This window comes from Crotalus tigris, unplaced genomic scaffold (genome assembly GCF_016545835.1).
Source record: "Crotalus tigris isolate CLP2741 ecotype Arizona unplaced genomic scaffold, ASM1654583v1 scf7180000018278.843604, whole genome shotgun sequence".
NCBI classification, from domain to species: domain Eukaryota; kingdom Metazoa; phylum Chordata; class Lepidosauria; order Squamata; family Viperidae; genus Crotalus; species Crotalus tigris.
In genome coordinates, this window is record NW_024096920.1 from 1 (window position 1) to 72089 (window position 72089).

At 44.1% G+C, this 72089-nt stretch overlaps 1 protein-coding gene across 1 annotated transcript; it reads right to left on the minus strand.

The window, feature by feature from the left end:
• Positions 1–13773: 13773 nt before the first annotated feature.
• Positions 13774–53126, minus strand: TMEM59L (transmembrane protein 59 like). The gene is made up of 10 exons (XM_039349454.1): positions 52655–53126; positions 42629–42734; positions 39529–39626; positions 30138–30284; positions 26445–26553; positions 23635–23758; positions 21656–21773; positions 19040–19174; positions 14219–14280; positions 13774–13928 (listed from the first exon to the last, which is right to left on the minus strand). The coding sequence occupies exons 1-10, from the start codon at positions 52850–52852 to the stop codon at positions 13877–13879; spliced, it is 1149 nt and encodes a 382-aa protein (XP_039205388.1). The 5' UTR covers positions 52853–53126; the 3' UTR covers positions 13774–13876.
• Between the last annotated feature and the right edge of the window lie 18963 nt (positions 53127–72089).

Here is a 72089-nt window from a genome sequence, read left to right on the forward strand (position 1 = left end):
ATAATAAAAATCAATTGGTTTGTTTGGAATCACATGCTAAAATGTTACATTCAGAGATAAGAAACAAGCTAGGCTGAAATTAGCAAATGAGAATGAAAGAAAATGTAGCTTATTCAACCCAGGTGGATCCTTGGACTGCAGTAGACAGATTCCACTGAGGCAACATCTGACTCTCAAAAACTTGCTGCATGGCCTGCAAAAGTGGGTATGTATCCACCTTCCTCCCAGTCAGCTGACTGTATTGCAAGACACAATTTTTGTTGGCAGGTTGTAAGAAGCCAGTTGTTCCCAGTATGTAAGACATTTGTGCATTCTCATTGCCATTTGCAAGAAATGCAAGGCAGACCTGTTGTGGTTTTCTTCTTTATTCCTGGCAAAGCAGCAGCCCTGGACGAACCAGATGTATTTGACAGAGCATATTACAATGCACAAAATAATTTTGCATAAAGCTGAGTATAATGCTGCTCATCTTATTCAGGCCCAAATAAGGACTTGGGTGTTGATTAGCACATATTTTTGCTTTGTAGAGGGTAACAATGAAGGCTTCCTTCATAGTGGTGGACATTTTTAAAAATAAATGATGATGAAAAATCCACTCTAAAGTGAAAAAATCCTTTGTAGCTTATCTGTTCCACAGAAGTACAAAAAAAAGATAGAACATAGAATTCTTCATGGAACTAGCAACATGAGGAAGGATACCTGAGCAGTTTTGAAATGATTAATCTGAGATTGTTGGAGTGGCAATAAAGCTTCTTGGAATGACAGTCAAGTGAGATAGACCCCAATTTTCTGGCAAGTCACACAATTTCCACAGAGCAGCAGACCCAATAAGATCCTTCAGAAAGCAAAATAAGTAGCAGGAGGACAAATGGAGGGATTTCCCTAAAAATACAAAGAAAGCCATTCAAGAAAGGAAGATGAAAGCAACCAGGCATACTTGGATGCATGTATTGTAAATATATATGAAACATTTGACAGTAGACTTTTAATCTTATTTTGGTTATATGGTTAATTCCTTAAAGTATCTTGAGCACAATGGAAATGGTCTGAGGGGCACCTTGAGAACAGCTGCTTCAGGTGGACTATGGAGTTCATTCTTTAACAGTACTCTAATTTTCTTCTATAAGTACACTACTACTGCTTTGGGAATATCTCTTCTTCTAATCACCTTCCTTTCAATTTACTGCAGATGTCTTAGAATGTCTATACTACACCACTAAGGCCCATGTACAATTATGCCATGTCAGATTAGCAGTGTTACAGAAATCCACGAGGAAAACATATGTCTGACCTTCCCCAGCTAGAAAGAAAGAAAGACCCTTAACTCCATTTGAAGTGATAGATTCTTTTACTAAGCACTGTGTAAGGACCCACCCCACTTTGCATCTTAAGAAGACAGAACTCTTGGAATAATTCTTCCAACAGGAATCCTTTATCAAGAGAAAATGGTTGCAGGCATGCTAGACAGGACTTGGGGTTCAAGCTCTTCCATTCAAGGTTTTAAGGGGTTCCCCAGTAGTCCCACCCAATCAACCCCCCTTCCTGTGATAGTTTCAAGTATCACAATTCCACCCCCTTTCTTCTTTCTTCCGTCTGAATGGAGACTTCAGGTAACTACATGAAAGGCAAATACCCTGCTTTGTTATGATAAGGTCCTCTAGTGCTAACGCTTTGATGTTACAATAAACACACATTCAGCAGTCAGCTCTTTGAAGTGTACTGAAGGAAGTGAGGGCCATAAAGCCCCTTTGTTCTCCCCCTTCTCTCCCTCTTATGGCAGAATCCAAAGAAGGCAGAAGTGGGAGTTTCTATATTTGATAATTAAAGATGAAATATGATTGGATTCTGACATCCGGCCCCTCTTAAAAATAAGAGAGATCCACCTGAAAGAAAACACAAGTATAAAATTTAGTTAGGCTTGTTAGGATACTCTGTGTGAAACTTCTTCAATAGCTTCGGGGCTCTGACATGAAGTTTATGGACCCACTCATTTTGTGAGGGAGGGAGGTGTTTCCAGGCAACTAGGTACTGAGTTGCTCCATGATATCTCCTAGAGTCAAGGACTTCCTTTATTTCGAAGTGTTGTTCACCCTCCACAATGATTGGAGGTGGTGGGGGGGGGATTTTTGGCCGTAGAGGTGACTGATGCTCTCTTTTCAGCAAGCTGCAATGAAAATGTGTATTGCCTGAGATTTTTGGGTAATTCTAATTCTACTGTTACTGGATTTATGATTCTTTTAATTGGAAAAGGTCCTATATATTTTGGTCCAAGTTTTTTACAGGGCTGTAGGGACTTTAGGTATTTTGTAGATAAGTACACCATGTCTCCTATAATGAATGGTGTAGGCTCAACCCTTTTTTTATCGGCTTGTGTTTTGTAAGCCTGCCTAGCTTCATCTAGTGCTTTTCTGACTATTGGCCAGGTGTTTTGTAATTTTTCCATCCATTCTTTCAGCGAGGGGATCGTTGGTTAGTTTGGGGTTAATTCTGGCATGGGGTTGAAACTTTGACCGGTGGCTATTTGAAAAGGAGTGTAACCTGTGCTGGAGTGGACTGCATTATTGTAGGCAACTTCTGCAAAAGGGAGTAAGTCCGCCCACTCGTTCTGCTGGAAACTAAGAAAACATCTTAAATATTGCTTAAGTACGGAGTTCATTTTTTCAGCCCCCCCATTTCCTGGAGGGTGGTGGCTAGATGTCAGTCCCTGAGTGGTTCCTAAGAGGGATAAAAATTCCTTCCAAAATGCAGACGTAAATTGCACCCCCCTGTCAGAGATGATGCGTTGGGGTGCCCCATGCAATCTGTACAAGTGTGGATGAAAGTTTGCTAAGGCTTTTGCAGTGGGAATCTTTGTCAAGGGATAAAGTGCACCTGTTTGGAAAACAAGTCCGTGACCGTCCAGACCACAGTATTCCCATTGCTTTCTGGCAATTCCACTATAAAATCCATGGATATTTCTCTCCAGGGGGCTGAGGGACTTGCCACTGTTTGCAATAGTCCTGGCACTTTCCCTTGCAACCTCTTTGCCGTGGCACATTTTGGACAACTGGCTATATAACTTTCAATGTCCTTTTTCATGGATGGCCACCAAAATTGCCGTTAAATTAAATGTAAAGTTTTTACAAATCCAAAATGCCCTGCTGATTTTGTGTCATGGCAAAGGTGCATGAAAGTTACTCTTTGAGTTGTTGGTATATATAACTTTTCCCCTACCCAAGGCAACCCGTCTCTAATTGTGCACACATTTTTGTTTTTCTGGAACCATTCATCTGTTTCCAAGCTTTTTCTGAATTCAATCCCAGTTTGGCTGTCCAGTTGTGGTTTTATTTTGGCTTGGGTTCTTGTGGTTACTGGTGCTGCCAGTTGTGACTCTGCAATTATTGGTCTAGAGTCTGTGGTTCGTGCGCTGTTATATTGGGGCATGCGAGATAGAGCATCTGCCAGGAAGTTCTTTCTTCCTGGTAAATGTTTGAGCTTAAATTGGACTTGGTGAAAATGCTGGGACCAGCGGGCTTGTTTGGGATTGAGTTTCCTGGAAGTTTTCAGGGCTTCTAAATTTGTGTGATCAGTCCATACCTGGAAGGGGATTTTGTTGCCTTCCAGGAACTGTCGCCACGTGAGTAATGCCCAACGTATCCCATAAGCCTCCTTCTCCCATACGGGCCAGCGCTGTTCTGTTTCCGTGAGTTTCTTAGATGTATATGCACAGGGTTGCAATACTGCATCATCATTTTCTTGTAATGGCACAGCCCCCACTGCCACATCACTTGCATCTGCCTGTATTATGAAGGGCTTGTCCATATCTGGGTGCCTTAGTACTGGTTCGGCAGAAAAAAGTCTCTTTAGTCTCTCAAACGCTGCTTGGCATTCCATTGTCCATGTTAGTGGCTGGCTAGGTTTTACTGAGGATGCTCCCTTCGTTTTTAGTAAGTTAGTGAGGGGCAAGGCTATCTGGGCAAATGAGGGGATGAATTGGCGTTAAAAGTTTGCAAAGCCCAGGAAACTTTGTAGTTGCTTTCTTGTGCGGGGTGGTGCCCAATTTAGTACTGCTTTGACCTTCTCTGGGTCCATTTCAATGCCCTGTGGGTATATGCGATAGCCTAGGTAGTCTATCCTTTCCTGGTGGAATTCGCATTTTGAGAGTTTGGCATATAGGTGAGCGGCTCGCAGCTTCTTTAAAACCGCTCTGACAAGTTTGACGTGTTCTTCTTTTGTTTCAGTAAAGATAAGAATGTCGTCCAAGTAAACAAGGACCCCCTTAAACAGGTGCTCCCTTAGAACGTCATTGCTTAATTGCATAAAGACTGCAGGGCCCCCTTGTAATCCAAATGGCAAGACTTTGAATTGATAGCACCCCATGGGGCAGTTAAATGCAGTCTTCCATTCGTCCCCTTCCTTGATTCTCACTCGATAGTAAGCTTCCCTTAGGTCTAGTTTAGAAAAATTTTTCCCTTTCGATAGGTGTGACAGCATGTCTTTCATGAGGGGCAGCGGGTATAGGTTGCTTTCACTGATTGTATTCAGGGCCCTATAATCCACGCATAAACGTAAAGAGCCATCATTCTTCTCTCTAAAAAGGACAGGGGCAGCCACTTTAGGCTTGGCTGGCTCAATGAAACCTCTCCCAGTTGTTTTTTATAAATCGTTCAATTTCCTCCTTCTCCTTTGGGTCATGGAGTATAATCTGGGATTGGGAGATTTTGCCCAGGCTTGCATTCCAATGGTACGTCTGTGGGTCGGTGGGGGGAGGAAGCTCATTCGCCCTCTCCTCACTGAAGACTTCAGCAAGGTCCCGATATTCCTCTGGTATTTCTGTTAATCTTTTTTCCTCTCCTATGGATGCTTTTTCTATTCTTGATTCTGGTAGCCTCCCTTGGGGTTTTAAGTCCATAGGGTCCCCCTTCGGGAATTTGATTTCTGTCGTCCTCCAATTTACCCAGGGGTTCCATTTTTTTCAACCATTCCATCCCTAGAATCATTGGGCATTCCATACCTGGGGTCACCACAAACGTTAAGTCCTCTTCATGGTTGCCCAGGGAGAGATGTATTGGCAAAGTGGCTAGGGTAGCTGGCACCCCCACTGCTATGGATCCATCTAGCTGGCCAAATGAGATTGGTTGTTCCAGTCTCCTGGATGGGATGCCCAGATTCCCCACTAGTGTTGGGCTAATGAGGCAGTGGGTACAGCCAGAGTCTATTAAGGCTTTCACCTTCACAGCTTCGGGCATGGGGGGGATTAATATAGTCACTGTTTTGAAGATGGGTGTGATGCATCCACTTACCAGGGGTTCGCCCTCCGAGCTGTCATCTGAGGCATCCACCGGCCCTGTGGTGTAGGCTGGAGTCCTTTCCCCTTGGTGAGCAGAGGGGGGGGTTTCTGCAATTTCCATCATTCTCATGGCCGTTTCTTTTGGCTTAGCTGAATACTTTCCGGGTTTGTTGATTTGGGATCTGTCTGGGTTGTGCTGGGGGGCCTTTGAGCGGCATTCTACAGCTCGATGCCCTTCTCGTCCGCACTTGAAACATCCCATTTGCTTCTTGGCTGTATCCGATGATTTCACCGGTTGGTGTGTCAGCTCAGGCGGGGGGCGGCTCCATTGTTTTCCTCGGCGGTGCCTATTCAATATGTCGATCTCTGCTTCCTCTGCCAAGACGTACCATTCCTCAAGTCGATGTGGGTCCCCTCGGGGCAGGCAAGCATCATATAGATCATAGTTTAGTCCGTCTTTGAAATGGCCAAGGAGGATGTCTTCTGGCCAATTCAGTTGCTGGCAATGGCCCGAATTCTTGTGTTATACTCAGCATGGGCGTTGCCCTGCCTTATCGTTGTTATTCTTCACGGATTTGCGATCAGCCGGGTGTCTTCAATCGGCTTCTCAAAGAGGACATGAAACGGTGAAGTTACTGAGTTCTGGGGATTGGAGTCATGCAAGTGCACTACCCAAATCCGCCAGCTGCGTCCATCCAGGGCAGATTGCACGATCCGGATGCGGGCTTTGTCGATGGGAATATCCTGCCCATATTTCCTCCATGTAGCTGAGGGACTTGGGTTAGGAAAAACCCCAAGCGTGTGGCTCCCTTTGAATTTCCCTTCCAACGGTGGACGTCGGAATGGATCGGTGCCTCTGTTGTGGTTGGTGGTCGTGTTCCGTCCAGGTTGCCATCTGTGGTCCAGTAGGGGGTGGGGGCTACTGGATCAGTAGCTGTCCCCGGGTTGCAGGTTCCACGTCCCCCTTGGTGTTTCTTCCTTTGCGGCTCCAGGAGCTGGGGCGGCCGTAGGGCTCAGTATTCTCCTCTCCTAGGAAGCTGAGAGTTCTCTTCATCAGGTCCATAGCTTTCTCTAGGATCCAGTCTGAGTACGGTGCCCAGCTTCCTCCCTCTTCACTTGCGTGCAGGGATTTCTCCATCTCCTGCTTCCATTCTGGTTGCTTGGGCCCCCGTCTCAGGGTCACCTTTCTTGATTCCTTTCTCCACTCACTTTCTTTCCAACGCCCATTGACCAGCGAGGCTTGTGATCCCGTGTCTCCACCACTTCTTCTCCGGAGGACTCTGACCTCTCAGATCCCAACATCTGGCAAGTTCAAACTGGGTCAGCGGCCCTCTCTTTCCGGGCGTTTTTCCCCCTCTCTTGCTCCATTGTCTGACATGGTAAATTTTTGCAAAATCCCCCGGCAAGGGTCTCCCTTCCAGGTGGATTAATTTTGCAAGTCCTGTCTAATGTAAGGACCCACCCCACTTTGCATCTTAAGAAGACAGAACTCTTGGAATAATTCTTCCAACAGGAATCCTTTATTAAGAAGAAGTGGTTGTAGGCGTGCTAGACAGGACTTGGGGTCCAAGCTCTCCCATTCAAGGTTTTAAGGGGTTCCCCAGCAGTCCCACCCAATCACCCCCCCTTCCAGTGATAGTTTCAGGCATCCCAGTTCCACCCCTTTGTTTCTTTCTTCCGTCTGGATGGAGACTTCAGATAAACTACATGAAAGGTAAATAGTTCTCTTTGTTATGGTAAGGTTCTTTGGTGCTAGTTACATTCAAAGTCTTTGAGGTTGCAATAAACACATTCAACTCCTTAGAAGTATACTGAAGGAAGTGAGGGCCATAAAGCCCCTTTGTTCTCCCCCTTCTCTCCCTCTTATGGCAGAATCCAGAGAAGGAAGAATTGGGGTTTTCTATATTTGATGATTAAAGATGAAATATAATTGGATTCTGACAGAAAGCCCCATCCAGAGGATGCAGGCAGCCCTCTCCGGTCCGCAGAAAAACCTCTCTCCACGTAACCAGTCCCTGATGCCCAAAAGGTTGGGGACCTCTGCTCTACAGCAGCTGTCCCCAACTTTACCAGCTTGGCGGCCCAGCCCGACATGGGGCCGTGTGAGTGGCAGGTGCCCACACGCACACAGCTACATTTGTGCGAGCACGACTCAAATGAGCGGCAGACACCTGTGCTTGCACATGAGGCTCCACTCGCGCGAGCGGCAGGCCCTTGCACTCGCACACAAAGGTCCATTCGCGTTTTTCTCTTGTAGCCCGGGGGTTGGGGACCCTTGTTCTACAGTTTGAACTATTTGCAGCTTGACTCCGCAGGCATTCCAAGATGCATCTATTGCTTCCGTAATCAAGAACCTGAATGCTCCTATCTACTAATGCCAGAGTCTTCAAACTTGGCCCTTTTATGACTTGTGGACTTCAACTCCCAGAATTCTCAGCCAGCCATCTAATATAAGCCACTGCAGTTCAATCATCCAACATTTTTGTCTTGATGGTGTTGGTCAAGTGGAGGATATTATTCAGACATTCTTCATTATGTCTTCCAGTGCTCCATGTACCATTAGATTAAAGCCGAATTATTGATGGTAGGTGAACTCAGGGACATGGACCCCCCCAACAGCTGGACTACCTCCTTGCAGATGCATTTCCAAGTGTTAGCCACCAAGTTGCTACTTTTGCTCTTCTGACATTTAAAGTTAGAAAGAAACGCTTCTTAGTTGTAGCTCTGGCTTTGTCTTATTTTAACCTTCATACATTTAATGCACTTTAATTATTTCACTTTAATATTCTGCTGTATTGTATTTTATGCTTTTCTGTAGCTTATAAACTCTGGTTACATCAATACATTTGCTAATCTGAAGTTACTTCCCTAGGTTAAGATCTTATTACACACTGGACTAAATTTATAGACCACCCAGAATCAGTTGAGCAGCCTATAAATTTAAGTCTACACTAAAGTGGTTTTTAATGTGTGTTCTGGAAATCCAATCCTTGCCTTAGTACGTTTTGTGAGCCAATACGTCACATGGATGCTTAATAGTCTTTATTTATTTTGAATAACCTGAACGGACTCCCATTTCAGCGGTGATGGGCACACCTGAAGAACCAGCCTGGAAGCAGATCAACTAGAGAAAATCTATCTCAGTGGTTGCTAAGAGTCGATGCTGACCTGATGGTGCAAAACCACTGTTTTGTTAGTCATCAGGACAGGGGCACATAACCACGTTTTCTTACATACATAGTAATTTCTTCTAGTTACTAGTGGCTTCTGTTGCAAGCACAAAATGCTTCTCCCCCCCCCCCAAAACACACCCTCCCTGTTTATTCATTATACACAAATATAGGATTGGATGCTCTGCTGGTCTCATCATGTGTAGGCGTCAAAGTGAATCTAAAAACAAGCAGTTGCATGAATTCCCATCTGACAGCAAACAAATGCCCAAAAGTGGGGGGGAGGGAGAGGGAGATTGCCTTTGTTTGCTTTGCTTTGTTTTGTTGTTCTTCATCCCTGATGGTGTTTGGATAACACAATTGCTGCTGTGTGGGTGCTCCTTTCTCTTCAGGGGTAGGCAACCTTGGCTCGTGGACTTCAACTTCCAGAATTCCTGAGCCAGCCATGCTGAGGGAAAAGAGAGGTTTCCAAGCTGAGCCATGCTGGCTCAGGAATTCTGGGAGTTGAAGTCCACGAGTCATAAAAGAGCCAAGGTTGCCTACCCCTGAAGAGAAAGGAGCACCCACACAGCAGCAACTGTTATCCAAACACCATCAGGGTGATTGCCCTTGGTGATTTTCCCATCCAACCAAAAAAAAAAAAATCCATGAGGGAAGTCAGATTTGCTTAATGACTACATGATTCACTTAGAAGCTGCAGCTATTTGCTTAACAACCATGGCAATTGTACTGGTGCTCCTGAACAAAAGGCAGGATGTCAATCAAAACAACTAGGGCAACAACTTCTTATGCAAATATTTGTCTTCTGGAAGAATTTACAGTGCCAGATTTAAGCTTGGAGAATGTATGCAGTAAATGAAGGAGAATATTTGTAGCTCGGGGTTGACATTGGTGCTCTCTGAGCTTGCTTGTTTTCTTGCAGACATTACCCTAACTAGGTAACATCATCAGTGCTAGTAAGGAGTACTGTTTGTAATCAGTTTATATCAGGGGTCTTCAAACTTGGCCCTTTTATGACTTGTGGACGGCAACTCCCAGAATTCCTCAGCCAGGCAAGTCATTAACGGGCCAAGTTTGAAGACCCCCGGTTTATATTCTGGTGTTTTGCTTGTCTGTGTGGGTGGGGGAGGTCTTAACAGTGTTTCTCAACCTTGACAATTTTAAGGCATGTGGACTTCAACTACCAGAATTCCACAGCCAGCAATGCCTTAAAATTGTCAAGGTTGAGAAACACTGTCTTAGAAGATTTTTCGATAGGGCTGTTTACTAATGGCTCTTTGGCAGTTTCTCTGTTGGGATATTGCTTACCACTTGATTGTTGGTCTGAAATTGACCTTGGAGTTAATCTATGCTGATCTGGGTGTTGATTACTGGTGGGGAGGTGCTTGGGTCTTTTCGTTCCGTTTTGGATTGTGTAATTGTCTCTTGCACAGTCTATAGATATTGTTAATGTCCATGTGTCTATTGATGGCTGATTTGTCAGAGTGCCAGGCTTCTAGAAATTCCGAGGCATTTTTTTCGATTTGGCCTGCTCTAGGATTGTCCCATTTTTCCAACTGAAACTATGGTTAAATCTGTCTATATGTTGTGAAAATAAAGAATTTTCATCAAGTCTTTTGACTGTCAGTTGCTGTTCATGGATGCGTCCTGCCAGATCTTCTGCCTGTTTGTCCTACACAGTGGTTATTGCAGTTTTTACGTTGTGTATTGTAGATGACTCCTGTTTTTTCTTCTGGGGTTGCTGGGTCTTTTGCTTTGCTTAGGATGTTTTGAAGGGCTTGAGTTGGCTTGTGTGCTACGCTGATTCCATGTGGTTGTAGCAGTCTAGTTGCGGCTTCTGAGTTATTCTTGACACATGGCAGTGTAATTCTTTTTAGGGTTTGCGTTGGTTGTGCTACATTAGATTGAGTAGTCAGGGACTTTTTGATGAAGTTGCGTGGGTATCCATTTTGTTGGAATGTGTTGTAGAGACACTCCAACTCCTTTTTCTGCTATTCTGGATTGCTGCAGTGTGTTTGTGCTTGTTTAAATAAAGTTCTTACACAGCTTCTCTTGTTGGAGGTTGGGTTATTGCTTTGGTAGTGGAGCACCTGGTTAGTATGGGTGGTTTTTCTGTAGACTTGCGTTTCTAGTTTGCCATTGTTGTCTCTGCTGATCAAGATGTCTAGGAAGGGTGGCGAGTTCTTGTTTTTTTCTTCTCTAATAAACTGGATTCCTTTAAAAATGTTGTTGATGGTTCTGTGGGTGTTCTCTAACTCAGGGTTCCCCATCCTGTGGGCCGCGGCCCGGTAGTGAGCCAAGGCCTGCTGGCCACCGGGCTGCGGGGCAGGTTGGCCAGTGTGCACGCATGTGTGTGCACACCTCACTTGCGCTAGCACTGTGGCTGCAGGGCGCAAAAATGGGATGCCGCTGCACCGGCATCTGCAAGTCAGAGGCAAAGCATCTCTATAATATTTCATATTCATAATCTTTGATGCATTTTAAAAAAATTATCCATAGTACATTCCCTTTCTAGGTCTGAAAGAATTGTCTGGAGCTTTCATTCAGCTAGGCCAGCGATTTCCAACCTCTGCCACTTTAAGATATATGAACTTCAACTCCCAGAATTCCTCATGCTAGCTGGGGAATGCTGGGAGTTGAAGTCCACCCATCTTAAAGTAGCCAAGGGGTTTATTTTCTCTCCTGCAATATTTAGAAATTTTCCCTATCACAAAGAGAAACCAGCTTTGCCCAACATTCTCTCATTCTACTCTTCTGATTTCATTTTCATTCAGGTTTGTTTTATTTTCAAATAAAGTCTTTGTAGAGAGCAGCTTTTATCTGAGAAGAGATACTCTATCCCGGCCTCTTTATAACAGTGATCAGGGATCAGTCCATCAGCTTTCAGCTGCTGCAAAACAGCGAGACAGCTGTCACTTCACATGCACACAGAGGAAAGAACAGATTTTAAAAATGGGTGGTATAATCAGAAATCAGGGCCTCCACAGAGTTCACTAAAACATAGCAAAACTTGTTATGTGTTCCCAGCTCCTGGAAAATAGTTTCTTTTTTGTTTTCAAGAGTCCAGGGTTTTCCACAACATAATTTGATGTTGAACCTTATAACTGCTGCAAGATTATTGGTGGGGCAATATTGGAAGAAAAACTTATTGCCTACTTTGGAAGAATGGATACTTAAAGTGTCTAATTTAGCAGAAATGGCAAAAATCTCCGCCTATTTCAAGGATCATTCACAAGAAAGATATATTATGGTTTGGAGAAGATGAATTGATTATATTGAGAAGAAGTATGAAACTGAAAAGTATTACCTTGCTTTTGAATAGATTTTAGATAATTATTAACAGTATTAATTGTATTATTATTTTTGTCTTAATTTGTTAATATTTGTTTTGAGAAGGAGTTAAAGCAGTGGTTCTCAACCTTTTTAATGCTGCGACCCCCCCCAACCGGTCATAAGTCGAGGACTACTCAACCGGTCGTAAGTCGAGGACTACTCAACTGGTGCAGCACCGTTTGCAGAATGGGACTTTTGGCGGGCTCAGCAGGGCAGAGACAGCCTGGACAATTCCTATTGGCTTTTGAAAGCCAATAGAATTAGACTCTATTCAAGAGAGTCTATTCTATTGGCTTTCAAAAGCCAATAGAATAAAAGGGAGTAGCACAGCTAAGGAAAAGGGGAAAAAAATGGCGGACTGCGTTGTTTGGCGACCCCCGTGAAATGGTCGTTCGACCCCAAATGGGGTCCCGACCCACAGGTTGAGAACCACTGAGTTAAAGTGTATTATGGTTTTGATTGCTGGTTTAGTTGGTTTATGTTAGCTAGATGATGTTTGTTTATTTGTTACCCTGTAATCAGCTCTGGGAAGTGGGGGAGGGGGAGAGGGGATGGGTGGGTTTATATTGTAATTTGTAAAACTTTTAATTAAAAAAAAAGAGTCCAGGGTTTTCCTTCCTCCTTTCTCCCACATAAAGGATCAGATGAAAGAATATATGAAAGAATATACAGATGAGGCCCTGGAGATCAGAAGAAGGATCATATGTGGAGATAAGACCCAGATGTGGGTGTAATGAACATGAGAGTAAGGAATATGAATTCTGAAAGAAAGATTTACAATTAAACAACTTTTAATTCTTTCTGCTTACTGGGGGATTTGCAATACAAGCTTGCTAACATTTGCCAATACTTGATAGCATTGTGGGGGGGGGGGCTGCAGTGGGAATAGAGGGGCTGCAGGGGCAATGAAGTGAGGCAGACTCACCTGTCAGAAACCGCTTAGCCAGGATGCTGGGTACATGAATCGCTCACTTAAAAGAAAACCCAAAACCACATAGCTAGAACATGAAACTAGAAACTTTGCAAGATACCTGTGACCTGAGGTGGGCAACAGATGGTGTGACATTTAGCTCTTTTGCATAGAAGGCGAGAAAGCTTTTAGGGCAGGGGTCTTCATACTTGGCCCTTTTATGACTTGTGGACTTCAATTCCCAGTCACATGATCACACTTCTGGCACTTAGCAACCAGCTCACATTTATGACCAAGTTGCAGCATCCTACTATTATGCGATCACTATATGTTGCCTTTTTTTTTGCCGATTTCTGTCAAAAAATGCAACTGGGAAGCTGGATTCACTTAATGACCATGTGATTTACTTAACAACCACAGTGATGTGCACAATGACTGCAGTGAAAATTGTCCCAAAATCAGGTCTAACTTGACTAATCACTGCAACAACTTCCAATGGACATTCCAGTCCCAATTGTCAACATAAGTCGGGGACTGCCGGTACATTACATGGCTTTAAATGAGAACAAAATAAATTCAAACAAAACAAGTATCTATATTTATAAAACAATAAAAGTGAGTTAAAAATAAATATCAAGGATTATCAGCCTTCAAGACTCAGTGTTACCACTGGAGGAAGCAGCCTCCAAATATTTGGAATAATTCCATGTACAGGGAAGGGTATTCATAATTTCCCACTTGTGAATACTGTCTCCTAGAGGCTATAGATCAGCTGGGCTACAGATGATGTAAATATAATCAAGATATAAATCGGGCTGCTATGAGAAAAATGCTGAACTAAGATGGCCCTTGGATTGATCCCTCAAGGCTAAACTTGTTCTCCAGAAAGCCTTTAGATGAGCCCTTCCCCATTACAATGTCATGGAATTTTTAATGAGATAATCCAAGGTTTTGCCACCCACACAGCCAGACCTTAAGAATATGCACCTCTAATTAAGAAGAGGCATTATCACTTTTCCTTCACAGAAAACAGGATACTTTTTCTAACACTGTACATTGCATAAATGAATCCGCTAGACAAAAGAAGCATATCTCGTTCTTCCACTTCACTTTATTTGTGTGCAAACATAGGTAAACTTATCCAAATATGTGCAGAATGCATCAGCTACAATGGACCTCACACAATCTTTTCAGTTAGATTTCTTTCATCAGGTGAGAGTCCTGAAACATTTCTGTAAAGGTGTATCTGTAATAAATGTAAAGTTATTCAGACCTGAATCTCCAAATTTCTTTCTTGCAATGAGCACACAGCATGGGTTGTTGATTGAAAGTCTTCAAAAGAAAAAAAAACGTTCAAACTAAAAAAATAGTAAAAATGACAGCTCCTTTTCACAGCTTAGATTTTATTGTATCTTTTCTTTAAAATTTAAATTAATAAACTAAATAAACAACTTCTCCGGAGTTCCGGGACAGACAGAAGGGGTTATTTAAAGATACAGATATAGTTAGCAGATACAAGTTTTCAACAAATCTCACCTCAGTTCAACCAAGGCCTTATGCCTTTGTAACTCTCCCCCAAGAGGAAAGAAAAGCAGAGTCTAGGAAGAAGGGGAGCAAAAGACAATTTTAGGGAATTAAAACAAGCCAGGCAGAACAAAGGTACCATGAAGATAGCTTATTTTTTTCACGCAAATAGTCAGGTGCAGAAATTTTGATGAAAGGTTAATGAACTTCAGAGAGATACAAAATATATATAAACCTTCCTAATACTCTTCCCATATGAAGAATGCCAGAATATATTTAAGAGTTAAGTGTTTCAAAAATCTAAAAAGTTACTGTGCAAAGCAAGCTCCTTTTAGCCAAACTAAAGGCTCTGGATTGGCTTCGCCCAGACTTCAACCTGGTGCCTTCCAGCTATGTTGCTGACTTCCCATTCTGGGAATTAACAGCCCTAATATATCTAGAGGGCACCATGTTGGGGACTGCTCTTGCCTCATACATTTTAAGCAGTATTTTCAACTCAGAATATGCAGCAAACGTCTCCGAAGAAGCGGTTTAAAAAAAGGTCAAGATGGCGACCACAGCATCATGATCAAAGATCCACTCCTTTTTGTGTGTGTGTGGCTTTGCGTGGTCACAGACATCACCTTTTTTCACATACGCACACGCAGACACGCACCCTGATACGTGGGGTAGGGGGTTAGAGAGCCAAAAGTGGGGTGAGGAGATAAGTTAAATCTATGTACAGAGAATCCTTAGGCTGAATGTACAAGCAAGCGAAAAAAATTACACCAGTTTACAAGGGAAGAAACTTTTGCACTTGTGATAACTGCTCTACATGGTGAGGTTCCAGAGGGGAGAAAGCGGAAGGATGGGCATGGCTCACAAACACATACTGGGTTCGCGAAACTGCCCTGCATTCATCAAGGGCATAATAATAATGATAATAATTAACAGAAACAACAACAGTAACAACTACAACAACATGTCCCTGTTAAGACTCAGAGAAGTTTCTGAGTAAAATCAGGGCAGATGATAAGTTGAGAATTGTTTTGGAGCAAACTTCGCTTTGCTTCAGTGATCCTGAGGAAGGAAGCCCTGTACCCCTTTGCTCTTTAATTTGTTTTCTTGTCTTGGTGTTTCCCAATGATGTGGGATTTTTAAGTTAAAAAAAAAGACAGTACAACTTTGAAGGAAAGCCTCAGACTTTGAGCCTCAATGTTTAGACACCGTGCACCCAGGCTGCTTCCCCTTAGCATACTTACCGTGATTACTGAGTTTGCCCATTGTTCTGGACTTGTAGAATAAAACCATCAAGAGATCTGGCTTTGATCTAGTGGTGAAGGCACCAGACTAGAAACCAGGAGATTGTGAGTTCTAGTCCCATTTTAGGCACAAAAGCCGGCTGGGTGACTTTGGGCCAATCACTAGGAGATGGTGAGTTCTAGTCCCCCCTTAGGCATGAAAAACAGCTGAGTTACTTTGGGCCAATCACCAGGAGGCTGTGAGTTCTAATCCCACCTTAAGCATGAAAACTGGTTGGGTGACTTTGGGCCAGGCGCCCTCTCTCAGCCCAACCTACTTCACAGGTTTGTTGTTGTGGGAAAAATAGGAGGAGCAACAGAGTATTAGGTGTGTTTGTCACCTTGAATTATATTATAAAAATAATAGAGGGATTAAAGAAAACTCTAACTCCCCCCCCCAACTAAACCACAGAGAACTGAACCAAGGCTAACACTAATCAAGCTAAGCATGTTGTGTGAATGAAGCTGACAGTTCTTTATCTTATCTGGGGGGCAGGAACACTGGCATTGCAGTGCCAAGAAAGGAATATCCAGCCCCAGAGGTCAGGTCCTTGCTGCAGGCCTACGCATGCTATAGGCCAGTTCTAGCTTGTGATCCAAATTCACAGAGCCAAAGGGCCTCCTGTCACAAGAGAAAAAGAAAACAGGGAGAGCCAACAGAGAACAGCTTCTGGAATTCTTTCCAAGCAGTAGCCATAAGTGCCTAGTGTCTTGTGGGTACTAAAATAATGCAGTGTTTCTGCTCTTTGTTCCCATTGCACCCATTTGTGTCTGAGCAAACTGGAAAACACAGGGCAAGTCATATAAAACCCATTCTGGGTCACATGACCAAGAGGGGAGGAGCTCAGAATGGAGGATGTGGCAGCTATTTTGGGAGTCATGTGACCAAGAGGGAGAAGGCTCAAAATGGAGGATGTCAGAGCTCCATTTTGGGTGATGAAAGTTAGCCCAGAAGGAAATATTAAAAAGGGCAGAAAAATATATTTTTCCTCAAAAGGACTTTTTAAAACCAAATTTGGCCCCAAATCTATCTCTCTGCCCCAAGCAAGACTTTAGCCCTGTACAAATGCAGATGTAAAACCATCAGAAAGTTGAAGCCAGAGCAATCAAGAAGACAAAAGAGAAGATCTGCAATACCCAAACTCTAGGAGTCAGCCCCATCACCTGGGAAGCAGGATATGATAACAGAATTAAACCACAGATATTAAGGCCTAGACAAACACTCAGAAACAGTCTCAAGGTTCATGCCACAGGAACAGGAAACTATTCCAAACAAAAGGCTAGGGGGTGGGTATAAAACCTACTGCCCATGTGCTCAATCTCTCTCTGTGCTCTCTGCTCCTTCTTTCTTCTCTGCACTTTCCTGAAGAACCATCTTTCTGCAATAAACTGTAACCCTCTTCCCAAAGCAGTCGCCATGTTTGTTTATTTATTCCCGGTTTGGATGAACCAGGATGAAGACTTTACTTCTAACATGGGTCACATGACCAGGAGGGAGGGCGCTTACAAAAGATGACCTAATATTCCATTCTGGATCATGTGACCAAGAGGGTGGAGGCTAAAAGGAAGGACAGCTCCATTCTGAGTCACATGACCAGGAGGGAGGGAGCTTAGAATGGAGGACCTAACAGTCCGTTCTGGATCGTGTGGCCAAGAAGGAGGAGGATTAAAATGAAGGCAGCTCCATTCTGGGTCATGTGATCAGGAGGGAAGGATCTTAGAATTGAGGACATGGCAGCATCCTGCGCCCACGCCTGACTGTCTCTCTCTTAGGTGAAATTGGGGGGGAGGAGTTTCCCATAGTTCCTATAGCTCCCATCTAAGTGCAACCCATTTTCACACTCAATCATCTGGCTTGTCCCCCTATATCCAATATGGTCAGTATTTCCTGGCGGCCAAAGTCCCAAAAGAAGACTTTGGAAAGAGGCTGGGGAATTCTGGGAGTTGAAGTCCACCGCACCTTAAAGTTGCCAAGGTTGAGAAACACTGATCCAGAGGAATCTGCCTTCCCTTTATACCTTGTTTGTCAAAATATATTTTGGTATGAGGTGGAAAAAAAAGGAAATATAAGCTGGATCACACTGCCATCTAAACCAGTGGTTCTCAACCTTTGGGTCGGGACCCCATTTGGGGTTGAACGACCGTTTCACGGGGGCCGCCAAACAACGCAGTCTGCCATTTTCCCCCCCTTTTCCATAGCTGTGCTACTCCCTTTTATTCTGTTGGCTTTTGAAAGCCAATAGAATAGACTCTCTTGAATAGAGTCTAATTCTATTGGCTTTCAAAAGCCAATAGGAATCGTCCAGGCTGTCTCTGCCCTGCTGAGCCCGCCAAAAGTCCCATTCTGCAAACGGTGCTGCACCAGTTGAGTAGTTCTCGACTTACGACTGGTTGAGTAGTCCTCAACTTACGACCGGTTGGGGGTCGCGGCATTAAAAAGGTTGAGAACCATTGATCTAAACTGTAAGGTAGTTTCTTTGTGGCTTAGCCTGCTGCATGGGCAGAAAAGGCATGCCTTTCCTGCTGTGGCTCCTGCCCTCTGAAGCATCATCCACACCAAGGTGATGACAGCCCCATTCCTGCTAGTCTTTCAGAAAGCCCTGAAAATTTGGATTTTCAAAATGGGACTTGAGGATCCCATCGGGAGCCCATAGGATGGTTATATTGTGTTTAGCTAGATGTTCTCTCTTGCAATCCTACTTTCATTTGAATGCTTAAGGTTTTTTTTTAAACAGCTATGATATTAAGTGCTGGTTGTATGCCGCTCAGAGTCATGTTCAAGTGAAATGAGTGGCCCTATAAATGTATTAAGTAAATATTAAACTAAACTCAGCTGCTCAAATAGGCAGACAATGGTTTCATGCAGTGTGCCAACCTAGGCAGTTGTGGCTTCTTGGGAAATCATGATCCACTGAACCCTATCCTAGTCTGTCGGGCAAATCAGGGCACAGAAACACAGCAAACTTTTCATGATCAGCAGCCCTCGGCTTTTCTGCATGTTGTATTCCCACCAAAGCTCAGGTAAAAAGCAGGCATCACCCCATTAAGCCCCCCCCCCCAATTCTTTTAGGCAAAAGAAGACCAGGATAAGCAGCAGCTCCCCCGCTGGTGTTGAGGCAGAGGGACAGGGAATCACCCAGCCTTGTTCAGTAAAGTGAAGCCAATTTCCCCAAATCCCCCTAGCCAATCTCAGGACCTTATGCTGGGGACAACCAGGGCTTGTTCGTTTCAAAAGTCACAAAAGCAATGGCAGCATTTGAGAGTCAGGGTCTCTCTGGCCCACTCTTTCTCAACAACCAAAGTTGTGGTGCTGCTGGTGAAAAGACATAAACGTGGATGTTCCAGCATAGTCTTGCAGAAAACTGCTGGGCTTCTCACGACCTTCCTGGATGAAAGAGCGGTGAACAAAATGTGCTATGGGAGGAGCTGGGAAGCATCATGGAAGGTTGTTCGGAGGAACTGAGGAGGAGGGGAAAGGTGGATGGGGCATTAAGAAGACTGGAGACTGGGGGCAGGGGCAGGCCCTTTAGAGGACAGTCTTGTCTAAATCCACCTTGACCGGCAGTAGGCCTGCTTCCTTGTTCTCCTCCGCAGGACAGATGGCCACAGCAATGACGGGGCGTAAGGAATAGGGCACAGGTCCATCTAGGTCTTCCAGGTACTCTTTATCTCCATTGATGCTCAGGGGCTAGAAGGAAAGAGACAGGATGTTACAAAAAAAACCCGGCTGTGCTGTCGTTGAAAGTCAGCATATAGTTCTCCTTCTTGGACAGTTTTAGAAGAGGCTGGTCAGCCGCTTCTTGAGGATTCTTTAATTCGGGAGTGTCCAATCTTGGCAACTTTAAGACTGGTGGACTTCAATTCCCAGATTTCCCCATGGCTGGCTGAGGAATTCTGGGACTTGAAGTCCACTGGTCTTAAAGTTGCCAAGGTTGGACACTCCTGGTTTAATTGGTTTTCCAACACATTGCAGACAGTTGGACTAGATCAGGGGTCTCCAATCTTGGCATCTTTAAGATAGGTGGACTTCAATTCCCAGAATTCCCCATGGCTGGCTGAGGAATTCTGGGAGTTGAAGTCCACACGTCCTAAACTTGCCAAGATTGGAGACCCCTAGACTAGAGGACTCTCTTGCAGTACCTTCCAACTCCATACAGTCAGGCCTCACAACCATTCATTTAGCGACACTGAAAAAAATGATTTATGGTTAGTCCTTGCCCTTATGACCGTTGCAGCATCCACAGTTACACCTGGGCGCTTGGCAACCAGCATGTATTTACAATAGTTGCATCAGCATTCCAGTGCCATGTGATCACCATTTGCAGCCTTCCCAGCTGGCTCCCCACAAGAAAAGTCAATGGGGGAAGCCAGAGTCACTTAAGGATCCCACGATTCATTTAACAATTCCAGTAATTTGCTTAATAACCCTGGCCAAAAGATCACAAAATTGTGAGCGATTCACTTAACAATTGCCTTGCTTATAAACAGAAATTCTGATCCCAATTGTGGCTGTAAGTAGAGAACTACCTATAATTGTATGAAGGGGAGTGGCCACAGCAGTCTTCCCCAATATGTTACCTCACAGCTGCGTTCTGTCTATGCTTCCCAGAATTCCCTACCGTTCCTACCATGAGCCCTGGTGGCACAGTGGTTAGAATGCAGTATTGCAGGCTAATTCTGCCCACAGCCAGGGGTTTGATCCTAAATGGGTCAAGGTTGACTCACCCTTCCATCCTTCCGAGGTTGGAAAATGAGGACCCAGATTTTTGGGGGCAACAGGCTGACTCTGTAAACAGCTCAGAGAGGGCTGTAAAGCACTATGGGGCAATATATAAGCTCTATGGTTATTGTTATCCTCAAGTACCCTCTAAAACTTTTGGGAGCAATTCCAACATAAATAACTAACTAAATAACGGGATATCTCATTTTATTGTGCTTTGCTATATTGCGCTTCACAAATATTGCGTAGTTTTTTTTTTTACAAGATTGTCCACCAGCAAGAAGATTATGGCTCGCTGTAGGTTCAAATGATGAATAACATTTTTGGCACTGAAAGCAAGAGCATTTCCAGCAGTCCTCATTGCTGTTGTTAAATGAAGACTGTACAGGTTGCTAAACGAGGATCTCATATGATAGCAACTTTCAACTTCCTGCTGGCTTCCCCAATGACTCTGCTTGCAGGAAGTGGTCAAGGAAAGTCGGAAATCAGGATCGCGTGACTGTGACTTGCTGCAACAGCATAATCACAAGCCAGGTGCCTAGATCACAATCACATCACCACGAGGGTGCTGCAACAGCCAGAATGATGAGGACTAATCATAAGTACCATTCATTTAGAGCTGTCATAACTTTGAACAGTCGCTGAATGATGGGTCATAATCCAAGGACTATGTGTGTATTTGAGAGCAAAAGTGTTATATCAAAATACATTGATTAGTTATTAAAATTGATAATAAAAGGTATTTAATTTCTTCTGAATGCATCAAACACTTTAATTCCCAGATTAACCGGTTGCCAAAGAAAACAATAGTGACTCTTTGGGTACTTAAAGATTGATAAATGATTTTTGGAAAAAGTCAGGGGCCGAAGCAACCTCCCTACTCGTCTTCCTCATCTGCAGAACCCCAAGTTAGAGTTCATGTAATCCAAATTCCTCAAAAGTCCTGAAAAAAAGTCTTCTTCTACAGTGATGAACAACAAAGATGATCAGGGGACTGGAGGCTAAAGCGTATAAAGAATGGTTGCTGGAATTGGGTATGTCTAGTTTAATGAAGAGAAGGACGAGGGGGGACAGGATAGCAGTCTTCCAGTATCTCAGGGGCTGCCCTAAGAAGAGGGAGTCAAGCTATTCTCCAAAGCACCTGAAGGCAGGACAAGAAGCAATGGATGGAAACTAATCAAGGAGAGAAGCAACCTAGAACTAAGGAGAAACTTCCTGACAGTTAGAACAATTAACCAGTGGAACAACCTGCCTCCAGAAGCTGTGAATGCTCCAACACTGGAAGTTTTTAAGAAGAGACTGGACAGCCATTTGTCCGAAATGGTATAGGGTTTCCTGCCTGAGCAGGGGGTTGGACTAGATGACCTCCAAGGTCCCTTCCAACTTTATTATTGTTGTTGTTGTTATTGAGCTACAGAAAGGACCCACCTCTTATTCATTTCTCCCTACCTGAGTCTTGACGTGCTGATCCGGCGCAGTCACCAAACTGGCGCAACTCAGCCAGAGCATCACCATGATGGAAAGGAAGAGACAAGCAGCCAGAATCCAGCGGGGCAGCCCCGAACGCCTGTATCACCAGAAGCAGCCCCCCCCACCCGCCAAAAAGAGGCCACAAAATTACCATGGATGGATGGAGAAGGGGAATACATGTATCCTCATTTACATGTGTTGAGCCAGTTTTGCTGGTAATTAAAATGTCCTAGAAACCAGAAGTCAGTGAGTTATAGTCTCACCTTAGGCAAAAAAGGTGCCTGAGTGACTGGGCCAATAAACAGGAGAATGAAAGTTCTAGTCCCACCTTGGGCATGAAAGTCAGCTGGGTGACTTTGGGCCAATCACCAGGAGACTGGGAGTTCTAGTCCCACCTTGGGCATGAAAGCCAGCTGGGTGACTTTGGGCCAATCACCAGGAGACTGGGAGTTCTAGTCCCACCTTGGGCATGAAAGCCAGCTGGGTGACTTTGGGCCAATCACTCTCTCTCAGCCCAAACCTCCTCACAGGGTTGCCATTGTGGGGAAAATAGGAGGAGGATGGTATGCTAGGTATATTCACTGCCTTGAGTAAATACCTTATTTTCCGGCGTATAAGGCGACTCGGCGTATAAGACGACCCCCGACCTCAGCGCCGATTTCCATGCCTAGAAAGTCATCTTATACGCTGGAAACTACCATAATTTCTGGCGTATAAGACGACCCACCGTATAAGACGACCCCTGACTTCGGCGCTGATTTCAACGCTTTAGAAAGTCGTCTTATACGCCGGAAAATACAGGTAGCTAAAGTTAAAAAGGCCAATAAAAATGTAATACATCTATACATGGATGAAGATTTTTGCCTTATTTCTGAGTGCTGATTAACTGTTGATTTCTAACTGGTACTTCTGCCAATGTTTTATTCTTTATTTAACAGTTCACAGAGCTTTTGCTGTTCAATTAGGGATCTAATCTAACTAGGACTGTCTGAAAGGGCGGATCAGAAAAATGGAGATGGTGATGGCAACTGTGCAATCGAAGCTCCGTCTGTTTTTTAATCTACATTGATGCACATTAAAAAAAAAATACAGATGGAGCTTTGGTCATACTGTCAGAGGTATCAACCTGAGTTCCTGATTTTTTTAAAAGAAAATACATCTCAACAAGACTACAAAAGGTGAACTAAATTACAACTAATAAAGAAACCATGAAAATAGAGAGAACTAATAAATGAAAAAAATTAAAACAGAAAAAGAAAAAAAATACCCCCAAAGAAAGAAATTCCTGGGGTCAGTCATTCAGTATCGACCAGAGGTAGGCAATCTTGGCTCTTTTATGACTCGTGGACTTCAACTCCCAGAATTCCTGAGTCAGCATGGCTCCGCTTGGAAACCTCTCCCTTTCCCCTCAGCATGGCTGGCTCAGGAATTCTGGGAGTTGAAGTCCACGAGTCATAAAAGAGCCAAGGTTACCTACCCCTGACATAGACTAAGCTAGAAAACCAAAGGGCAGCTGGTCAATATTATTTTTTATTTGAAAAGCTATAATACAACCATCAACTTACATCCATTCATTTAGTGACCATTCAAAATTACAACGGCACTAAAAAGAAGTGACTTTTGACCGCTTTTCACACTTATGACCATAGCTGCATCCCTACGGTCATATGACAAAAAAAAAAATAGTCACTAAACGAATGCTTGTAAGTCAGAGGCTACCTGTATGAATTTAATGTAGAGGAAAGAAAACAAAGGGGGAGGGGAAGGAAGAGAAAGCAGCACTTTCCTCAAACCAAATGCAGATGTTTGGATTACCCTGCCCTCACGGTCAGCTTCGCCCACAGTTTGTTTTGCATCTGATCCAACCCAAGTACAATTTTCATTCCCCGACTTCCTCAGTTTCCCTGCCTTCCTAAACTCTAAACCACAAGATTAAAAAAAAACCAGAGCGGTATTACTTGGACATGCAACCCAGGAAATCGTGCTCCAGAGGCATCTGAGACTCCACCACGGGCTGGGCTGGGGCTGGGGCTGGACTCTTGGGCTCTTCGATCGGAGGCTTCTCCAATTTCTCCTGAAGGCCTGAAAAGAAAACGAATAAAACGTAAGAAATAAGAAAAATAAAAAGGAAACAAGAGAAGCAGGTTACAAAGAGCCGGGCACTTGGAAGTTATTTATTTATATTTAAAATTTATTGGCCACCCATCTTCCCATAGGGCAGTGATGGCGAACATTTTAGAGACTGAGTGCCCAAAAACTGGCCCCGCCCCCGCTCCATCCCCTGCCCCCGCTCCGCCCCCATCCTGTCTGCCCGCAGGGCCACTCACCGCTTCCAGGGCCTGCCGCAGATCACCCAGGCAGCCCAGCAGCGCCATGGCGGCCACGCTCTCTGCCCGTGCCCTGCAGCATCAATTGTGCATGATGGGGCGTGAGGGTAGATTCTTGTGTACGCGGGCTGGCTGCCATGTCCTTGGCTGCGCTGCTCCGTGTGGGCCACGCTCGGGGACGACTCTCCTTCAGGGGGGCTGCTGGTGAGGAGGGGGTTGCGGGGGGAGGCAAGGCTGGAGCAACGGCACGTGTGCCCACAGAGAGGGCTCTGAGTGCCTCCTCTGGCACCCGTGCCATAGGTTCGCCACCACTGCCATAGGGTAACTCTGGGTGGCTTACAGTTACATCTTATTTAAAACAAAAATGTTAAAAGTGAAACCTTAAAGCCAAAAACATGCGGGGAGGGCGGGAGCGCAGTGTGGGAGGGGGGAGGGGGGATCTGTTATTACTCAATCAACCACCTCCAGTGAGCTGATCCCCCACTGGGTCCCCAAGCCGACTGGCAGAGCCATGTCTTTAGGCCGTTATGATAGGATGGGAGGGTGCGGGCCAACCTCACATCGGGAGGGGCAAGATATTCTAGAGAGCAGGAGCCATAGCAGAGAAGGCCCTCCTCCTGGACCCTGAATGCTCCAACATTGGAAGTTTTTAAGAATAGACTGGACAGCTATTTGTCTTCAATGGTATACGGTTTTCTGCCTGAGCAGGGGGTTGGACTAGATGACCTCCAAAGTCCTTTCCAACTTTATTATTATTATTACTACAAGAACTGGCCAGCTGGAATACTCGGGCTGATGGGACCCTCTGTTGGCACATGTGGTACAGGCCAATCCCAGTGGGGGAAAACCTTCCCTCAAATAATCTGGATCCATGCCATGAAGGGCTTTAAAGGTGATCACCAACCCCTTGAATTGCACCTGGAAGCAGACTGGTAAGCAGTGCAGCTTACTGAGCATTGGTGTCACAAAGTTTTCCTTGAAGCGCCCAAGATTGTAAGAATGGGAAAAGTTATGCTGAATTGTCCCAGCAGGCTGTGAATAGAATAGAATAGAATAGAATAGAATAGAATAGAATAGAATAGAATAGAAAATATGGAATGGAACAGAACATAATAGAATAGTTGGAAAGGACCTTGGAGGTCATCTAGTCCAACCCCTGTTGAGCCAGGAAACCCTATACCATTTCAGATAAATGGTTGTCTAATCTCTTCTTAAAAACTTCCAGTGTTGGAGCACTCACAACTTCTGGAAGCAGGTTGTTCCACTGGTTAATTGTTCTCACTATCAGGAAGTTTCTCTGTAGTTCCAGGTTGCTTCTCTCCTTGATTAGTTCCCATCCGTTGCTTCTTGTCATGCCTTCAGGTGCTTTGGAGAATAGGTTGCACCCCTCTTCTTTGGGGCAGCCCCTGAGATATTGGAGCACTGCCATCATGTCCCCCGTCCTCCTTCTCTTCCTTAAACTAGACATTCCCAATTCCAGCAACCGTTCCTTATATGTTTTAGCCTCCAGTCCCCTAATCATCTTTGTTGCTCTTCTCTGTACTCTTTCTAGAGTCTCAACATCTTTTTTACATCGTGGTGACCAAAACTGGATGCAGTATTCCAAGTGTGGCCTTACCAAGGCATTGAAGAGTGGTATTAATACTTCACGTGATCTTGATTCTATCCCTCTGTTAATGCAGCCTAGCACTGTGTTTGGCCTTTTTGGCAGCTGCAGCACACTGCTGGCTCATATTTAAGTGATTGTCTACTAGGACTCCGAGGTCCCTCTCACAGTTACTACTATTGAGCATGGTGCCACCTATGCTGTACTTGTGCATTTGGTTTTTCTTGCCTAAATGTAGAACCTTACTTTTTTCACCACTGAATTTCATTTTGTTAGGTAGTGCCCAATGTTCAAGTCTGTCCAGATCTTTCTGTATCTTAAGTGTCTTCTGGAGTGTTGTCTATTCCTGCCAGCTTGGTGTCATCTGCAAATTTGATGAGTTCGCCATCTATCCCCTCGTCCAAATCATTGAATTTGCTGGCCAACCGAAGAAATTTAGGCAGCAACAGTCTTGGACAGGGCAGTATTTTCTGCTGTTCCTGCCCAACAGCCAAGATTTAATGGATGCTAGCCTGCATTCTAGTAGCGTTTCTTAACTGTGGCACCTGTAAAATAAGAGGACTTCAACTCCCAGAATTACTACAACTCCCAATTCGCCAGCATAGCTGGCTGGGGAATTCTGGGAGTTGAAGTGCACACATCTTAAAGATGCCAAAGTTGAGAAATATTGTTTTAGAGAGTCATTAACCATCAAGACTCATAGAAATCACTGACAACCCACTAATTTTGAAGTCTGCTTTTTAAAAAAGTTGAAAGTGGTATCCATCATTATCTTTGATGGAAAGTTTAAATCTGCCTTTGCCCAGCTCATATTCATCCCGATTCATCACATTACCTGTGTGTGGCTTCAAGGTGTTGGGGGCTGAGTCTGTCCAAGTCTTCTCCGAAACCTCTGACTTGGGTGCCTGGGCCTCAGGAATTGGATACTCAACTTCTGGTTGTGACTGTCAAAGAAAGGTAAAGAGGCTCTTAAACATTCAGGTGTCATAGTTCCGATAGATGAAACTGGTTAAAAGAACTTCAAGGAAAAACTTTCTTCCTTAGAGAACATTTTATTTGGAAACAAAGTATTGGCACATACATAGGTGAACCCAAAACTAAAAGTCCCCACCCCCTGGTTACAAAGTTACAATTGCAATTCCCACCCTAATTTGCTGTCATAAATCACATTCACCAATTGTTGTAAAATGTGGGCTCTCCTCCCAGCTCTCCAGTCCTCCCAAACGTTATCAGCACTGACCTTGGTTCACACACATATGAATTGTTTTGGCTAACTGAGAACTACACCCCCCTCCTTTCCTTCATCTAAATCTCTAACTAAAAAACATGGCAACGAAGACAAAATGAAAATGGCTTCAGTTTGGTTTGTCACAGCGTTGACATCAGGAAGGTTCTGAAGTTCTTCCAAATCTACTGTATCTTGTTTAAAGAGAGCTGACTTTCTGATGAGGGTGTCCCAGGCGAACGTATCACATAAACCACGTTCCAGACCCTGTGTTCCTACAGCTTTAAGGACCATGTCTTCTGGAGGCTTAAACCTGCAGTGGATAGCTGCCAAAGGAAGGGGTAGGCCAGGGGTGGGCAACCTTGGCTCTTTTATGACTTGTGGACTTCAACTCCCAGAATTCCTGAGCCAGCATGGCTCAGCTTGGAAACCTCTCCCTTTCCCCTCAGCGTGACTGGCTCAGGAATTCTGGGAGTTGAAGTCCACGAGTCATAAAAGAGCAAAAATTGCCTACCCCTGGGATAGGCTAAGTTTGGCATCCTGCAGGTTGCTGTCAAGAGTGACAGTTTGGCAGCTACTACATGTCTCTTTGTTTTCATCTTGCCATTGAGATTAAAGGGGGGCGGGAAATGAGGCTTTTCTCTGGGTTAGTTGGAGAAACGAAACCTCTCCAGTTCTTCTGAAGTTTGCTGAGAGAAGGCTGTCTGGAAACTTTTCAAGGACATTCTAGCAGGAGTGAAGAAGGGAACAGGCAGTTCTCATAACAAAGAGAATTTGTTCACATGAGCTACGTGGACATCTGGGGGGGGGGGAAGGTTGGGCTGGGAATGTCATTGTTAGGTTCTATGGTTAGATATCTTGGGATTTCAGAGTTAGTTTTCTTTCGCCTATATACCATGCCACGTATTCAATAAAACAGTATGTTTTTTAGCAATGAAAGTAATCCTGGACTTTATTTAGATCAGGGGCCTTCAAACTTGGCCCTTTTATGACTTGTGGACTTCAACTCCCAGAATTCCTCAGCTAGCGTGCCTGTCTGGGGAATTCTAGGAGTTGAAGTCCACAAGCAGGGGTCTTCAAACTTGGCCCTTTTATGACTTGTGGACCAACTCCCAGAATTCCTCAGCCAGCTTGCCTGAGGAAGTCCACAAGTCATAAAAGGGCCAAGTTTGAAGACCCCTGATTTAGATATTGGAGCTGGAGGTTGATAGTTGCACTCAAAAGGTGAGTAAGGTTAGGGTCCACTTTGTGATGAGGTTTCAAGGGGCAAAATGAGTAGACATATCCTTGACTTATAACCAGTGGCTTAGCAACCGTTCAAAGTTCCGATGGACCCTCCTGGAGTTATAATAATAATAATAGTAGTAGTTGTAGTAGTAGTAGTAGTAATAAAGTTGGAAGGGACCTTGGAGGTCATCTAGTCCAACCCCCTGCTCAGGCAGGAAACCCTATACCATTTCGGACAAATGGCTGTCCAGTCTCTTCTTAAAAACTTCCAGTGTTGGAGCATTCACCGCTTCTGGAGGCAGGTTGTTCCACTGGTTAATTGTTCTGTCAGGAAGCTTCTCCTTAGTTCAAGGTTGCTTCTCTCCTTGATTAGTTTCCACCCGTTATATATGATCTGGATTCAAAGTATGGACAGTCAGGCTACCCCACAATCACATGACTCCACTACAGGAACCTGACAGCATTTATGGCTGTTTGCAGTGTCCCACAGTCACAGGATCATGTTTTATGATGGTTTTGCCAGAAACTGGCATTTACTTTCAGTTTTCAATAAAACCACATCTATTTCCTGTTTGAGCAGGGGGCTGAACTAGAAGACCTCCAAGATCCCTTCCAGCTCTATTCTATTCTATTCTATTCTATTCTATTCTATTCTATTCTATTCTATTCTATTCTATTCTATTCTATTCTTTCATTCCAATTCCTATCCTATCCTATCCTATCCTATCCTATCCTATCCTATCCTATCCTATCCTATAGCAAACCATTGGTCTGCTTAATGATCATCACAAAAAAGATCACAAAATTGGGTTGGTCACATGACCAACCCATTCTATGCTCATCACAAGTGATGACCAAGATAGCAGGCTCCATTATGGTCCTAACTTGAGGCCTACCCATACCTTCACCATCTGCAAGTCTAAAAGTGCTCATTCTGCCTCAAAATCTCACAGCTCCACCCCCACAGGAGAAAAGTGGACTGCAGTTTTTCCTGCCTTCACTCTTTTGGCCATGAAAGGACGGTCTACGAGTCACAAGAAGCGGCGCTCCGTTCAAATGGTCCAACGCACCGCAACCATCTTGCTGCCGCTAACTTGCCGCGAGACAATTTGCCACAGGACAATAACTCAGTGCGATAAATATTATCCACCACTGTTATCCGCCATTTCCATATTTATGTCCCATTTTTTTATGGAAATGTCCACAGCGAGTTATCCTAGAACCCAGCTAAAAGAAGACTTTTAAATTAATGGATTACTTTGGTTTTAATCTGCTTTGGTCACAGCAGGTGGCAGCACCTAACCAATGTTAAGGACTACACTGGGCTGGACCTGATTTGTATTAGATAAGAGACCACTAGGAAATCCCAGGACTCTAGGCTAGACTGGAAAGTTGAAAAAAAGCCCTTATAATTCTACAGAAAGCCAGGGTGATGGAGTGGTTAAGGCATTGTACTAAGTCCACCCAGAGCCATAGAAACTCTTTGGCTAACTTGAGGTCACTAGCCTTCAGCCCAACCTACTTTACAGGGATGTTGTTGTGGAAGAAACTGGAAGGGGAAGGAAGGAAGGAAGGAAGGAAGGAAGGAAGGAAGGAAGGAAGGAAGGAAGGAAGGAAGGAAGGAAGGAGCCTCCACAAAGTCATGTAGCTTGCATTTTTACATAAATCTGGTTCTATTAGATGAGTTGTAAGTGCTGTGAATTAAAATTTTAATTAGGGGGAAATCACTTGCCAGAGATCTGAACAGGCTAGGTCCAATAATGTGTCAATGCCTGCACCTGTGCAGCAAATTCAGTTTGGTTGATGTTAATCTTGAGTTAGGTTATTTTTGTTTTCCTAGCTTAACATATTGCAGAAATCAAGATCATTCAGTTAATTAGCTGAGGGTTCAATGTTCTGTGCTAAATAACGTGAGTTAAATCAGTAACTAAATATACTGAGTAATGCAAATGCAGAAGAGCATTCTAATCAATTAAAAAGAGACCCCTCCCATTAATTCCTCTCTGATCTAGGTTTCTCATATATGGTAGTATTCCTTTCCTAAATCTTCCCCACCCCACTTTTGCCATTACTTACCTGAAACACAACTACTTTTCCATCATCTGCCTGCAGATAGAAGGTCCACGTGGAAGAAATAAAACTCTGAGCAGAGCTGACAATATCATTCCAAAAACTGGAGACGAGGTCAAAGACGGAGAACGAAGCCGGTTTCTCATCTTGGATCTATTAAATTACAAAATGAAATTAGCGCTCTTCAACTGATTCCTTCCTTCGCTCTCTGGCCAATGAAATTGAAAAGAGCCACTTAAACGGTTGGCTTTGGTGAAAATAAATAAGATCCAGGCAGTGGTGGGATAGTAGTAGTAGTAGTAGTAGTAGTAGTAGTAGTAGTAGTAGTAGTAGTAATAATAATAATAATAATAATAATAATAATAATACATTAAAAAATAGCTGGGAAAGCAGATAATAACAAGACCTGGCAATGTCTGAGAGCAGGAAAATTGAAGAAAGAGACCGAGGGACTAATTCTGGCTGCACAAGACCAAGCCTTAAGGACAAATGCATATAAAGTCAAAATTGAGAAGACAGCAACAGACAGTAAGTGCCGCCTATGCAAAGAAGCTGAAGAAACAGTGGACCACCTGGTAAGCTGCTGCAAGAAGATTGCACAGACTGACTACAAGCAGTGGCATGACAAAGTAGCAACAATGGTGCATTGGAAGATCTGCAAAAAATATCATTTGCCTGTAAGCAAAAACTGGTGGGATCATAAAATAGAGAACGTCATAGAAAATGATAAAATTAAACTGCTCTGGGACTTCAGAATTCAAACAGACAAGCACCTGCAACATAACCCCCAGACTTAACAATTGTCGATAAGAAAGACAAAAAAGTCTGGATAGTGGACGTGGCAGTGCCTGGAGACAGCAGAATAGACGAGAAAGAACTGGAGACGATAACAAAATACAAAAACCTACAAATAGAAATAGAAAGACTGTGGCAAAAGCAAGCAAGGGTAGTACCAATAGTAATAGGCTCCTTGGGTGCAATCCCAAAACAACTGGAACACCACTTGAACACAATTGGCATTGACAAATTCGCTATTAGTCAATTGCAAAAGGCGGCCTTACTAGGAACTGCTTCCATCCTGCGACGATACCTGTAATACCATCAAACAACCACATCTGCCTATCCCAGGTCCTTGGTAAGGACTCGACAGATAGACAAAATGCCAAATCCAGTCTGAACATCTAGCTGACTATGCGATGATCCATAATAATAATAATAAAGTTGGAAGGTACCTTGGAGGTCATGTAGTCCAACCCCCTGCTTAGGCAGGAAACACTATACCATTTCAGACAAATGGCTGTCCAGTTTCTTCTTTAAAACTTCCAGTATTGGAGCATTCACTGCTTCTGGAGGCAGGTTGTTCCACTGGTTAATTGTTTTAACTGTCAGGAAGTTTCTCCTTAGTTCTAGGTTGCTTCTCTCCTTGATTAGTTTCCATCCGTTGTTTCTTGTCCTGTCTTCAGGTGCTTTGGAGAATAGCTTGACTCCCTCTTCTTTGGGGCAGCCCCTGAGATATTGGAACACTGCTATCATGTCCCCCCTCGTCCTTCTCTTCATTAAACTAGACATACCCAATTCCAGCAACCGTTCTTTATATTCAGCCAGTTCGCACCACTTCCGCAGAACCGGCAGCTAATTTTTTGTTGCCCAGGCCCAGAATGGACTTCTGGAAGCGACATCCACACACAGAACCAGTTGTTCATTTGAATCCTACCACTGGTTAGATCTAATATGGCCCATCCAAGTAGCTGTATTACAAGAAGAGATATCCCTTTTCAATAGATCCATTTCTCTTACCAGTTTTGGAGGGAAAAAAATGAAGAGAAAATAGCTAATTGCAACATTGAAGTGCAATATTAGGGGTAGCGCAATGGTGAATAGAATGTGAAGGATGTGTGTATATAATGTAGGTTCTTATTTGTGGTTTTTACTTGTGTGTAATGTGCACTATGGACAGCACTTACTTTTATTGTGAGTTACCCAATGACATTCTATTCTATTCTATTCTATTCTATTCTATTCTATTCTATTCTATTCTATTCTATTCATGAGGAATGTCATTTAAAAGCTAACTGGCAAAGTCTGACAGTAGCAAGCACACCTCTGAACAGATGCTTGGCGACAGAAGGCAAGCTGAGATGTCATGAAGCCATGCCAGAACAGGTAGTCCTCAACTTACAACCAGAATTTCCATTGCTAATCAAGGTGGTTGGTGAGTTATGGCCAATTTTACAACCATTTTTTCCAATTGTTAAGTAAATCACTGCAGTTATTAACTGAATCAGGTGGTCATTAAGTGAATCCAATTTCCCTCACTGACTTTGTTCATAGGAAACCACTGGGAAGGTTGCAAATGGCGATCACATGACCCTGAGACCTTGTAAATGCATGCTGGTTGCCAAGTGCCCCGATTTATTTCATGTGATTGGACCAGTTGTTACTCACTTTTTCAGGGCCATTGTAATTTTGAACAGCTTCACAAATAGTTGTAAGTCGAGGACTTTCTGTACTTTTTGGGTGCACAGCTCAGGGGATAGCAGACAGTTCCCGGAGAAAGTGTGCAGAAACCCTGTATTCTCAATATGGTGTTTTCTGACCCAGATAATGTTATTGTGTGTTGCCAGAACCACTGATCAGAGACTTAACCAGGATAATAGCACAATGTGTTTAAGAGAATTGTGTTAAAGCTGTCTATGTCTAATCCTAAAAAGGCAAGGACAAGCCCAGAAATCATGGCTAAATCAAGCCCTATCATCCTTCCCCACTGATTCTGAACCATTATCCTTCCTTCCTTCCTTCCTTCCTTCCTTCCTTCCTTCCTTCCTTCCTTCCTTCCTTCCTTCTCTTTCTCTCTCTCTCTTTCTTTTTCTTTCGTTCTCTCTCTCTCTCTCTCTCTCTCTCTCTCTCTTTTTCTCCCTCCCTCCCTCCCTCTCCTACCATATATTTTGATAGATGTAGTACAGGACTGAATATCTTTGTTTTGAACACAATTTTCCACCACTTCATCCTCTCCCCACTACATCAACCTTGGAGAATTTGGCCTGCCTGCCTGCCTGCCTGCCTGCAATTTTGCCAATACCACACAGCTAGAAAGAAGGCCAGGTAAAACAACAACAACAACAACAACAAAACAACAGGTAGTTCAGAGTCTCTGAACTGACAAGCCCTACATTTCATCCGCAAGAGTGCTACGCCGTGAGGGTGGCCTGCTTTGCGGTAGACCACCTCAGTCTTTAAGTAATTCTTCCCTCGCCTGATTTTCTTGTCCCAGAGGGAAAGGCCAATTATAAACAACAATCATATTTTAAAAGAAAGAAGCGGCTTTAGAAAGTCACTCCCCCCCCCCCCTTCAGACATTTATCCTTCAACAGAATTCTGCACCTGGGAAGCAAATGCTGTCTTCCCTACAACATTGTTTTTTTTCACAAGACTGTGCTGCAAAAAAAACCCAGCTCCATTATGTCAAGATTTCCCCATTTTTTTCTGCTGGGAAGGCCTGCTGCTAGAATAGTTATTTGTCCTTCTACAGAGCAAGATTCTCTTAGTGTAATCTCACAATAAAGTTTGAGTTAGTACTCGTGGCTGGTGCTTCTTGTCAGGACTACCTCGAAGGGCTGACGTCAACCTTGCAAATCTGCAAGTAGATCTCTCCCCGCTCCCTTTTACAGTCCAAGAATTAGGGAAGGTCCCTTTTGAGATGATTTCCAGATTCCTCCTCCCCTTCTGGAGATTAAACTGCTCTTATCTGACCTTTATTCAATCTGCAGCTACTCCTACTGCCACAGGTCTCTCAAGGACATTCTCACAGACCATTACAACAAATGATTAGAGGAGTGTCTTATCTTATCTTATCTTATCTTATCTTATCTTATCTTATCTTATCTTATCTTACCTAATGGAATGAATTACGGATTGCATAGCATATTATATAAAACACAACCAAGGCCCAAACTAGGCTAACAGAAGTCATGTTTTGAATATTTATGTGCTTTAAGGTTCTCCTCCCCTTTGTCCTTCCCTGACAGTTTTTGGTGGCAATTATAATCAGAGAGATTCTAGCATTTCCATCACAGCAACAGGTGCAAAATGAGTCACAGGCAGGCCGAATTCTCCTAATCCCAGTTAGTTATTTCTTCTTTTCCTGCCTGCAAGACATTTAGCTTCTGCTTGTGGGATTCCTGGAGGCCACAGCAAGAAAAAACAAAAAAGCTAGGCCAGGGCCTGTGGCTTTCCAGCAGGCCTTTCCAGACATTCTTCAACACCAGACGTAAAAGCCAGATTCTGAGGCAGGCAGGCAGGCGGACAGATCGTAGCTCTCCAATTCTGTCCCCCCACGTGCCTTTTGGGATCAGCTTAATAAAAACGGCTGTTTCCTACCCAACCCAGCAAACAGCGATAACAAATTCTGAAACCAGTCCTGACAGCTGCCGGCTTAGCAATGTGTATCCACCAGGCTGAATAATTACAGTGTAAACAGAAAGGTCTGCAGGGCCTACATCCAGATAACAAAACAGCCTTTTTTTATTTTACTTGGTCTGACTTAGACTATAATGAAGCTTTTCATCCACTCAGTCACTGCTTTGGCAGACTACAATAAAAACAATAAAAAAAACCCAACAATAAATTAATAAGCCATACTGGAAAGTCCACATCCAGGGAGTATAATGTCAGTAAATGAAGGAGCAGAAATATTGTTGCCAAAAAAAGATATTAATGCAGTCACCAGGTGGCCTAGCTTAGGGAAAGCATTGTTATAAGTGAGGCCCCATACGGATGGCCTTCTCCAGAGCATCTGGGTGGGTTCAAAACCTGCATGACAATAATAATGGCATTGTGACTGAAGCCCCACTTCTGTGGTACACACATGCAATACTCCATTCATGTTCAAAAGGGTTGGGGCCTCTATTCTGCATGTGGAAGGCACCCAGTTCATTACCTACATTTATTTATTTTGGGTTTTAGATTTTTTTTTCCTCTGTATTTTTATAAATAGCTCAATAGCAATAAGAATTTAATCTTATATACCGCTTCATGGTGCTTTACAGCACTGAGCGGTTTACAGAGTCAACCTGTTGCCCCAATCTGGGTCCTCATTTTACTGACCTTGGAAGGATGGAAGGCTGAGTCAATCTTGAGCTGGTGAGAATCGAACTGCCAAACTGCTGGCAGCCGGGAGTCAGCAGATGTAGCCTGCATTCTAACCCCTCAGTCACCATGGCTCAAAGTAGTAAACATATCTAATATTCCTGTCTCCTCCCATTTTCCCCACAACAACCCTGTGAGGTGATTTAGACTGAGAGAAAGAAACTGCCCAAAATTGCTCAGCTGGCTTTCATGCAGAACTAGAACTCACAGTCTCCCTCCTTCTGGTATCTTTTTTTTTTTTTTTTGTATGTGAAATATAGTATTTCTGAAAAATGTAGTTAACCAAAATATCTAAGAGAAATTCCTCCTTTTCCAAAAAGCCTGAAATGTCCATTCTTAAACAGTACCATAGAATATATTGTGAAATAGGAAAAGGAGCATATTTTTTAGTGTTTGGAGTAATCCTAAATTTAAAACATGTAAATTTAATGTATTTGGTTTCCTCCCCATAACTGATAGGTATCCTGGTCATTCGGAAAGTATTTCTCTCCAGTGGCTGCTTAAGGACGAGCAGGCAGTGATCACAGTGTAGGTGGCTAGATTCTGCCCAGCAGCACTGGGGATTCGCCAGAAACATAAATAAACATTTTAGATCTTTTTAATAATCTTTTATAATTAATTTTATTACATGTTTTTATCCAGCAATGTATTTCTATTGTCAGGTCAATATGATTCAGTTTTTCTGAAGCTAGCTAGTTTTTGTTATACTGTCTGTAAAACTAGGCAGACCTTGGTCACCCACTGATTACATCATTAATTGTAATTATATTCCTATGTCTTCTTGTGTTGGTTCTGTTTAATTTTGTTTTATTTGAATGTTTATGTGTTGGCCTTTGGCTGTAATAATAAACTGATTGATTGATTGATTGATTGATTGAATGTATCTGATAGTCTGCTTTAACATTTAACTCAGTTAGCTATTAATCCTGATTTCTTTATAGGTAATTTACACTATCCGGGACAAAAATAACCATTTGGGAAATAGATCCTGCTGGTGTTTCCAAGATATGCCTGCTATCCCATAAGCTTTTGCATCAGATTACGAGCAAAGCTTCCTTAGGTCACTAGTCCTTCCCATTGGCCACCCAACCAACCAGTGGGAGACCTGGCTTGCCCACTACAGCCAATCAGCACTTGGGAGGTGTCTTCTGTCCTAGAGAGGTTTTCTTGGGGCCACTCTTTCTCTCCAGCTTGTTTTCTCAGGGACTATAGATTTGAAAAGGGTGGATTTGTCATCTTATGCCACCAGTGACTATACAAACCTTGAACCCCATCAATGGTTGCGTCTATATTGAATTAAATTCAACCCTCCAGGGACTGCTTGACAGGGTCAATTGGTATTTCTGTAACTCATGAACTCCGTACTGCAGTGATGGCGAACCTTTTAGAGACCGAGTGCCCAAACTGCAACTCAAAACCCACTTATGCATCGTCGAGTGCCGGGTGGGTGTGGCCCATTGGTTGGGTGTGGCGCATTGGGTGGGTGTGGCTGCGGTGGTAACGGCAGACTGGGTGGGACTAAAAAGTTGAATCAATCAATTCCAACTTTGCAAGATCTTTTTTTTCCCCAGGAGAAGTTGAAATTGACTGATTGAACCTTTTTTTTTTTTTTTTTGCACACGGTGGCGGAGACCTAAAGCAAAAAGGTTTTATAAAACCCAGCTGAAGGCCTAGGACTGGGGCGACGGTGTGCGTGCCCAAAGAGAGGGCTCTGAGTGCCGCCTCTGGCACCCGTGCCATAGGTTCGCCACCACTGCCCTACTGACTCAGTTACGATGCTGCAGGAATAGGACCAATGTACAGAGAGAAGCCATAAAATTGAACAAGGTGTAAGTGTTAACCCTGCAAGGTAGTCCAAAAGAGAAGCACACCCAGGAGTTCTAGCTCTTTCTTTCTAGCTCTTCTTCTAAGGTTGCATTAACAGAATGTTGTAACTCTGAAAGTATTCTCTCCTTTCTTTTTAGTCTTAAAAAAACTAAGGAGGGTCTTCTTTTCTGAAACACTTCCATTCCCCCCCTTCCTTCTGTGGGCTGACATAACAATTATATATCGCTACATAGTGCTTTACAGAGGTTTACAGAGACAGCCTATTGCCCCCAACAATCTGGGGTCCTCATTTTACCGAGCTCGAAAGAATGGAAGGCTGAGTCAACCTTTAGCTGGCCAGGATCGAACTCCTGGCTGTGGGCAAAGTTAGCCTGCAAATTCTGCATTCTAACCACTGCGCCACCACGGAGATACCTTTTACATGCTGCTTGTCTAATTTGCAGTTCTTCCTTCTGTCTCCCGAGGTCATTTCCACTCATCATTACAATTGGAAATCTAAATCACATATGATGCTGATGTCCCTGATACTGATACATGTTCCTCTTCCTCTTTGCATAAATGTTTATAAATTATCCACAAACAGTCCTCACTTAATAACCAAGACTTGGCAACTCACTTGCCTTTATGGCTGCTTGCAACATCCTGTGGTCATGTGATCATAATTTTTGACATATTTTGCTGGTTTCCAGTATTTACTTCTGGTTTCCAGCAAAAAAAAAAAAAAAACTTATTGGGGGGAAAACGGGTTTGCTTAGTGCAGCGGTTCTCAACCTGTGGGTCGGGACCCCATTTGGGGTCGAATGACCATTTCACGGGGGTCGCCAAACAACGCAGTCCGCCATTTTTTTCCCCCTTTTCCTTAGCTGTGCTACTCCCTTTTATTCTATTGGCTTTTGAAAGCAATAGAATAGACTCTCTTGAATAGAGTCTAATTCTATTGGCTTTCAAAAGCCAATAGGAATTGTCCAGGCTGTCTCTGCCCTGCTGAGCCTGCCAAAAGTCCCATTCTGCAAACGGTGCTGTAAGTTGTCTGCAGCGAAGGCGAGCTGTCTGGAAGTTTCCACTCCTCCCTGCTGAGCAACTACTAAAAATGTAAGTAAAAGAGGGCCAGGGGTGGGAGGTGGGAGGCTGGCGGGTGCAGGGAGGATTGCTGGCGCGCGTGGGGCCCAGCGGGTGCCTTACCTCCCTTGGGCTGGGCCAGCTGGTGGCCCAGCCGGTGGTCGGCCTGCTCCGTCTCTGCTGCTTGCCAGCTACACCTCGGCCGGCGCAGGGGGCGGCACCACACATGTGCGGCGCTCCCGGGCAGGGAAAGTCCTCGACTTACGACTGGTTGGGTAGTCCTCGACTTACGATCGGTTGGGTAGTCCTCGACTTACGACCGGTTGGGGGTTGCGGCATTAAAAAGGTTGAGAACCACTGGCTTAGTGACTGTGGCATTCACTTAATGATCACCACAAAAAGATTGTAAAATTGGGCAGAGTCTCATAGTGACCCATGTAATGACCACCATGATTTATGACTATAATTCTAGGCTTGATTACAGTCTTAAGTCGAGGACTACCTGTATCTTCAGGTCCTAATTTAGACTGGTCTTCATCTAATTTAATTCATGGTTTTAGTGCAACTTTGTCATTACCAAATTATTTTCAGGCCTCATTCCTACAACAAACATTCCAGTTAGCACTCATCTAGTCTTAGAACTTCCTGGTCATTTTGGGAGCACACAATGGCATTAACTGGGACATCAATCACTATTTTGGGAATACTGAATCATCCTCTTTTTCTAGGAAATGTCTAGTTTCCATGAAACTTTGCAGAAGCCAGGAATCCCGTGTTAGTGCTTTCAAAAGACATTCTGTGGCAGGGGTCCCCAACTCCCAGTCTGTGGACGGGTACCAGTCCAGGGCCTGTTAGGAACTGGTCCGCACAAGTGGCAGGCGAGCATATGAGGCTTCATTTGTGCATGAGCGGGATCTAGGTTGCACGTGCAAAGCTATCTCTTCCCTCCCCCACACACCATCATAAGCCACCACCGGTCCGTGGAGCCAGAAAAGTTAGGGACCACTGTTCTATGGGGTCACACTGTGGCGGCAAAGATTGAAGAATTTGCTTTTCCATATATTTATCCTCTCCAACTATTTTTACTGGATCAGAAAAGAGGCTTTGTACAGTGAACCCCTATTTCTCTTCTATATCAGTTAAACGTGTTATGGTGTGATGGCCACCAAGAGATGAAGCTTTGACAAGAACATCCCTGCTCATGTGCAGAATCAGCAACAAGACCCCACCTAACTCTCCCCCCAAATCTCAGTCTGAAAGAGGAACTTTTAAGCTAGTTAGTTGTCATTAGATGAGGACATACTGTATTAATAATAATCTCTCTCTCTCTCTCTGATCATCATTTTGGCATAAAAGTCAGAATTACCATGTTTTCTCCTCTGTTCTCCATTTCCGGCAGCTGTGTCTTGCATCCAGTCGTACAGCCAAACTGCTCCTCTGCACCAATGTAGGCTTCCATGCAGGCTACAGTATCCAAAAGAGAAGAAAAAAAGGAAGAATTCAGCACAAATGGCCACAATTCAGGGTTTGGAAATCAATTCCATTTCCACCTGAAATTTTAAATCTAGTTCAATTATGCCAACCAAATGCAAAATTGTGGCTCTGGCACCAGGCATACCTGCTTTCTTCAGCACTAATGCACTACAGTGTGTTTCTCTGTGTCATATAATATATGTGGGTATATGTATAATTCTGTATTTATTTATTTGTTTGTTTATTTTTGTCATATTTATGTAGTGTATATCAGAGGTGGTGACCCTTTGAGAGCTGTATGCAATGAAATTTCATTTTAATGTATGCCAATTAGTATACATCCAAACTGATAATAAAGTTATTATTCTATTCTATTCTATTCTATTCTATTCTATTCTATTCTATTCTATTCTATTCTATTCTATTCTATTCTATTCTATTCTACCCTATTCTATTTTCTATACTATTCTATTCTATATTTCAGTTCCTGCAAATCCTTATTTCTTCATCCTGAAATATATTTTACTTATTCATGGAATTATTTGCGAGATTTATATCCTGCTTTTACTCCAGGAGCTTAACGTAGCTTGCATGGGGATCTTTGTTCATTTTCTTCCCCCAATAGCACTATAAAAATATAGGTAGTCCTCAAATTATGACCCTAATTTAGTCGAGCAATTATGGTCGAGAATTGTGATGATCATAAAGCAGGTCACCGTATGACTGGACCCGATGTTACCACATTTTTCACAGCAGTCATTAAGCAAACACAGTGGTTGGTAAGCAAACCCATTGTTTGCTATGGGGCGGTTTTTTTGCCAGAAACTGAAAGTAAACGCCCATTTCCATCATAAATCACAATCACCTAACTGTGAGGTATTGCAAGCAGCCATAAATGTGAGCTGGTTGCCAAGTGCCCAAAATGTGGAGGGAGGAACAATGTCAGGACTCCAAAACTAGTTCATCAGTAGCTTTTTTGGGTGGGGGGGTCTGTCATAAGTGACATGTCGTGAGGACTACCTGTAAATCAGGCTGAAACCTTCCAGGGACCTCATGTGACTGAGTGGGGCCTTGAACCTGGTCCTCCCTTCTCCTAGTCCAGGGGTAGGCAACCTTGGCTCTTTTATGACTTATGGACTTCAACTCCCAGAATTCCTGAGCCAGCATGGCTCAGCTTGGAAAGCTCTCCCTTTTCCCTCAGTATGGCTGGCTCAGGAATTCTGGGAGTTGAAGTCCACGAGTCATAAAAGAGCCAAGGTTGCCTACCCCATCCTAGAAAGAGATCTCCAAATTTGGCCATTTTAAGACTTTGTGGACTTCAACTCCCAGAATTCCTCAGCCAGGAATCCATAAGTCTTAAAGTTGCCAGGTTTGGAGACCCCCGTCTTAGACCAGCATCTTTACCACACTGTTTCTCTAGCAACATTTATGGAACTCTCTGTTACAAGATGAGATAAGTTCCCTTAGCTTTGATGACATTAAAAGGGAATTCAGCAAGTTCATGGGATGTATGTTTATATCAAATAATTGTTTGGGATGGTGAATGGACCCTCCATGTTTAGAGGCAGCAGACTACATTTGGAAAGAAGGCTATAGAGACAAGTAAAAACTTGGCTAGGTGCCCAGGCCTGGGGCTCAGAATGTGTGAAGGGCTCCATTAAAGGTAGTCCTCAACTTACAGCAATTTGTTTAGTGACTGAAGTTACAACAGCACTGAAAAAAGTGAATTATGACTGTTTTCACATGACCGTTGCAACATACTTATGGTCATGTGATCAAAATTCAGATGTTTGACAACTAGCATGTATTTATGATGGTTGCAGTGACCCAGGGTCATGTGATCACTTTTGGCGATCTTCTGACAAGCAAAGTCAATGGGGAAGTCATTTAAGAATCATGTTACTAATTTAACAGCTGCAGTGATTCACTTAACAACTGTGCCAAGAAAAGTTGTAAAATGGGACAGAGCTCATTTAACAACTATCTTGCTTAGCAACAGAAACGTTAGGCTCAATTGTGGTTGTAAGTCAAGGCTTTACTATTATTTGATTAATCATCACAGCTCCTGTTTATATTTATACTTGTTTCTTTTATGGATCTTGTTATTGCTTTAATGTATTTTAAGTTGTTTTAATTGTTTTTTTAAAAAAATGTTAGAATTGTAAAACCAGCCAAAATCATTTGGTTGAGTTGGGCAGCTATAGAAATTGAATGGATAGATGGATGGACGGACGGACAGACAGACACACAGACAGACAGACACACACATAGAAAGAGAGGGGGGGGGAGGGAGGGAGGGATAGTAATTTTCTTTAAGAAAGTCCAGTTGCCTCGTGAAAAAGCATCTTTGAGATTCCTTTAAGTTCTGCTTCCCAGAGACACAGGTTTGGCCCAGACAAGTTGACAGACCTTCCATCCGATAGTGAGGGATGATTTCCTAGCTTCTTTAATAAATACATCAGCACCTCTTGACAGCTTAGATGGTGCTCAGTTTTCAAAGGCAGTTTCATCCGAATAAGCAGCTGCTGAAAATCCAGAAGAATGTGGCTGTTGGGAACAAGTTGCTGGGCAGATGGGCAGATGGTTCCTCTTGGGAATGTCGGAACTGGAGGTCCAACCAGCCTCAATTCCAGATGGGATGGGATTTGTTTCATTTTAAAGCCTGGGCATCCCGCTTTTCAACCGGGCCCCGAAAAGTTATCAAAACCATTCGTGTAGGTAAATCCAGTCTTTTGAAATCTCTGTTTTGACAGATTTAGACTAGGAGAGGAAGGCCTTTCCGTTCCCACCTGCACTTTCCATTATCCTAGACTGTTGGTGGGAATTTGTTACAGAAGCTCCGAAAGAAGGAAGAGAGATGACCCTCTTAAGTGGGGAGAAGGTTCTGGATAATGTAAAAGTGGGGAGGGGGAGGGGGGGTGTATGGATTAAAGAGGGAGACGGGGAGAAAGAAAACCAGGAGGAGGAGGAGGGACACAGAGTTACTGCCTTACCCGATTCGCACTCGGCTCTGGTTGCATTCAGCTCAGCAGTGGCATCCACAAAATGACAGATGGAAAACAGCCGGCAGCCCCGGTAACAGGCGTTGAGAATAGCATCCTGGGGGAGGCAAAGGAAATTGCAGGGCGGGAGGGAGAATTGAGATGCTACAACTGCAATTGTATGTCTCCAAACCTAACACAAAACAGGGTCCACAAAACACAGTCCATTTTTTTTTTGACAACAATGCACAGAATCATAGAACCAGGAAGTGTTTTGGGGGTCATTTAGATTAACCTCTCTGCTCAGGGCAGAATTTGCATAGCAGGTTGTGACTGCAGAGTTCTTAATGGGGGGGGGGGTCCAACAGTGAAGGAGACCCTGTCCCTTTCAGAGGTAGCTCTTCCATTGCCAAACCTAATGGCTAAGGCATTACTCCTAAAGTTTTCCCTGAAATCTCCATCTTCAGTTCTGATCCTGCTTTAAATTGGTATTTCTCAACCTTGACCATTTAAAGACGTGTGGACTTCAACACCCAGAATTCTCCAGAATGCTGGCTGCAGAATTCTGGAAGTTGAAGTCTCCATGCCTTAAAGTCACTAAGGCTGAGAAACTCTGCTTTAAATTTTTGAAGAAAGCTATAGTATAGAACAGTGTTTCTCAACCTTGACAATTTTAAGGCATGTGGACTTCAACTCCCAGAATTCCACAGTCAGCATTGCTGGCTGTGGAATTTTGGGAGTTGAAGTCCACATGCCTTAAAATTGTCAAGGTTGAGAAACACTGGTATAGAATATATGGACCTGTGGCTCCCAGGCCATATTTGGTGCCTAAATTTTGGCAAGCCCTTGCTGGAAATTGATGTTATGATTCCCTACTACTTTTTAAAAAAAAAAATACTAATTATTTCTCATACATATATCCTAGCTTACATCCAAGCCATCGAGATAGGATTCCCTCCTCTCATTTTTCCCTCTACCATTTTGTTAGATAGTTTATTTAAAGAAAGAAACTGGCTCAAAATCACCTCAGGAGCTTTCATGGCTGAGAATGGATTTGAACCTGTGACTTAATTTAATACTTATTTTGAAGCAGAAAGCACATCGAAATAGTAACGTAAGTATTAAAGTAGACTTAGCAAACTTTAAAGAAATACAGGTAATCCTCAACTTACGACCACAATTGAGCCCAACATTTCTGTTTGCTAAACAACAGTTGTCAAGTGAGTTTTGCCTCATTTTACGACCTTTCTTGCTGCAATAGTTGTAAGTGTGAAAAACGCTCATAGGTTACTTTTTTCAGTGCCGTTGTAACTTTGAATGGTCACTAAATGAATGGTTGTAATTGGAGGACTACATGTACTATAATTTTAAAATAAAAATAAGATTGGCTTGAAGGACTTTGGTTTTCTACCAAAGTTTATCGAGTTTTCACACTTACGACCGTTGCGGCATGCCCATGGTCACGTGATCAAAATTTGGGTGCTTGGTAACTGGCCCTGGCCCCGGGCCATGTCATCACCATCTGTAATTTCCCAGCCAGATTCACTTAACGATTGTAGGATTCATTTAACAACTGCAGTGATTCACTTAACAACTGTAGCAAAAAAGGTTGTAAAATAGAGCAAAACTCACTTATCAATTGTCTTGCTTAGCAACAGAAACGGTGGACTCAATTGTGGCTGTAAGTCAAGGATTACTTGTACAGGTAAGTCCTCGACTTATGACCACAATTGTACCCAAAATTTATGTTGTTAAGTAAGACATTTGCTAAGTGAGTTTTGCCCCATTTCTTGCCACATTTGTGAAGTTATCACTGCAGTTGATAAGTTATGGTAGTAACACGGTTGTTAAGGGAATCTAGTTTCCCCATAGATTTTGCTTGTGAGAAGGTCACAAAAGAGGATCACATGACCTTGGGACACAGCAACAGTCATAAGTATGAACCAATTGCCAAGCAACTGATTTTTGATCATGGGGATGCTGCAATGGTTGTAAGCATGAAAAACGGTCATAAGTCACTTTTTTCAGTGCCGTTGTAACTTTGAACGGTCCCTAAATGAACCGTTGTAAATTGAGGACTACCTGTATTGGGAATCCAGCCACTATGCTTTACTTCCATGGTTAAACAAATTGTGGCTTAACTGGCTTTGTGAATCCAATTCAGCTGATAAAAATGACATTTTTATTCCGATGGAAGAAGCAGTTTTAAAATTTTTTCCAACCCCTCGCCACTGTTCCGAAATGAAAGATTATACAATGTATTTATATGGTTTATTTATCCATATTATCAACATTTTCAGCCCTCTTTCATGTGGTTCATGTTCTCAAGCTGCTGAACAACAAGCTAATTAAGACAAAAATCCAAAGCATCATCATTAAAATTAATAAGAAGATACGATAATCCAAAGTGGGAGGGAAATACACCTTGCCAGCAATCAGAACACATTTATATTTTCCAGACGAAACCCTGAAAGCAGCCAGTTGAGATGGAAAAGCCTTAATCTGTCTTACCTTGGTTACCTATCTGAAATCTGCGAAAATCATTCAGATGATCCCTGTTGGAAACAGCCTATTGGGGCTAAAAGAACACCTGGTTTGCTTTAAAGGGGTGAATTCACGCAGGTACTCCTCAACTCTGGTGTCCTGCCATTGTGCCGTGGGGGGAGGGGGGATGGCATGCTTGGGATTTTCCGCTTTACTGTTCACTTGGGAATTAGGGAGGGGGATTGTCTTCGGAGATGGGACAGACTCCTTCCCAGCTGTTTTTTGCCAGGTTCCAAGGCCATTGCGCTCTGAATGTGAGCTGTTATCGGCCTAGCACCTCAGCGTTCTCAAAACTTCTTCTCAGCATCTCAGTGGCTTCCGGTGGGCTGGCCAGGGGGAAGGGGGACTTGGGACTGGAGAAACCGAAAGAATTGCTTTGTGCTTTGCGCGGGACCCTCAGATTCCGCCTGACTTTACTGCATCCAGTTTCTCTCAGTAAAAGTTCTTTTGATTCAACTCGATGGATTCAAGAGTCTTGCTGTCCTGAGGGGGCAGGTCTGACACAACCACAATTAAACCCCAAATTTCTGTTACTAAGCGAGGCAGCTGTTAAGTGAATTGGGCCTCATTTTATGACCTTTTTTGGCACCGTTAAGGGAATCACTTGTGATTGTTAGGTGAATCATGTGGTCGTTAAGTGGACCGGGCTTCCCCCGTTGACTTTGCTTGGGGGAAGCCAGCTAGGAAAGTTACAAATGGCAACCACATGACACTATCATAAATAAATGTTGGTTGCCAAGCACACTAACATTGATCACGTGACCAGGGGGATGCTGCAATGGTCGTAAGTGTGAAAAATGGTCATAAGTCACTTTCTCGTGCCGTTGTAACTTCAAACTGTCACTAAATGAATGCTTGTAAGTTGAGGACTAACTCTATTTCATATGCTTTTAAACTGCTTTCTCAGGGATTTATGGGCTAAAAATCATGTGTATTTAACTAATATATTATAGGAACCTTCCTGTGGAATTGGAAGAGTCCTTGAAGGCAGGACAAGCCCAGCCACAAGGCAGAATGAAGCCATCATCCTAGGCCAGGGGTAGGCAACCGTGGCTCTTTTATGACTCGTGGACTTCAATTCACAGAATTCCTGAGCCAGCATGGCTCAGCTTGGAAACCTCTCCCTTTCCCCTCAGCATGGCTGGCTCAGAAATTCTGGGAGTTGAAGTCCATGAGTCATAAAAGAGCCATGGTTGCTTACCCCTGCCCTAGGCAACAGATGCTGGAGGCCTTCAACATGCTCCACATCTTTTCTTAAGATGGAGCGACAGGTAGTCCTTGACTTACCACAGTTCATTTAGTGACCGTTCAAAGTTACAACGGAGCTGAAAAAAGTGACCTATGACCCTTTTTCACACTTAGAACCATTGCAGCACCCCCAGGGTCACATGATTTACATCCCAATGCTTGACAACTGATTCATAATTATGACGGTTGCCATGTCCCAAGGTCAGTGATCCCTATTGTGATCTTCTGACGAGCAACGTCAATGGGGAAACCAGACTCACTGGTAACAACCAGGTTACTTAACTTAAAAATAGCAGTGATTCACTTAACCAATGTGGCACGAAGAGTCGTAAAATGGGGCAAAACTCACTTAACCAATTTGTCACTTAGCAACAGGAATTCTAGGCTCAATTGTGGTCATAAGTCGAGGACTACCTGTACTATGCAAGGGAGTCGTGCCTGATCTTAGCATCTTTTGTAATTTCAAATGATCACTAAATGAATGGTTGCATAAGTCAAGGACCCCCCGTATATCAGTTTTAGCTTCAGAGGGGCTTCTGCTGGCACATAAGTTGTTGGCGCTCCGGGATTTTCAACCTGTCCTAGAACAGCAGAGGGAAGCTGTGCCCAACGATGACTTTGCCCAGCTTCAGGTGGTGTACCTATTTATTTATGTGTCTCTGGAGATTCTCAGTCACCCAGATCACGGTTGTCCCAAAGATGCTTTTTCAAGAAGCAGCTGGATTTTCTTGTTTTTCTTTGAAGACGTTTCCCTTCTCAACCAAGAAGCTTCTTCAACTTTGAATGGATGATGGGGAATGGAAGGATTTATACTCCTTGCAGACAGCTGGTCATTTTCATTCTTTCAGAGAGTCCTTGAGCCCACCTGGAGTTTTGTCTGTGTCCTCAGGGTCACCTGAGTGGTGCAAATGGGTGTGGAGCCTTCTTGGAACTGCTGAAAGGACGGTGTTGTAAACTGGAGATAGAGGATGTCGTATCCTTCCCCCTCTGTTGAGAGAGGGCTGTTCAATTTTGACCTAGATGGCCTCTTTGACCCCTCTTTCAAACCAATCAGTACATATTTATTTATCTACTTAGAGAATTTATATGGCCACCTACTCTCTTTCAGTGACTCTATGTGGCTTATAAACAATAAAAAAAACCAACTTGTATTTTTCCTGGGAAAGAAGGCACTGGCAGCGTTCACTCATGACCTTGTCACCCCAGATATGGACTACTACAGTATGCTCTACAAGGGATTGGCCCTGAAGACTATTTGGAAGCTACAACTGGTGCAAAATATAACAGGTTATATATACTACGGGTAGTCCTTCACGTATGATCACAATTTGGATGGGAAAATTTATTGGTTAGTGACATAGAGGAATCATGTGACTTCACCTAATGTTACAACCTTTTTTTGCCATGGTCATTAAGTAAATCATTGCAGTCGTTAAGCAATTCCAGTTTCCTCCATTGACTTTGCTTGCTGGAAACTGGGTGGAAAAGTTGCAAACGTCATAAATGAAGTCAGTTGCCACATGCCCAAATTGCAATCATGTTTGCCAGGGGGACGGTGTGACGGTCACAATTTCAAGGCTGTACGTAACCTTTTTTCAGTGCTGTCAAACTGTCGTTAAATTGAGGACTATCTGTAATACAGTACAGACAAAACTAATATTGTCCTACAACACCAGCATTCATGAGCTGCATTGTTTTCTGGTTTGTTTCAGGTGCAATTTATTGTGCTGGTTATAACTTTTAAAGTCCAATATCAAGTTTTACATCGTTTGAGGCCTGGTTGTTTATGAGACAACTTTTTTCACCTACAATCTTTCCATCCAGTCAAGCCTGCAGAGAGTTTTGTTAAAAGTCCCCACATCTCAAAAGGGGCAGTGGGACAGGATTTTAACCATGATGTGTTTGTTTGCTTGTGTGCCATCTTTATCACTTTTACAAGTGATTGTCCACTAGGATCTCGGAGTCCTAGTGGACAATCACTTAAATATGAGCCAGCAGTGTACTGCAGCTGCCAAAAAAGCCAACACAGTCCTAGGCTGCATTAACAGAGGGATAGAATCAAGATCACATGAAGTGTTAATACCACTTTACAACGCCTTGGTAAGGCCACACTTGGAATACTGCATTCAGTTTTGGTCACCACGATGTAAAAAAGATGTTGAGACTCTAGAAAGAGTTCAGAGAAGAGCAACAAAGATGATTAGGGGACTAGAGGCTAAAACATATAAGGAATGGTTGCTGGAATTGGGTATGTCTAGTTTAACAAAGAGAAGGACGAGGGGGGACATGTTAGCAGTGTTCCAATATCTCAGGGGCTGCCCCAAAGAAGAGGGAGTCAAGCTATTCTCCAAAGCACCTGAAGGCAGGACAAGAAGCAACGGATGGAAACTCACCAAGGAGAGAAGCAACCTAGAACTAAGGAGAAATTCCCTGACAGTGAGAACATTTAATCAGTGGAACAACCTGCCTCCAGAAACGGTGAATGCTCCAACACTGGAAGTTTTTAAGAAGAGATTGGACAGCCATTTGTCTGAAATGGTATAGGGCAGTGGTGGCGAACCTATGGCATGGGTGCCAGAGGTGGCACTCAGAGCCGTTGCCCCAGTCCTAGGCCTTCAGTTGGGTTTTATAAAACCTTTTCACTTTAGGCCTCCGCTGCCATGTACAAAAAAAAAGTGCAATCAATCAGTCAATTTCAACTTCTCGCGAGAAAAAAAAAGATCTTGCAAAGTTGGAATTGATTAAACTTTTTAGTCCCCACCCAGTCTGCGTTACTACTGTAGCCACGCCCACCCGACTATTGAGGATGCATAAGTGGGTTTTGGGTTGCAGTTTGGGCATTCAGTCTCTAAAAAGCTCGCCATCAGTGGTATAGGGTTTCCTGCCTGAGGAGGGGTTGGACTAGATGACCTCCAAGGTCCCTTCCAACTTAATAATAACAATAATAATAATAATAATAATAGTAAGGCAGTGTGGACCTATCCAACACACCTTTCTCCTCCTCTTTTCCCCACAATAACCTTGTAAGGTGGGTTGGGCTGAGACAGAGACTGGCCCAAGGACACCCAAAGTTCCTCCCTCCTGTTCAACATCCCACTGACAGGCAGTCCTTGACTTACGACCACAACGGAGCCCAAAATTTATCTTGTTCAGTGATCTATTTGTTAAGTGAGTTTTGTCCCATTTTACGACCTTTCTTGCCACAGTGGTTAAGTGAATCACTACAGTTGTTAAGTTAGTAACACAATTGTTAAGTGAACGTGGCTTCCCCATTGACTTTGCTTATATCAGGAGGTCACAAAAAGGGATCACATGACCCGCGGGACATGGCAACTGTCATAAATACGAATCTTTGCCAAGGGTCTGAATTTTAATCACATGACCATGGTGATGTGGCACTGGTCATAAGTGTGAAAAAAGGTCTTAAGTCACTTTTTTCAGTGCCGTTATAATTTCAAACGGCCACTAAAAGAACTATTATAAGCCGAGGACTACCTATATAAGATCCAGGCCCTCACTTCTAATATTTAGTAAACATCTGAAAATATTGCTTTTTCAAGATGCATTCAGGGCCACAGGTGTACTGTATATAGCCAGAGATCCCTGATGATACATGATAGCGGCTTTTCTGATTTTTTTTTTAAATGCTGGGATAAGTATAATAATGTTATTTGTGTTATTGAATTTTTGACAGAGCTTTCAAGTTATTCTTTGTTTGATTATTTATTTATATCCCACTTTATTCTTTCTACAAATAACTCAAGGTGAAGAATGTATCCAACATACTCTCCCCTCCTATTTTTCCCACAACACTCCTGTGAGGTGGGTCGGACTGAGAGAGAAGGACTGACCCAAAGTTACCCAGCTGGCTTTCATGCCTAAGGCGGGACTTGAACTCACAACCTCACACTTTCTAGCATGGCACCTTAATCACTAGATCAGGGGTTGGCTTTTTTATGACTCCTGGACTTCAACTCCCAGAATTCCTGAGCCAGCCATGCTGAGGGGAAAGGGAGAGGTTTCCAAGCTGAACCATGCTGGCTCAGGAATTCTGGGAGTTGAAGTCCACGAGTCATAAAAGAGCCAAGGTTGCCTACCCTTGCACTAAATCAAACTGACTCTTTGATCTTGTATTGTTACTCTGACTTGGGAGCTGCTTAAGTGGCATAAAAACAGATGCTGTCAATAAAGTAACTAACCAGGAGCTATTCAGGAGAAAATAGTTTTCTCCATGTGGCCTGACCTTTAAGCTTCCAAACAGGAAACAGAATTTGGACAACGCCACTTTGGCATTGAACCATATCAGCTGGGCTTTTTAATTTCTCCAACAAGGTATGCCAGCTGTTTAAAAAAAAATGAAAAAAATGAAATGTAGCCTGCTCCAGGACGTTCGCTTGTTTAATTCAAAAAAAGCCCGCATCTCATATTATGAATTCCTTCGGGATAACTTGACATTATTTGAGCATGACGGATGCATTTTGGCGAGAGACATAGAGGAAATCCCTTCATATCTATTGCAGAAGATAAATGTGATTTAAGACCTTCCATCCGGTATGGGAACAAACTTCATTGAAATGTTGGCATTGAGGACAAGGTTTTGACTTTTTATGTCACTGCAGAAACGGGGACTGAAAAGCACCAAAGCTCAGCCCTGCTTTGCATGAGAGTAAAATATGCTGAATGCAGCTTATAATTGCTTCCATGTAAACATGCACAGATCTGGAGAAGCAGCTTGAACACTTTTCCAAAGACCGTTTTCAAGCGCAATACAGGTGCAATATAAGCAGTCCTGCACTTATGACCACAATTGGGCCAGAACTTCTGTCACTAAACAATGCAGTCATTAAGTGAGGCAGGCCCGATTTTACAACCTTTCTGCTGTGGTCTTTAAGCGAATTCCAGCTTTGATTTTACTGGTTGGAATCCTCCGGGGAAGGTCGCCAGTGACAATCACTTGAACCCGGGACACTGCAACCTTCATGAAAACAGGTAGTCCTCGATTTACGACCACAACTGAGCCCAAAATTTCTGTTGCTAAGTGAGACATTTGTCCAGTGAATTTTGCCACATTTGATCTCTTCTCTCTTGCCATTTCTTGCCACAGTTGTTAAGTGAATCACTGCAGTGGATAAGTTAGTAACAACATTGTTAAGTGGATCTGGCTTCCCTATTGACTTTGCTTGTCAGAAAGCTACAAAAGGGAATCTCATGACCCCGGATGCTACAACCGTCATAAATACGTGTCAGTTGCCAAGCATCTGAATTTTGATCACATGACCATGGGGACGTTGCAATGGTGGCAAGTGTGAAAAATGGTCATAACTCACGCCACTTTTTTCAGTGCTACTGTGTTTTTGAACGGTTGTTAAAAGAACGGTTTTAAGACAAGGACTTGCCTGTATTAATAATTTCCAACAAATTCAATAGGATTTACTCTCAGGCAAGTGGGAACATCATTGAAAACTCAAGCACACGTGCATTATAGAGTTCTGAGGTGGCATTCATAACAGACTGGATTCAAATGCAGCAATGCAGAATTTCAGCATAAAATGGGTGTCCACCAAGGGAGGGAGAGTGTGTCAGGGGTCAGATTGACCCCCTCCAGCAAGCCAAAGAGGCAGAGGATAAACTAAATTAGGCTTCTGAAAAAAAAAAAAAGCAGGCTGCAGAATTATACCCTGGGTAAAATAAGTATTCAAAATTATAAAGGAAAATGTGTGGGGTTTAAAAAAAAAAACCTCGATTATTGCAAATCTGTCCGACTGTCTCCCCTTTCTTAAGCTTGGGGGAAATGGTCGCTTTCATCCAATCCATTTTCTGTAAGCAAAGATAGCTTGGTGATGTGTGTCCACCCCGCCCCCCCCCTCGCCTTTTGCACAGAGCTTCGTCGTTATAATGCAGCTGAGGTTCTTCCCCGGCTTTCTCCGCCTGCATCGCGCAGCCACGGATACAGACAGGTAGCTGCGGATATGCAGAGGCCAGAAATAGGGATGCGGGAACCAGAAATACAGATCTGGAAAATATGGATGCCTTTAAAAGAAAATCATTTTTTTTCCCTCTTGGAAGAGAAGGAAAACAGCTGAGGCGGGGGCAGATTTTCCCCCCCTTGAAGGGTGGAGGGGAGGTCTCCCCCGTTATCCGACTATTGAGCTTTTTTAAAAATGTAATTTGCAAACGCCCCTCTCCCCCCCCCCCCGTCCCCGGCTTCTCTCTCCCCGTCGTCTCCTTCCCCGCGGCGATGGCTACCTTGGCGGCGGCGGCATCGGGGCTCTGCCGGAGGCTCTGGGCGCACCGCGCGTGGCAAGCTGAGATGTCGCCCAGCTGAGCGGCGAAGGGATCGGCGTCCTCGGAGGGCGGCGGCGGCGAGGAAGGAGCGGCCAGAGCCAGGCACGCGAGGGCCACCGCCGCGGCCAGCAGCTGCAAGAGCGCGGCGCTCGCTGCCATCGCCCCGGCCGGAGGGTGTCCTGGGGAGGGGATCGCGGGCGGGCCTTTTTTGCCACGGGAGGCGGCGGCGGCGGCGGCAGAGAGAGGAGGAGGAGGAGCGGGGCGAGCCGGCGACGGCAGTCAGAAGCGGGCGCAGGAGAAGCGGCGAGACGTCGGGGGCGCGCCGGGCGAGCAGCGGAGCAGCCTGGGAGCGGCGGAGGGAGGAAAGCCGCCCTGCCCGGGAGCGGGGCTGGCGAGGAGGCAGAGCGCGGCGGAGGCTGGGCGCAAGACTGGCAAGGGGGAGAGACGGAAGCGAGGCGGGACAAAGAGCAAGGGATGCCCCCCCCCGCGTGTGTGTGTGTGTATGTGTGTGTGTCTCCCCAGATAAAATGGCAAGAGAGAAGAGAAGAGATCAAATGGATGGATGGATAAAGAAGAAGAGAAGAGAGGCTATAAAATGGATGGATGAAGAGAAGAGAAGAGATCAAATGGATGGATAGAGAAGAGATCAAATGGATTGATGGATAAAGAGGAAAAGAGAAGAGATCAAATGGATGGAAAGAGAAGAGGAGAGAAGAGAGAAGCTATTTAATGGATGGATAGAGACAAGAAGATAGAAGAGAACAGATCAAATGGATGGATGGATAGAGAAGAGGAGAAGAGAGGCTATCAAATGGATGAAGAGAAGAAAAGCTATCAAATGGATGGATGATGAAGAGAAGAGATCAAATGGATGGATGGATAGAGAAGAGGAGAAGAAAAGAGAAGAGATCAAATTGATGGATAGAGAAGAGGAGAAGAAAAGAGAAGAGATCAAATGGATGGATGGAAAGAGAAGAGGAAAAGAGAAGAGATCAAATGGATGGATGGGTAAGAAGAGAAGAGAAGCTATCAAATGGATGGATGGATGAAGAGAAGATAAAAGATCACATGGGTGGATGGATGGATAGAGAAGAATAGAAGAGAAGATATCAAATGGAGGGATGGATGAAGAGAAGAGGATAAGCTATCTAATGATGGATAAAGAAGAGAGAAGAAAAGAGAACGTATCAAATGGATGGAAAGAGGAGAGAAGAGAAGAGAGAAGCTATTTAATGGATGGAGAGAAGAGAAGAGAAGAGAAGAGAGAAGAGAGGATTAAATTCCTGCTGTCTCAGGAATTCTGGGAGTTGAAGTCCACAGTCATAAAAAACTTAAAAGAACGAAGGAACTCACCAAAATCCCTGTCAGAAAAACAGAGAAAAAATGTTCACTGAAGTATATGACATACGTGCCCCCTTAGGATCTTTGGTTCTTATAAAAATATTAAGTGCACCTTTCAAATTCACTAAACAGGTAGTCCTCAACTTATGACCACAACTGAGACGGAAACTTCGATTGCTAAGTGATGTGATCATTAATTGAGTCATGTTGAGACTCTAGTCTAGAAAGAGTGCAGAGAAGAGCAACAAAGATGATTAGGGGACTGGAGGCTAAAACATACAAGAAACGGTTGCTGGAATTGGGTATGTCCAGTTTAACAAAGAGAAGGATGAGGGGGGACATGATAGCAGTCTTCCAAGATCTTAGGGGCTGCCCCAAAGAAGAGGGAGTCAAGCTATTCTCCAAAGCACCTGAAGGCAGGACAAGAAGCAATGGATTGAAACTAACCAAGGAGAGAAGCAATCTGGAACTAAAGAGAAATTTTCTGACAGAGTAATTAATCAGTGGAACAACCTCCTCCAGAAGCGGTGAATGCTCCAACACTGGAGGTTTTTAAGAAGAGATTGGACAGCCATTTGTCTGAAATGGTATAGGGCAGTGGTGGCGAACCTATGGCATGGGTGCCAGAGGTGGCACTCAGAGCCGTTGCCCCAGTCCTAGGCCTTCAGTTGGGTTTTATAAAACCTTTTCACTTTAGGCCTCCGCTGCCATGTACAAAAAAAAAAAGTGCAATCAATCAGTCAATTTCAACTTCTCGCGAGAAAAAAAAAGATCTTGCAAAGTTGGAATTGATTAAACTTTTTAGTCCCCACCCAGTCTGCGTTACTACTGTAGCCACGCCCACCCGACTATTGAGGATGCATAAGTGGGTTTTGGGTTGCAGTTTGGGCATTCAGTCTCTAAAAAGCTCGCCATCAGTGGTATAGGGTTTCCTGCCTGAGCAAAGGTTGGACTAGATGACCTCAAGGTCCCTTCCAATTTTATCATTGTTGTTGTTGTTATTGTTGTTATTGTTATTATTGTTATTATCTGACCATGCCTGATTTTACAATTTACAATAAATACAGGTAGTCCTCGACTTATGACCATAATTGAACCCAAAAGTTATGTTGCTAAACAAGGCAGCTGTTAGATGAATTTTGGCCCATTTTACAACCTTTCTTGCCACAGTTAAGTGAATCACCACAGTTTTGGAGTTTGTAACGTGATTGTTAAGTGGATCTGGCTTCCCCATTGACTTTGCTTATCAGAAGGTCACAAAAGCCATTCACATGACCCCAGGATGCTGCAACTGCCATAAATATGAGTCAGTTGCCAAGTGTCTGAATTTTGATCACATGACCCTTGGGGACGCTGCAACGGTTGTAGGTTAAGTGGTAAGTGTGAAAAACAGTATAAATCATTTTTTTCAGGGCTGTTGTAACTTTGAATGGTCGCAAAATGAACTGTCCATGTCCATTGGCACGTGATCAAAATTCAGACACCTGGCAACTGACTCATATTTACGACAGTTGCAATATCCCGGGGCCACGTGATCCCCTTTTACGATCTTCCGACAAGCAAAGTCAATGGGGAAGCCAGATTCACTTAACTGTGTTACTAATTCAACAACTACAGTAATTCATTTAACAATTATGGCAGGAAAGGTCGTCAAATGGGACACAATTCACTTTAACCACTTAGCCACAGAAATTTGGGGCTCAGTTGTGGTCATAAGTCGAGGACTACCTGTATTTTGTTATTCTCTTATTCCATGGGCAGCCTCCCCAACATCTCTCCGGGTTTTCCCAAATAATCTTCTCCGTATTGGGAAGGGAGGCTGAACCCCCATTTTCCAGCCTCTGCCCCAGATGAAAAGTGTTGGAGGTCCAGGAAGCAAATAATTTCTGGAAGTGCCATTTTATCTTGCAAGCAATTTTTCGAGCACATCTGGATAACATATTTTGGCTTATCGATGCTGTGTTAAAAAGGCGCTAGGAGGAAGATCAAAGCTATCTGAATCATCTGTTGCAATTAAGGCAGTGTCATCCCATTTCGGTTGATTAATCATAGAGACGTGGGTTGATTAATTGGCTGAGCGATCCAGTCTTCGCCAACTTGGCCACACTACCTGGGAATGTTAGTGGTTCCAACACATCTGGAAAGCAGAGAACCAGATTAAAAACCGAGCCTGTTCTACAAAACCCCATTGCAACCATTCATTTACACTGGTAGTTCTCGACTTCACTACAGTTCGTTTAGTGACCGTTCAAAGTTACAACAGCACTGAAAAAAGTGACTTATGACCGTTTTTTACACTTATGACCATTGCAGCATCCCCCCATGTTCATGTGATCAAAATTCCGACGCTTGGTAACTGACTCATATTTATGACAGTTAGAGTGTCCCGGAGTTATATGATTCCCTTTTGCATCCTTCTGACAAGAATAGAATAGAATAGAATAGAATAGAATAGAATAGAATAGAATAGAATAGAATAGAATAGAATAGAATAGAATAGTGATGGCGAACCTTTTAGAGACCAAGTGCCCCAAAACTGGCCCCGCCCCCATTCCACTCCCTGCCCCGCTCCCACCCCGCCTGCCCATAGGCCCACTCACCATCTCCAGGGCCTGCCATAGATCGCCCAGGCAGCCCAGCAGTGCCATGGCAGCTGCGCCCCGCAGCATCAACTGTGCGTGATGAGGTGTGAGAGCAGAGTCTTGTCTACACTGCCTGGCTGCCATGTCCTTGGCTGTGCTGCTCCGCGTGGGCCACGCTCGGGGGCGACTTTCCGCCGGGGAGGCTGCTGGTGGGGTCGTGGGGGGAGGCAAGGCTGGGACAATGGCACGTGTGCCCACAGAGAGGGCTCCAAGTGCCGTCTCTGACACCCGTACCATAGGTTCGCCACCACTGGAATATAGAATAGAATAGAATAGAATAGAATAGAATAGAATAGAATAGAATAGAAGCTTGGATTTCTTCTTGTCCAGCCCCCTGCTCAAGCAGGAGAACCTATACCATCTCAGACAGGTGATTGTCCAGTCTTTTCTTAAAAATCTCCAGTGATGGAGCGCCCACGATCTCTGGTGGCAAGCTGTTCCACTGGTTGATTGTCCTCACTGTCAGGAAGTTTCTCCTTAATTCCAGGTTGCTTCTCTCCTTGACCAGCTTCCAACCATTGTTTCTCATCCTTCCATCTGGTGCTTTGGTGAACAACCTGGCCCTCTCTGCCTTGTCAGTGGGAAAGCTAGATTCACTTAACAACCGTGTTACTAGCAACTGCAGTGATTCACGTAACAACTGTGACAAGAAAGGTCGTAAAATGGGACAAAATTCACTTAACGAATGTCTCACTTAACAACAGAAATTTGGGGCTCCATAGTGGTTGTAAGTCGAGGACTACCTTTACTCTTTTTATTGACTGTGATTTCAAAAGGGTAGTTAGCTGCTTGGAGAGTATCTTTTTAGAAGGAACAGCTATTTAGATTGTCCCTGACTTAACAACCATAATTAAGCGCAACATTTGTGTTGCTAAGCGAGGCAGTTCTATAGTGAGTTGTGCCCCATTTTATAACCTTTTTGCTACAGTTGTTGAGCAGATCACTGCAGTTGTTAAGTGAATTATGCAGTCGTTAAGCAAATCTGGCTTCCCCCATCGACTTTGCTTATTGGAAGCCGGCTGGGAAGGTTACAAAGGATGATCACATGACTCTGGGACACTGCAACTGTCATAAGTACATGTCAGTTGCCAAGCTCTACATTTTGACCACATGACCATGGAGATTCTGCAGTGGTCATGAAAGTGAAAACTAGTCTAAGTCACTTTTTTGGTCAGTAAATGAATGGTTGTAAGTTGAGGACTACCTGTCAAACCCAGTTATTATTTAATTCAGCAATGAATTAGCCTTCTTGTGATTAAGTGACAGGACAATGGCAGGACAATTTTAATACTAATCTTAGCTTAGGAGGGCACACCTATTCTCTTTTTATCTTCACAACAACTCATTGAGGTAGAATAGGCTGAGAACTATGAACTCCTATGAGCTTTAGAGCAGTTTAGCAGTTTAACTAATTTTTTGGTCCATAATCCAGCTGCTAAGCAATATTGCCTCTAAATCAAGGCAGGTCCAGCCTTGACAACTTTAAGACCTGTGGACTTCAACTCCCAGGATTCCCTAGCCAGCACAACTGCCAAGGAAATTCTGGGAATTGAAGTCCACAGGTCTTAAAGTTGCCAAGGTTGGATATCCCTGCCCTAAATAAATCTATGGGATCAGTCTTTTGACTGAATAAAAAAGCACCAGTATTATTATATTTCTGGCGTAGAAAAATGCACCACTGCATTTTTTTGCTATTTTTTTTAAGGGTGGTGGATGGGATTGATTTGATTGTTGGGCCTCCTATTTGCCTTTAGTTAATTTGGTTTTTTTTTTCTTTCTTTGCCTGTTTTAGTTTTCTCTTGGATTCGCTCTGGATTTTATAGTTTCTGAGCCACCTTGAATGGTTTATAACAGAAAAATGGAATGTAAATAAAAGGAGGTGCCAAAAAAACTTGGGGGCTTGACAGCAGACAAATCTAAATAAATAGCTGCATGTGAATGAAACAAAAGCAGTTGTTCCAACCAAAAATGTCTCTGCTCATAGATTATTATTTTTTTTTTTACAAGGGCGCCTATCCAAAAGTCAAGATGCTGGCTATAATTGCACAATTTAAAGGTGGGGCTTCTGTTGTATGGTTGTGGTTGCCATCTTAACTTTCTCATACACACACGCAGAGGCCTGTGTTAGTGTAGATAAGAAATATCACCTTTGCAAAACATTAGACTTTGTCTCTCGCACACAAACATTATTGCTACAACATGGTTAATCATGGGGATGGGAGAAGAAGGGGATAGTGTGGTGTAAGAACACCAAAAAGTGATTACTAGATCCACTAATCCTCTGGGATAAAAATGTAACTCTCAGTAGATCCAGCTGCATGTCACATTAAATTAAATTCATCCTGTCCGTTGTGTCACAGACAGTGGTGGGATTCAAATATGTGAACAACCGGTTCTCTGTGTGGATGCCACTTCTGGAAGTCCATTCTAGGCCTGGGCAACAAAAAAATTAGCTACCGGTTCTGCCAAACTGGTGCGAACTGGCTGAATCCCACTACTGATCACAGAACACCTAAATCAAATTAATTAGCTCCTTCAGCATATCTTTAGTCCTCCAAGAAAAAGAGCTGAAGAGAAAGAAGGGTTGAAAAAGCAGGCCTCCCTAGCCTAGAATTCACTGCCAAGGCAGATCAGCATGGAGCACGGTGCTCATTGGCTGTAGCAGTCAAATCACAACTATTCCTGCCTCTTTAACCAATAGGAAAGAGGCTAGTGAAGCTTTATCCATACTCTCCCAGAGTAAAAGATGATAGGATGCGATAGGTAGTTTTCACCTAGCAAACTGGAACCTACAAATGGGTCATTAAGCAAAGCAGTCACTAAATGAAACTACAATTGCTTATGACCTGACTTCAGCTTTGCTTTGCCTTTCAGACTTGTAAAGGTTGTAAATGCAAGGATGGGCCACAAAATTACCTTTTCATCACTGTTGAAATTGCAAATGGTCACTAAATGAACAGTTGCTAAATGAGGACTACCTGTACAGTAGTTACTGTCTGGAAAAAGTGGATGAGGATTCTATATTTTCCATTTTTTTAACCAGATTAGTATACATATGCATACATCTATTGCTCCAGAGAATTTGGGAATATTCATTGGACTTTTAAACCAGTCTTTCTCAACCATATCAAATTTTGATAATTGGTATCAAATATCAGGCTTCAACTCCCCAAATCTTCCAAAACCAAACCCTAACCCTTCCATTATGTATTCAAGATGGACAGTGATTAATATTTATATGTTACTTATATGTAAGGGTCTATTCATATGTTGTATATGGTATGTAGTAATAGTAATAGTAGTAAAGTTGGAAGGGACCTTGGAGGTCATCTAGTCCAACCCCCTGCTCAGGCAGGAAACCCTACACCATTTCGGACAAATGGCTGTCCAGTCTCTTCTTAAAAACTTCCAGTGTTGGAGCATTTACTGCTTCTGGAGGCAGGCTGTTCCACTGATTAATTGTTCTCACTGTCAGGAAGTTTCTCCTTAGTTCTAGGTTGCTTCTCTCCTTGATTAGTTTCCACCCGTTGCTTCTTGTCCTGCCTTCAGGTGCTTTGGAAAATAGCTTAATTCCCTCTTCTTTATGGCAGCCCCTGAGATATTGGAATACTGCTATCATGTCCCCCCTTGTCCTTCTCTTCGTTAAACTAGACATACCCAATTCTAGCAACCGTTCCTTATATGTTTTAGCCTCCAGTCCCCTAATCATCTTTGTTGCTCTTCTCTGTACTCTTTCTAGAGTCTCAACATCTTTTTTACATCGTGGTGACCAAAACTGGATGCAGTATTCCAAGTGTGGCCTTACCAAGGCATTGAAGAGTGGTATTAATACTTCACGTGATCTTGATTCTATCCCTCTGTTAATGCAGCCTAGCACTGTGTTGGCCTTTTTGGCAGCTGCAGCACACTGCTGGCTCATATTTAGGTGATTGTCTACTAGGACTCCGAGGTCCCTCTCACAGTTACTACTATTGAGCATGGTGCCACCTATGCTGTACTTGTGCATTTGGTTTTTCTTGCCTAAATGTAGAACCTTGCTTTTTTCACCATTGAATTTCATTTTGTTAGTTAGTGCCCAGTGTTCAAGTCTGTCCAGATCCTTCTGTATCTTAAGCCTGTCGTCTGGAGTGTTGGCTATTCCTGCCAGCTTGGTGTCGTCTGCAAATTTGATGAGTTCCCCATCTAACCCTTCATCCAAATCATTGATGAAGATGTTGAAGAGTACTGGGCCCAGAACAGAGCCCTGGGGCACCCCACTACACACTTCCCTCCATATAGATGCAGTTCTGTTGAGGACCACTCGCTGAGTACAGCCGGTCAGCCAGCTACGGATCCATCTGGTGGTGATTCTGTCTACCCCACATTTTTCTATCTTATCAAGTAGTAGGTTGTGATCTACTTTATCAAATGCTTTACTGAAGTCCAAGTAAATTATGTCTGTTGAGTCCTTGGCGGGAAGCAGACACGAGAAGCAGTTGAAGTTCTCAGTTTCCTTTATTCAGCGTTCAGCTTACAAGTAGATGGCTTCAGCAGCTCCCCAAACCTCCCAGCTTCTTATATAGACGCTTCCCGGGTAAATGTGTTACTTTTCCCGCGCCAGCACCCGCGCATGCGCACGGCGCTGGCGACAGCCTGTCTGGTCCCGGGCAGCTTTGCACCTGCCCGGGACTGCCTGCAAACGCCCGAGCCGTTTGCAAGGCTCGGGACATAACACCCCTTTCCCCCGGGCTAAAACTACTACCAACATATAAACATTTATTTTATGCAGTGTTCTGCTTCTCAGTGCTCCTATCGTTACCTGGCTTTTGTTTAGCCAGCAATGTTATGTAATCCTCTAAGTATTTAGGAGACTTCTTTGCTCTCTGTGACCTTCTCAGCTCTGGGTTACTAGCATGAGTTCCCTGACTGGAGGGAGATGTGAGCCTGTTCTCCTTATTTTGCCTTGGTGCCTTCCAAGGACTGTGCCCCAATGCCTGGCCTGCTTGCTTGCCCACCGGGCTCGTCAGGCCAGGGCTTCTGTCACTTTGTGACCTGGTTGACCTGCCTAGCTGTAGACCCTCGGGCCCCTTGAAGTGATAGCCACTGCTGGGCGTCTCTGTTGAACCTCCTAGGTCCGTCCAAGACCTGTCAGGAGGCTGACCATTCCCTGAACCCCGTTCTGTGTCCGGGCTTGTGTGGGTTTCTGTACTTTCCCAAAACTCAGTTACTCCCTGATTTGGGCTAGAGGTGTTGTAGTCGGGACTTGGTTCCTCGACCACCTCCCTGTATGTTTGACCCCCTGTAGAATTTGGGGTAAGGTCAGGCCAACCTTGGGGATTGTGTGCCAGCTCTCTTGCGGGGAATGATTTGTTGGGATGCCCCTGGGTATCCTCCATGACTGGAGTGCTGTGTGATGTGTGTGGAAGGTGAGTATGCCCCCGGGGTGACTCCCTGGCTGGAGTAGGCGTGAGTGCCTGTTGTGTGGGTAAGCTCCATGAATTCCTTTTCGGAGCAATTGCGGAACCCTGGGATGGGCCGTTTGTGGCTCCATCAGTGGAGATGGGCAGCAGCTCGTGCCCTTCCCTGTGCTCCAAAGGGTCCCCCTCCCCCCCTGGAAAAGACCCAGGAGTCTCATCTGAAAAGTCCCGCCTAGGGCGGAGTTGGTCGATGTGCCGACGCAGGACACGACCGTTGTCCAGGGCAACCTCGTAGGAGAGAGGACCTGTGACCCTGGAAATAGAAGCGGGGACCCATGTATGACCAGGCCCGTAATTGCGAGCCCAAACCGGGGCACCCACAAGTAGTTGTCTAGGTGCCCTAGGATGTGAGGTAGATGAAGGCAGTCTGTCCGGATGCAACCGGTCAAGTTTAGTAGTAAGTTGGCGCCCCCAGCGAAGTTCAGCTGGGCTTCTCCCTGTAGAAGTGGACGGTGTGGTGCGATAAGAAAGGAGAAAGTCAGCCAACCTGTGATGCCAGTCCCCGTAGGTGAGTCTTTTCAAGGCGTCCTTTGTGATGCGCACCATACGTTCAGCCATACCGTTGGTGGACGGGTGGAAGGGTGCAGACGTGGCATGACGAATCATGTTAGCCTGTAAGAAAGCTTGGAATTCGGAGGAAGTGAATTGAGGGCCGTTGTCAGACACGATGACATCTGGAAGCCTGTGTGCAGCAAAAATCCCCCTCAGTACCTGAATAGTCTTTGCAGTGGTGGTGGAAGAGACAGGTACAACCTCAAGCCATTTTGAATGGCTGTCAACAAGGACCAAGAAGAACTGGCCCTGAAAGGGCCCAGCGTAGTCAATGTGCACCCTAGACCATGGGGACTGCGTTTCCTCCCATTTATGCACGGGAGCTTGGGGCATCTCTGGGCGAGATCGTTGGCACAGGTGGCATGCATGCACCTTAGCCTCAATATCCTTATCTAAAACAGGCCACCACAAGTGGCTGCGTGCAAGAGCCTTCATACGAACAATGCCAGGATGACCCTCGTGGAGGGATTCTAAGACCCTAGTCCTCATTGAGGAGGGAATGACAACTCTGTTTCCCCAAAGCAGACAACCCTGAGAAAGGGACAACTCGTTTCTTTTGGACCAGAAACTCTGAAACTCAGGACTAGGGCAGTGCTCAGGACAACCGGACAAAACCCAGGAACGGACACGTGAAAGTGTGTGATCTGTACCTGTTTCAGCGGCAACATCCCTGGCACAAAGAGGGAGCTCGGGCAAGGCTTGGATTGATAGAATGTTGACAGCTGGCGCAGGGTCAGCTTCTACTACTGGCAGAGGCAATCTACTGAGGCCATCAGCATGGCCCATTTCTTTCCCAGGCTTGTGGAGTAAAGAAAAATCATATGCAGACAGAAAAATAGACCACCTAAGCATTCTAGGGGAAATGATTTGGGGAGTCTGCTTACGTGTGGTAAACAGTCCCAGCAGAGGCTTATGGTCAGTAAAGACCGTGAAATGCCTGCCATAGAGAAAATCGTGGAATTTTTTAATTCCAGCGAACAACAGCCAGAGCCTCCCTGTCTATCTGAGCGTAGTTGCGCTCAGCAGAAGACAATGTTCTGGAGTAATATGCAACAGGAACCTGAGTTCCATCAGACCTGAGGTGGCTCAGGACAGCTCCTACCCCGTAAGGGGACGCATCACATGCGATGCACACAGGAAGAGATTCGTTGAAATGTGCAAGTACACTGTTCGAAGTGAGCAAGGCCTTGACTTTGTTAAAGCAAGCCTCATGTGTATGTGACCACTGCCACACTGCTTGTTTGTCTAGTAGCCTGTGAAGAGGCTCAGCTACACTAGCTTTATGTGGAAGAAAAGAATTGTAGAAATTCAGGAGGCCCAGGAAGGCCTGAAGTTCGGCCTTGGACTTTGGCCTAGGTGCTTCTAAAATAGCTGTCAGTTTGGATTCAGCAGGGTGAATCCCAGCAGCATCAATTTTGAACCCCAGAAATTCAGTAGAAGGCACCCCAATCTTGCATTTGTCTTTTTTGAGCTTGAGGCCTGACTTCCTGAATCTTAACAGAACAGCCCTTAGCCTTTCAGCTAGAATGTGTGTGGAGTCTCCTGCAATTAAGACATCATCAAAGTAGGGGCAAACCCCTGGTATACCCCGTAGTGTGTTTTCCATTACGCTTTGGAAAATCCCAGGAGCGACATTCACTCCAAACTGCAGCCTTTTTACCTTAAGGCTCCCTGTGGGTCACAATAGTCTGAGCTATAGCAGCACATCATCAACAGGCAGCTGTTGATACGCTTGAGCTGGTCAAGCTTTGCAAAAAACGCCCCCCCCTTGAGGGAGGCCAGATATGAAACTGACCACAGAACAGGATAGGCATGTTGCTGCAATGCCTTATTCAGAGTGCATTTGTAGTCAGCACAAATGCGAATGTCCCCATTTGCCTTTAGAGGCGTGACAATGGGGGTCTCCCAGGGACTGGAATCAACAGGTTCTAGAATTCCCTGTTGGATCAGTTTGTCCAACTCAGTGTCAATTTTACTCTTTAAAGCAAAAGGGACCCTTCTTGCTTTAATTCTAATGGGAGTGACAGTGGGGTCTAGCTTTAAGGACACAGGGGGTCCTTTGAATGTGCCCAGCTGGGGGCTGAAAACATCTGCAAATTCTTTGCAGACTTCCTGTAGGTCGAGTGTTTGTAAGCTGTTGAGTCCTGTGACGTGTATCCCAGGGCCTCAAACCAATCGAGTCCTATGAGACTCGTTCGTTCACCCCCTACTACTAATACGTCTAGTGGACCTTCAAAACTCTTGTATTGCACGTTAAGGGTGGCCTCCCCCTTAACACACACTCTTGAATTGTGAAAATCTGTTAACACAATGTCAGAAGGCCTTAACTTGGCCTGAGTTCCACTACCGGAACAAATCTTCCTAAATGTATGCAAGGAGATAATTGAAAAGGCAGACCCTGTGTCTAGTTCCATAGATAATGGAACCCCTTGTAGCGTCACCTTGAGTGACAGCTTTTTCTTAATTGGCTTGTGTGTGCCTGTCCTAAGGATGCTTCTTCGCGAAGCGCAAAACCCTACCCTATTCTGGCTGGGGAATCTGCTACCTTTCAGGCGCAGTTCTTCCTGAGGTTGTACCTTTCGTCGGCCCAGACACACAGCTGCAATGTGTCCTTGTTTGCCGCATGCCCGGCAGGTAGCGGAGCGGAACTTGCAGTCAGTTCTCCTGTGGCGACCTCCACAGCCGATGCACTTGAGCGGAGCTGAAGAGCTTCCCTTCTGTTTTTCTTCCGTCGTGGGGTGGAGACGGTCGACTTCCTCGTCCGGATCCTCCTCGGAGTTCCTTTGGGCGTCTTCCTGGTGCACGGATGCAACTTCTGGACTGTTTCTGATCGGCCGCATGTTCTTGATAGCGCCGCCTGCTGCTTCTTCTGCGGTGACTTCCCTTAAGGCATCTTGGTAGGACAGTTCTTCTTTAGCGAAAAGTCTCTGTTGTAGATCTCGATGCCTTAACCCGCACACGAATCGGTCCCTCAGTCGTTCTTCGAGGTCTTTGAACTCGCAGTGCTTGGCGGCCTTCCGTAATGCGGCGATGAATTCTTTGGCTGACTCGCCGGGCCGTTGATCCCTCTGCTCGAAGGTGTGGCGCCATGCGATGACAGACATCTTGGGGTGGAAGTGCTCTTTCAGTAGCTTCTTCAGATCTGCGTAGCTGACAGACTCTACTGGAACAGGTGCTGCAAGGTTTTCTGCGATGTCGAAGGCGTCTTGACCGCAAACACAAAGCAGGGTGGCAGCCTTCAAGCTCTCTTCCCTCACTTGGTTTGCCTTGAAGTAGTTCTCCACCCTGGCTACATAGGACTCCCACCGCTCTGGATGTGAGACGTCGAATTCCGAAAGCCTTCCGATTTTCGCCATCTTCAAATCTTCAGGAGACGGGTCTATCAGCCAGCCTACCCCCGAATGCGCACCGGATTGGCGGGCAGCTGCCGAGTCGACGCCGTTCCTTTCCGCCGCTCAGGACTCCTTGGGTAAGCTTACACTTCTTCCTTTCCAGGTAGTGCAAGGCATCCCACCTTCGTCGCCAGTGTTGAGTCCTTGGCGGGAAGCAGACACGAGAAGCAGTTGAAGTTCTCAGTTTCCTTTATTCAGCGTTCAGCTTACAAGTAGATGGCTTCAGCAGCTCCCAAACCTCCCAGCTTCTTATATAGACGCTTCCCGGGTAAATGTGTTACTTTTCCCGCGCCAGCACCCGCGCATGCGCACGGCGCTGGCGACAGCCTGTCTGGTCCCGGGCAGCTTTGCACCTGCCCGGGACTGCCTGCAAACGCCCTGATCCACTAATTTTGTCACTTGGTCAAAGAATGCAATAAGATTTGTCTGGCATGATCTATTTTTGACAAACCCATGTTGGCTTTTAGTAATGACTTTGTTTGCCTCTAGGTGTTCGTTGATTCGTTGTTTGATTATCTTTTCCAGGATCTTCCCAGGTATTGAGGTCAGGCTGATAGGTCTGTAATTTCCTGGATCCATTTTTTTTCCTTTTTTGAGGATGGGAACTACATCAGCTCTTTTCCAGTCCTCTGGTAGTTCCCCTGTGTTCCAGGATCTTTGAAAAATATAGTTCAGTGGCTCCGATATCACATCTGCCAGTTCCTTGAGAACTCTGGGGTGTAATCCATCTGGTCCTGGCGATTTGAACTCATCTAGGCTGGACAGGTGCTCACTAACCATTTTCTTGCCTATCTTAACTTGTGTTTCTGTTTTGTTTTTTATGGCACTATTTTTGATAGGTTGGTCTGTTTTTTCCCTTTGTGTAAAGACAGATGCAAAAAATGAGTTAAATAGTTCTGCTTTCTCCCTGTTGCTTGTCACCTTCTTGCCACTTCCACCCACTAATGGACCAATCATTTCCTTCACTTTTTTCTTGTTTTTTACATGTTGAAAGAAGCTTTTTTTGTTATTTTTGACTTTGGTCGCAAGCCTTAGTTCATTTTGAGCCTTGGCTTTCTTCACTTCATCTTTGCAGGCTCCGGCTATTTGCTGATATTCTGATTTAGTTATGTTCCCCTCTTTCCACTTTCTATACATGTCATTTTTATCTTTCAATTTGTCAGAGAGTTCTTTATGCAGCCATGCTGGTTTCTTTTGAGAGCTGTTGTTTTTCCTCTTTGTTGGTATTGTGCTAGACTGTGCTTTTATTATCTCATTTTTCAAAATTTCCCAAGCTTCTTGAGTTGTTTTCCCCTTGAGGATTCTCATCCATGGAATCCTTCCCAAGCCCTCTCTAAGTTTATTGAAATTAGCTCTCTTGAAGTCCAAGACTCTAGTTTGACTGTGTTCTATTGCTTGTGCTTCTATAATGTTGAATTCTAATATTGCATGATCACTTCCTCCCAGGGTTCCTATGGCTTCAACACCTTCTATCATTTCATCTCTGTTAGTGAGAATTAGATCCAAAATGGCTAATCCCCTAGTTCCCTTCTCTACTTTTTGGGAGACAAAGTTGTCTGCTAGGTTTGCCAGGAACCTGTTTGATCTTCCGCTTGGTGCGGAGTTTGTCTCCCAGTTGATGTCAGGGTAGTTAAAGTCCCCCATTACTATTGTGATGTGCTTCCTACATATCTTAGTTAGCAGACTAGCAAAAAGTTCATCTATTTCCTCTGTTTGGTTGGGTGGTCTGTAGTATACACCTATGGCAATGTCATTCCCCCCCCCCCTTTTATATTGACCCAAATGCATTCAAGACAGTTTTTATCATTGTTGTGCTCTATTTCTGTAGAGATGTAGTTATTTCTTATATAGAGAGCAACTCCACCTCCTCTTTTATTTGGTCTGTTTGTTTTAAATAATTTAAATCCCTCTAGCTGTGTGTTCCATGTGTGGGTTTCATCCCACCATGTTTCCGTAACGGCAACAATATCGTATCTGCCCTCATTAACCTGAATTTCTAGTTCACCCTGTTTGCTGTTCATACTCTGTGCATTGGTGTATAAACATTTGAGTCCTTTGTGAGTGGCCCTGTGTTTCCTTTCTACATAACCTGTGTGGTGCCTAAGTTCTCCTATTGTCTTACCACCTATTTCGTTAGTGCACTTTATGTGGCACTCGCTATTAGAGGCTTCATTTTGCTTGATAGCAAGGTTGGTATTCTTGTCCACACACACATCTATGCTACATGCACTGATAGCCCTATAGTTTTTAAATTGCCGGGGACAGGGTTGTTCCATATCAATTAACTCCCTGTCCCCGCTGTTTAGTTTAAATTTCCCTCCAGAAAATCTGTGAATTTATAGCCGAGTAACTCAGTCCCTTTTTTTGATGGATGCAAACCATCTCTTTTGTACATCTTTTGATTGGACCAGCTACTGACATCGTGACTAATATATCCAAAGCCTTCCCCTTTACACCATTCCTTTAGCCACATATTGAATTGTGCTATGCGCTGGCCTTTTCCGTTTTGCTCCTTATACACTTGTAAAACCTCTGAGAAAGTAAGCCTACAGCCTATTCTGCTAAGTTCCTTCCCCAAGCTCTGGAAATCATTCTGCACAGAGAGTACATCTTTTTGGGACAGATCGTTAGTGCCAAGATGTACAATAGCCTCCACATCACAGTCCTTGCTGCCATTCTTGATTATTTTAGAAATACGCTTCTTGTCCCTACTGGCAGTAGCACCTGGAAGACACCTGACCTCTTTCAAAGCCTCTGTGTCCTTTCCTAAATTTACATCCCTTATAATTGAATCACCTACCAGAAGGTAGCTTCTCTTTTTGGTGCCTTTCTATTCTTGCATGACTGATGTGCAATACCTGATTCACACTTCTCCCTGTTGAAATCTAGTTCTTCATCTCGGACCACAATCCCCTGCTTATTTGAGTTATCTTCACAAATACCTTTACCTGTCTCCTTAATGTCCCTATTAAGGTCAGCAAGGGCACTGTAACTGTTGTGCAGGGACATTAGCGAAAGCTTGGTGTTTATGGTTCACAGCTCTCACCCTGCCAGAACCCATGGTTGTCCACACTGCCCTTCTCCTTCAGGATCTTTGTGGTAAAGGGGGCTGATAGCACAGAGGCTTACTAGAGTAGAGGGGCTGAACTGGACACCTAATTTCTGCCCGAAGAGCACAGATTACAGACCCTAGGTAGATGATCTGTCTTTGTATGTTTAAATGTGTGTTATGTATGTGTATGCTTTGAGAGCAAGCAGCTAAATTTCATTTTTAATGTGTGCCATTGTGCCCGTAGTAAAAAATGACAATAGAGGTTTTTTCTCTCTCCCTCTCCCTATCTATCTATCTATCTATCTATCTATCTATCTATCTATCTATCTATCTATCTATCTATCTATCTAAAGTTAACAAAGCTTAGATTTGCTAAAGTGGCTTGTTTTCTTTTGATACAGAATCATTGCAACCAAGCCATAATAGCTTGAAAACTGGGAATATGACCACTTGTTTAAGAACATGCAACGTGGTTGCTATACTCTGATTCCTACCAATTGTGATATTATGGAACCCAGAAGTGTGCCTTCTGTTGCCACATCGGCCTTAGGGGTTGCCCTTGAAATTCAGATGACTCAAATCTTGCCAGATTTTAGAAAAACTCGAAGACTTGGCTCTTCCCCCCAGGCACTGGAACAGTATCCAGGGCCCTAATCTTAAATATTTCTTAAAAAAAAAAAAGAATTGGTTTAAAATACGGTAGGACAACTGAGCCCAAAATTTTTGTTGCTAAGTGACACATTTGTTAAGTGAGTTTTGCCCCATTTTACGACCTTTCTTGCCACAGTTGTTAAACGAATCACTGCAGCTGTTAAGTTAGTAACAAGGTTGTAAAGCAGAGGTCCCCAACATTTTGGGCACCAGGGACCGGTTCCGTAGAGAAAGGTTTTTCCGTGGACTGGGGGGGGGCGTGGTTTTGTGTGCTGCCTGCATCCCACGGATGGGGCTTTGCTTGTTTGTGCGGCCCGGTTGCTGGCTTGCCGCGGCCTGGTACCGGTCCTCTATTGTAAAGTCAATCTGGCTTCCCCATTGACTTTGCTTGTCAGAAGGTGGTGAAACGAGATCACATGAACCCAGGACACTGTGACCGTCATAGATAGGAGTAGTGGCCAAGAGTTCAAATTTTGATCACATGACCAGGGAGATGCTGCAACAGTTTTAAGTGTGAAAAATGGTCATCGGTCACTTTTTTCAGTGCCGTTATAACTTTGAATGGTCACTAAACAAATGGCTGTATGTCAAGGACTATCTATACAGAATGTTCAAACATTCATATCTGGGATACTTCAATGACCCTACATGTCTATGTATTTCTCCTGTTCCTCTATTTTCTCATATCATTCAGTCAAAATGCTTCTAGCAACAAAGATGATCAGGGGAGTGGAGGCTAAAACATATAACGGTTGCTGGAATTGGGTATGTCTAATTTAATGAAGAGAAGGACGAGGGGGACATGGTAGCAGTGTTCCAATATCTCAGGGGCTGCCCCAAAGAAGAGAGAGTCAAGCTATTTTCCAAAGCATCTGAAGGCAGGACAAGAAGCAACGAATGGAAACTCACCAAGGAGAGAAGCAACCTAGAACTAAGGAGAAACTTCCTGACAGAACAATTAACCAGTGGAACAACCTGCCTCCAGAAGCGGTGAATGCTCCAACACTGGAAGTTTTTAAGAAGAAACTGGACAGCCATTTGTCTGAAATGGTATAGGGTTTCCTGCCTGAGCAAGGGGTTGGACTAGATACCTCCAAGGTCCCCTCCCACTTTATTATTATTATTATGGATTGTCGCACAGTCAGCCAGATGTTCAGACTGGATTTGGCATTTTGTCTACCTATCGAGTCCTTACCCAGGACCTGGGATAGGCAGATGTAGATGTTTGATGGTATTACAGATATCGTCGCAGGATGGAAGGAGTTCCTAATAAGGCCGCCTTTTGCAATTGTCTAATGGCGAATTTGTCAGTGCCAATGGTGTTTAAGTGGTGCTCCAGTTGTTTTGGGATTGCACCCAAGGAGTCTATGATTATTGGTACTACCCTTGATTGCTTTTGCCACAGTCTTTCTATTTCTATTTGTAGGTCTTTGTATTTTGTTATCTTCTCCAGTTCTTTCTCATCTATTCTGCTGTCTCCAGGCACTGCCACGTCCACTATCCAGACTTTTTTGTCTTTCTTATCGACAATTGTTAAGTCTGGGGTGTTATGTTGCAGGTGCTTGTCTGTTTGAATTCTGAAGTCCCAGAGCAGTTTAATTTTATCATTTTCTATGACTTTCTCTATTTTATGATCCCACCAGTTTTTGCTTACAGGCAAATGATATTTTTTGCAGATCTTCCAATGCACCATTGTTGCTACTTTGTCATGCCGCTGCTTGTAGTCAGTCTGTGCAATCTTCTTGCAACAGCTTACCAGGTGGTCCACTGTTTCTTCAGCTTCTTTGCATAGGCGGCACTTACTGTCTGTTGCTGTCTTCTCAATTTTGACTTTATATGCATTTGTCCTTAAGGCTTGGTCTTGTGCAGCCAGAATTAGTCCCTCGGTCTCTTTCTTCAATTTTCCTGCTCTTAGCCATTGCCAGGTCTTGTTATTATCTGCTTTCCCAGCTATTTTTTTAATGTATTGGCCATGTAGTGCTTTGTCTTCCCATGCCTCTATTCTGTTCTTCATTTGGTCTTTCTTGTAGGCCAGTTTGGTCTCTCCAGTAGTCAGTAAGCCTTCCTGATATACTAATTTCAGTGCATCTTCATCATTGTTCTTCAGATATTCTTCCAAAGCCATTTTTTCTTCTTCAACCATCTGATGTACTTGTAGCATTCCACGCCCACCTATTTGCCTTGGTAGATAAAGTCTGTCAATGTCACTGCGTGGATGAAGGGCATGATTCATTGTCATTATTTTTCTGGTCTGCCTATCCATTGCTTTTAGTTCTGCTTGAGTCCAGTCCACTATTCCAGCTGTGTACC

Bases quoted from the DNA above. Each gene is read 5' to 3' on its own strand.
- TMEM59L (XM_039349454.1), bottom strand. From the start codon at position 52,852: ATGGCAGCGAGCGCCGCGCTCTTGCAGCTGCTGGCCGCGGCGGTGGCC. The intron at 39,627-42,628 runs GTAAGGCAGTAA...TGGATACTGTAG, and splicing joins CAGAGCCGAGTGCGAATCGG to CCTGCATGGAAGCCTACATT. The intron at 14,281-19,039 runs GTGGATTTAGAC...CCTTCTTCCTAG, and splicing joins CAGGCCTACTGCCGGTCAAG to ACTCTGCTTTTCTTTCCTCT.